Source organism: Orycteropus afer, unplaced genomic scaffold, assembly GCF_000298275.1.
Source record: "Orycteropus afer afer isolate SDZICR_OR568_19922 unplaced genomic scaffold, OryAfe1.0 scaffold00061, whole genome shotgun sequence".
NCBI classification, from domain to species: domain Eukaryota; kingdom Metazoa; phylum Chordata; class Mammalia; order Tubulidentata; family Orycteropodidae; genus Orycteropus; species Orycteropus afer.
In genome coordinates, this window is record NW_006921648.1 from 3163539 (window position 1) to 3229398 (window position 65860).

Genomic DNA, 65860 nt, shown 5'->3' on the forward strand with positions numbered 1-65860 from the left:
GGGACTGTAAAATGGTACAACCATTGTGGAAAGCAGTATGGCGATTCCTTCAAAAGTTGGAATTAGAAATACCATTTGACCCAGCCATTCCTTTAGTAGGTATATATCCTAAAGAAGTGAAAGCCATGACAAGAACAGACATATGTACACCCATGTTCATCACAGCACTATTTACAATAGCCAAAAGATGGAAACAACCTAAGTGTCCATCAACCAAGGAATGGATAATCAAACTATGGTACATACATACAATGGAATACTATGCAACCCTGAAGAATAATGTAGAACCTGCAAAACATTGCATAACGTGGAGGAACTTGGAGGACATTATGCTGAGTGAAATAAGTCAGTAACAGAAGGACGAATATTGTATTAGTCCGTTATTGTAAAAGTCAAGGAAAGGTTTTTATATGGAAGGAAATTTTCTTTGTTGGTTACCAAGGGTGGGAGGGGAGGGGAGGGGAGGGAATACTATTAATACACTCTTAATACTTATCTCTACCTTATCTTGGGTTCTTGTAGCTTTCTTTGACCTTTCAACCTGTCATTCTATGTTCTCCACACCTTCCCCACAGCCCTCAACACTCTTTCCCTGTCTTGTTAATTCTTCTCTTTCTATGATAATGTTTGCTTGGTGTCTTAATTATCTAGTGCTGCTATAATAGAAAATAAGGTAGAGATAAATACTGATTTGGGTGAAGAGAAGGACAATGTACCAAATGTGAGTGATCAACATGGTGACACTGAGGAAAAGGAAGATATAAAGAGGTACATGGGAGGTGCAAGCAACAAAGATGAACCCTTTTGCACATACAGTACTGCGTTGTCAGTGAAGGCAAACATGGGTATATGGGGTAGATAGATGAGTGGACACGCTGAACTATTAGGTATGTCTATGAGCAGGAAGTGTACCCAAGACCATGTACAGGATTGGCAGACAATGGTTCTACAAGTGTACTTGTATGTTCTGTTAGAATTCTCAGGTACATAGTAGAGCTGACAAGGGACAAGCTCGTAGTCACTTCTGGGTCACAGCCAGCTACCCAGAGGGAGTGAATAGTTGAACCTGTGGGCTCAGGACCATAGTTGCAGGGAACATCAAGCTCAATTGGCATAACATACACAAAACATTGTTCTACCTCCTACTTTGGTGAGTAGTGACTGGGATCTTAAAAGCCTGCAAGCAGCCATCTAGATGCAACGATGGGTCTCTCCTCATCCAGAGCAAAGAAGAATGAGAAAAAACAAAGATTCATGGAAACAATTAGTCCAAGCGACTGGTACACCATGCAATCCACAGCCTATACAACTATGAGACCAGAGGAACTAGATGGTGCCTGGCTACCACTGTCAACCATTTGGAGGGGGATCTATGTAGGAGATCCTGGGTAGAGAGGGAGAACAATGTGGAACAAAACTCAAAATCATTTGGGGAAAAAAAAAGGGGGGGGGGGGGGACCAGGTTTGCTGGTCTGATAGAGCCTGATGGAACCACTGAGACTATGGCCCCTAGCTGCCCTTCAGGTCTGGAACTGAACCCACACCTGTGGCTTCCAGCCAAACAAAAGACAGGCATAGGAGTTGAACATGTACCTGAGGTAGATAGACTCCTTGGAGAGACCAATCATGGGAGAAAGAAGGGCTGCTTATGCACAGGGAGACAGCTCAGGGGGCAGGAGGGCATGGAGGGATGGACACAGGGAAGAGTTAACTATCGGGAGGAAGTGGGAGGGGAGCTGTTGCTTTGGGGTAAATTGTAGTCCATGTCATGAGACAAGACAAAGTGTGTGTGAACTGCTGTATGGAAAGTGAATGTGCTTTGTAAACTTTCACCTAAAGCACATAGAAAAAAAAAAAAATTCTTTTCTCCACTGAATTGCCTTTGTACCTTTGTTGAAAATGACCTGACCACATACATGTGAATCTACTTCTGGATTCTACTCAGTTCTAATGATCTATATGTCTACTCTGTTGCTAATACTGCACTGTCTTGATTACCGGGGCTTCCTAGTAAGTCTTGAAATCAGGTAGTGTGAGTGTTCCAACTTTGTTCTTTTTCAAAATTGTTTTGACTATTCTAGTTCCTTTGCATTTCCATATGAATTTTAGAATCAACTTGTCAATTTAGGAAAAAAAAAAAAGTTTCTTGGAATTTAATTAGGATTATGTTGAATCTACAGATCAGTTTGGGTAGAATTGACAAGTTACCAATATTGAGGTTTTCTAATCTATGTACATGGCTGGAGGGAGGGTCTCACTGTGAGAGGGGGAGTCAGCACTTGGTCATAAGAGAGAAAAAGAACAAAAAGTAAACTAACCAGCTACTATGTGTCAGCTGCTTTACCTGCCACAAGAAGTGGGCATTATCATCACTGTTCCACCAAGAAGAAAATGAGGCTCACAGAGGTGAGATAATGTGCTCAACATCACACAACTAGGAATGGAGCTATCTGAATCTGAACTCAGACCAGTCTAACTCATAATCCATGACTTATCCCATAAACCCAAGTGTTATGGATTGAATTATGTCCCCAAAAAATACGTGTTGTGAATCCTAACCTCTATGCCTGTGGTTATAACCCCATTTGGGAATGAACTGTCTTTCTTATGCTAATGAGGCTGGATTAGTGTAGGCTGTAATTTGAATTAATTTTTTTTGAGATATAAAAGAGTTGAAACAAGCAAACAGAAGAAAGATGGGGGAAGAGAGACGCCAAGCTGCATGAAGATTGTCCAGGAGCAAAAGCTCAGAGACAATGACCTTCCCCAGAGCCAGCCCCTGAATTCTGACTTGTAGCCTCCTAAACTGTGGGAAATTCATGTGTGTGTTAAAGCCATCTATTCACAGTATTTCTATGATAGCAGCACTAGAAAAGTAAGACACTAAGCAAATATTATCACAAAGAGAAGGGAATTAACAAGTCAGGGAAAGAGGGTTGTGGGGGAGGTGTGGAGAACACAGGACACAGGATGAAAGGTCAAAGAAAGCCACAAAACCCAAACCCAGACAGGCAGGAAGAGGTGGACTCAGCACTACTGAAAAGGTTAACTGCATTTGATTTAAAGATTTGATTTCCTTGTTTGGAAAACAAGGGAGGTGAAAAAGGCACACTTGATTTTAGATAATTCTCAGGTCACAAATGCTTACACAGACCTCACTGAGCCCTGTGAAATCTACACACTGGCTTCGTCCCACATCACCCACCACCCATTCCCAGCCCAGGAGCCTCCCTGTCCCCAGCTCAGCCTTTAGACAGAAGCTGCCAGAGCCCTCAGCCTTGGGATCCTCACTTCCATTTTCAGAAGCTGTCAAGCTCCAGCAACACCTGCTCCTGACCGTCTCGGGCTGCATTCCTGGGGATGAACGCAGAGGAAACGTGTGCAAGGGGAACAAGAGGTGGCTACAGGAGAAGAACAGTGGACTCCTGCCACTCCAGTCACACTTGCAATGCCCTAGAGCACAGGTCATCAGACTTCTTTTAAAGGCCAGGTGGTAAATATTTTAGGTTCTACAGCCATACGGTCTGTGTCGCAAGTCTGCTCAACTCTGCTGTTGTAATGTGAAAACAGCTACAGCTAGCAGTCAACAAGGGATATGGCTGTGTTCCAATAAAACTGATCTATAAAAGCAGACACCAGAGAGGCAGTGAGTTAATGTTAATGAGGGAGGAAGAACTCAGAAAAGGAAGATGAGAATGGCTGCACAATTTAAAGAATGCCATCAATGTCACTAAATGGTATGTGTAGAAACTGTTGAACTGGTGTATGCTTTGCTGTGTATATTCTCAACAACAATAAAATAAATAAAATTTAAAGAAAAAAAGATCAAAAGGTTGAAACAATCCAAAAATCCATCAACGAACAACTAGATAAATAAAAATATATGTATACAAATATATAAGGAGTTCTGACGGTGTAGTAGGTAAGTGTTGGAGACCAAGAGAGAAATCATCAAAGGACATGAGTGCAAGGCACATGCCCAACAGCGACAAGAGAAGGCAAGTCCTCTCCAACAGCAAGAAGAGAAGGCAAGGCCTCTCTAGGTTAAATGCTTACTTGGTTTTCCCAGCCCAAGAGCCCCCCTGTCCCCAGCTCAGCCTTTAGACAGAAGCTGCCAGAGCGCTCAGCCTTGGGATCCTCACCTCCATTTTCAGAAGCAGTTAAATGCTTACTTGGCAAAACATCAAGTAACAAAAGTAGATGTTATTCCAGTAGTCCATGTTTTTATCTTATTGGGATGTTTCACACTTTGGGTCACTGTGCTCTAGTTTTACACTCCTTATTCCTGAGGAGGCTTTTGTGATTGTTTCAATGACCATTTCTTCTCCTTGGGCACAAAGAGAAGTAAAATTTTAACTTTGTAGAGAATAAGCTGATTATATGGATCCCAAGAATAATGATGTAATCGTGTATAAACATAAATAAAGTAGAACAAAGGCATTAGGGGTCGCTCTTGCAGAATATGCAGGGTGTCCGCCTGACCCCCGTTCCTTTTAAAAAAAACCATTAATCCTTTCGTGTTGCTTCGTTTCATGACCTGTGTGGTTCTGCCGGACACGGCAGGTAAGACATTTGGCTGCTATCAGAAGGTCAGCAGTTCAAACCCACCAGCTGCTCAGCAGAAGGAGGAGGAGGCAATCTATTTCTGCAAATATTTACAGCCTTGGAAACCCAATGGGGGTCACTATGAGTGAGAATCGACTCGATGTCAGTGTTTTTTTTTTTTACTATAAAAATATATATACACATACACGCACGCATATATACACATACACACACACATATATACACATACATACACATGTATATGCATACACACACATATATATGCACACACACATATATATACCCATACACACACATATATACACACATACACACACATGTATACACATACATATACACATATACACATGCACACATATATATACACACACACACATATATATAAGGTCCTTGTTAGGTGCTATCGAGTTGGCTTCGAGTCATAGCGACCCTATGAACAAAACAATGCCCTGTCCATGTATGTATATAACACGCACACACACACAGAGGAGCACTGGTGGCACAGCAGTCAAAGCACTTTGCTGCTAACTGCAAGGCTGGCAGCTCAAACCCACTAGCTCAGGAGAAAGATATGGCAGCTTGCTTCAGTGAAGATTTACAGCCTTGGAAACACTATAGGGCAGTTTTATTCTGTCCTATAGGGTCACTATGAGTCAGAATTGATACAATGGCAACAGGTTTCTATATATATGTAAAATGGAATATTGTTGTTGTTGTTGTTATATGCCGTCGAGTCAGACCTGACTCATAGCGACCCCTCCTTGGGTTTCCGAGGCAGTATCACCATGGAAGTAGATTGCCCAACCTTCCTTCCCAGGAGTGGCTGGTGGGTTTGAACCGCCAGCCTTCTGGTTAGCAGTCCAATGCCTTAGGCACTATGCTACCAGAGTTCTCACATGGAATATTATTCACCCATAAAGAGAAAAGCAGCATGAAACATGCCTCAACACAGATGATCCTATTATATATTCAGTGCGGTAACTCAGACACAAAAGGACAAACATTGCATGATCCCATTTTTATGAAATTTCCAGAACAGACAAATCCACAGAGATCCAAGTTTCTTAGTGGTTACCAGAGGCAGGCAGAATGTGGCTTGGTGGGGGTGGGGTGGGGGGGGGCTGGATTGCTAACAGGGTACAGAGTTGTTGCTAAGGGGACAAAAAATTTGGAAATAAATAATAGTGACTGTAAATATAATTAACATCACTGAATTACATGTGTGAAAAGGGTTGAGTTGACAAATGATCTGTTATGCAGTAAAAACCTACAAAAGCCAGAACCTGTGTAAGGTGGAAACCTGTCAGAAAAGGAAAACTCAAATATTTTCCACTAAAACAAGCAATAGAAAAGTGGTAAGACTGTACCTATCAAAGGAGGAAAACTTGTGAAACCTGGAAAAACAATGCAGTCCACTGAGTTCCAGCTCTTACAGGTTTCACTGTATATAAATTCACCACAACAAAAATTTCTAAAAAACAAAACTAGGCAGAAGGCTGGATTTGGGCTGTAGTCTGTGGATACCTGCTCAGATTCCAGGAATCATTTGGTGAATTACTCTGTAAAGCAGAAAGCCCCTCAGTAAAGTAAAGGACCCCCACCCAGGGCTGCACACATCTGGGTTTTCCTATATCCAGCTGCTTCAAGTGGGGATTAAGAGACTGGGGGGAGGGGCAGGAGGCGAGGCACTGCCTTGGAGGCAAATGGTTATCCTGGGATGGAATAGTGGTGGCAGGGGCTACAGTGGATCTAAGGGTCATACCCCAGGGAGGAAATGGGAATGAAGAAGCTTCTTAGAAGGGAGAAGATGTAATAGGAAAATTCTGTCCTCCAGAATGTGACTATGTCCCCAAAATTGAGGAGTGAACACCACGGTCACTAACGTGTATTTGGGGATCCGACACCTAAGTTTGAGCTGCGAAAGTACTACCCTGAGAAGGAAGTAGTGGGCTTGCTCTGTATGGTTCCTGAAGGCATCCCCAGTTTTCATGGTGAGGGCTACACACAGTTAGTTCAGTGGAAGGCGGAATGCTCCAGTTTCCTATGCCCAGTAGCGGAAAAGGCGGGTTGGTAAGCAGTGAGCTCCTATCCCTAGGTGTTCAGGGTGCGAGCATCACACAATGTGTTCACATGCAAATGGTTTCACCAACTTCTGGCCCTGAGAATCTGAGTCGTAGGAAGACTTTGGGGCAAGGGTCCTCTGGGAGAGGCCCCGGATTCAACCTCACATCATTTCTTCCAGACCTAAGCCCTCGACGGTTTCTGCAGGAAGCACCCCCTGGGCCTCTACAGTCAGCATTCAGCCCAGCCCATGTCCTTGTGTCAGAATCACGTGTGATGTCCAGTGTCCCTGTACACGTTGGTCCCAAAGAGCAATGAGGGGTTTATCCAGCAAGTGGTATCCTTGAGGAGAGGACATTTCTAACAGCGGGACAAGCCAAGGGAAGGTGGTAACTCTTGGCGAGCCAGAGGCTGCAAAGAAAAGGGTTTTGCCACATCCTGTCCCATCCGCTTCAGGGAGGGCTTTGGGCGGCTCTCCTCATGCCACCTTCTTCATTGCTTCCGCTTCCCTTTCAGACCACACCTCCTGCTGAACTTCTCCCATCAAGGTGCCTCCACCTCTGCTGTGATGGAGAAAGGACCAGGGCAGGACTCAGAGCCCCAAGTCCTGTGATCCTGGGCAAGTGAACCCCAAACTCCTCAGTAGTCAAACAGGGCTGCCACCTGCCAACTCAACGTCATGCTGAAAACCAGGGACATCTAGCACAAGGACCTCATGGAGAACGGAATCTGCCACTCCCCTCATCTCAAGCAAACAGCCTCCCACCAATTCTTAGTACCTGCCCAGCCTTACCGACATTTCCCTCCGTATGAAGGAACAAAAGGTTTCCCCAACTATCTTTGCAACCAGAATTCCCAGAATATCCATGTCATCTCCCATGGGGAAGGGACAATGTAGGCAACACAAGGCTCAGCAGACTGATCTCTAGTATTTGTGCAGCACCTTCAACCTCCTCAAGTCACTTTCCCGTTTCCTCTTTAATTTAATCCTGAAGCTGTTCACAAAGCAGGCCACTCTCGGGGATTCTTTGACTTAGGGCCCCTAACTCAAGAATCTTTGCAGCTGTCACTCAGCTTCTTTTTCAACACCAGGGCTGTGGGGTAGAGGAAGCCACTTTGGGGAGATCATTCCTTCCTACAGCTGCTGGATTTAGGCCCAGTCCTTCCCCACAGCCCCCAGTCCTACCCTCTCCTCTCAGACAACACGCGTTCCTGTCAATCAACCGAAGAAACCTGGAACTCAGCAAAGCAAAAGAAGAGAGGGGATCAAGACAGAGGAGGGAGACACATGGCACTAACCCCGCCCTCACCCCAGGACTCATAGGGAGAGAGCAGGCAGAAGAACTCCCAAGAAAGTAAAAAAAGCGACAAACGCCATAAGGCCACCAGCACGGTGGGAAGCACAGAGGATGGGCACTGGATGGGTTCAGGTCGGGGCAGAGTGCAGCCAGAGCCAACAAGACCCAACACTAAAGACAATGTGGCTGTCAGGCTCCAAGAGGCTGCTTGAGGATTTGCATCTGCTTTACATACTGGTCTGAGGCCAGTCAGTCAACCGCTAAGGAGGCCAAGGTCACAGAGAGGCCCCCTCTTCCACTAGACAGTCCTTCAAACACCTAACCAAGCTGGGGCAACTGCTTGGCTGCTCAGCCAAAGATTGGCCCCAAACCTTGACATAAGGAGCATTTATTTATTATAGTCCACTCTGTCCCAGAAAAGAATGAAGATGGCTCCCAAGGGTTCAAACACTATAGCGAGAAAGCACTCACTGAAGGGGGCAACCGAACAAAGGAAGGTACACAAGACGAAGCCATTAAGAAGGCTAACACGGAAACAAACGCCACGTATAACCCCTCCTGTGTGTCACTGGACCAGCTGCCCAATCCCCCGTGTCCTCAAAATAAGAACAAGCCAGTTGCTCCGGAGAAGTGAGATTATTTCTGCTACTGAGACTCGCAAAGAATTTCTTCTGAGATCCTCACACAGAGGACATGATTATACCAAGCATACTCAGAGCAGACATGTGCTTTCACAGGAGGTGAGGTGCACCCCTAATAGAGTTCCTTAAAATAGGGCAGGGGGTGCAGGGGCACCAAGAACTAAGAATGCTCAGCCCCACTCCCAAAGAACCAACTAATGATAACGGCTGATAACATGCTTAAGATGCATCATCCTGAAATCGACACTTTGGTAATCTCACAATGATGTGCAAGAGGGTAAATTCATACTATCTATTTAAAACCAAACCCAATGTCACTGAGTATGAATTGGCTCACAGCGCCCCAGAGAACAGAGTAGAACTGTCCCATAGGGTTTCCAGGAGGGAGCTCTGGTAGCATGGCGCCTAAGGCATTTGAATGCTAACCAGAAGGCTGGCGGTTCAAACCCACCAGCCACTCCTCGGAAGGAAGATGGGGCAATCTACTTCCGTAATGATACTGCCTTGGAAAGCCAAGGTGAGGTCACTATGAGTCAGGTCCGACTCAACGGCACCTAACAACAACAATCTTTATGGAAGTACACGACCACATCTTTCTCCCAAGGAGCTGCAAGTGGGTTTGAACCACTGATCCTTCAGTTAGCAGCCCAGCACTTAACCACTGTGCCACCAGGACTCATTACCAACTGCTCAGAGGGTAGTAAATAGGAACCCTAGTGGCCCAAAAGTTAAGCACTCAGCTGCTAACCCAAAGGCTGGTGGTTTGAATCCACCCAGTGGCTCTTCGAGAGAAGATGTGGTGACCTGCTTCCGTGAAGATTGTTGTTGTCGTTAGGTGCCGTCAAGTTGATTTAACTCATAGCAACCCCACGTGACAGAAAAGAAATGCCCCACGGGGTGCTCTGGGCTGTAATCTTTATGGGAGAATGCCACGTCTTTCTCTTGCAGAGCTGCTGGGTGGCTTTGAGTGGGCAACCTTTCAGTTAGCAGCTGAGCACATAAGCACTGCACCACCAGGACTCCTCTCCATAAAGATGCCAGCTTAGAAAACTCTGTGGAGCTCAGTTCTACTAAGATAGGTCCCTGGGTAACACAATCTGCAGTCAGCCACTAACCTGAAGGTTGGTGACTCAAACCCACACAGCAGCACCACAGAAGAAAAGACCTGGTGATCTGCTTCCAGATTGATTACAACCAAGAAAACTCCATGCAGCTCAGCTCTACTCTGTAACACACAGGACTGCCATGAGTCAGAACTGACTCGATGGTTACAGCTTTTGTTCCATCTATTAAAATATACACCCAATAGTCTTAAGTTGGAAACAACCTAAATGCCCATTGCTAGATGAACAAACAAATGTGGTATATTCATAAAATGAAATACTACTCAACAATAAAAAAATGAACAAACTGCTGATATATATGGAAACATTAATGAATCTCAAAGATATGATGCTGAACAAAAGAAACCAAACAAAAAGACATACTGTATTACTGCACTTACAAAAAATTCAAGCATAGCTAAAACCAATTTATGGTGCTTATGAGAATAACTTAAAATAATGATGATGATAATCTGACAACACTAAGTGTTGGCGAGGATACAGAGCAACTGGAACTCTCCTGTGTTGCTGGTAGGAATACAAAAATGGTACAGAATACACATAAATGAGCATAAATGAGTGTGTATGTGATTAGCATGATCTGAATAAGCCCCAGGCACTGCACCAATATTGATTAGCTGGCTATAGTTATGCAAGATGTTAACCCAGGGAAGGTGGGTGAAGAAGGTATACAGAACCACCCTGTATATTCCTTTGCAACTGTTTGTGACTCTATTCTATAATTATTCAAAATTAAGACTTAAAAAAGAAATACAATTACTCAAAAGATAGTGACAAGACAGGAGGCAGCACGAGGAAGCTACTGAGGCTTCATGCGGAGCTAGTTATGTGTTCAGTTTGTGAAAATTCAAGATGTAAACACTAAGATACGTGCCTTTTTCTGAGTGTACGTTATACCTGAGGAAAAAACTCTTTTTAATAGGTTATGTCCAATGTTATATTGATGACATCACTCCTACCCCACCTCCTCTTCACAAAAAAATAAGATCCAGACTTCTTAGCCCGATACTGAAGCTATGTGTGCCCACATCTTTTCCTCATCTCTCCTTCCTGTCAGTGTTCCCACAGAACACCTAGGTTCTTTCTGACCACCAAACTTGGCTCCCATGCTCCCCAATGGCCTATAACTGCACTGTCCCAAGTGGGAGCCCCAAGCCTCGCACGGCTGCTGAGCCCTGGAAACGATGGGTCTGAACACTGTGCTCAAAGTGCAAAACACCACCCCAGGTTTGGAAGATTTCATAGGAAAAACTGAGTATGAAATGGTTCGTTAGTAACTTTTCAAAAAAGTAGCCCTGGTGGTGCGACAGTTAAGCACTCGGTTGCGGCCAAAAGGTTGGCAGTTCAAAGCCGCCCAGGCTCCGCACACGAAGACCTGGCAATCAGCTCCTGCAACGCTGACAGCCTAAACTCACAGTAGACAGGAAAGGGGAGGGGGAGCAGTGAGTTCAAGTTTACAAAGGACGCACATTTCCGGCAAAGGAGAGTGAGACTAGTTGAACAACTTGAAGAACATGAAGAATATGATCGTTGTTGTTATTGTTATGTGCCGTCGAGTCAGACCCGACTCACAGCAACCCCTCCTTGCATTTCTGAGGCAGTATCACTACAGAAGTAGATTGCCCCATCTTCCTTCCGAGGAGTGGCTGGTGGGTTTGAACCGCCAACCTTCTTGTTAGCAGTCAAGTGATCAGTGTCACTTACTTATACATGTAGCAACTGCTGAACAGGTGTATGTTCTGCTGTGCATATTCTCAACAACAGAAAATAAAATACAGTAAAACGAAAAAAATATTACAGCCTGTGGGGCGGTTCTACTGCCGCATGGGTTCGCTATGAGTAGCAATCAACTCCACGGCACTTAGCAAGAAGTCAAAAGCAACTTTTTCCCAGGTCGAAATGATAATGGTTTAGACACTCTGGGTTAAAACTAAAGCTATCAGAATTCACCCACTACTTTTTACTGCTTTTCATATGGTTGCTAGAACATTCTAAGTTAAACATGTGGTTCACACAGTTACTTCAATAAGACAGCCAGGCTGGCTCCGCCATCTCGGCCGAGTCCGCAATTACCTGACTTCCGGGCACGGGCCAGTGGCCGCTGGGCCTCGGCCGCCGCGACGGACACAGGCTCTGATCCAGGGATGGTGCCGTGAGAAGCAGCTGAAGAGCGCCTCAGCGTGGGAGAGGCGGTGAGCAGCACGTTCGCAGCACGTTTACGGCGTCTGCGTGAGGGGCGTGCTTGTGAAAGCGGGGGCGCGCGATGCGGGGGCGGGGCCGGAAACGTGTGCTAGCGGGAGCGCGCGAGAGAGGCCCTGAGGCACCAAAGAGCATGCGCGCTGAGGGGGCGGAGCAGAGAGAATCCGGGAAAGGGAGGGGCCCCAGCCGCACCCCTGACTTCCGCCGCCTGCTGGTGAGAACGTTTACCACGCGCGACATACCAGGGAGGGGGAGGGGCTTTCCTTGGCTCCGCCCTCAACCCTCGTCTCTGGCCTATGGAAACTGAGCTGTGCCGCGGGGACCAGATGGAGGCGGAGACTTTTTGCCTGTTAGGCCGGGAGCGCTGCGTTCATAGCTGTCTGTTGATTCTTTGAGGCGATGCATGGCGCATGATAGCGCCTCGCACTTTGCGGAAAATGGGGTCGCTTCTACTGGCCTTAGGAGCCCTGATGGCAGTGGTTAAGCCTTGACTGCTAACCGATTTAAACCCACCAAGCCGCTCAGCGAGGGAAAGATTACAGCCGTGGAAACCCTGTGGAGCCCTTCTACTTTGTCCTAGAGGGTCGCTGAGTCGGAATCAACATCCATGGGTTTGGTTTTCGGGTTCTGCTAGCCTTGGGAAGTGGCGTGCTCGTCCAGATTCAGGTTAAGCCCTTCCTCTCAGAGGCACATTTAACTTACTGTAAATTTAGCTAAGTACACTCAAAAAAGGAGGATTTTACTGTATAGAAATTACACCTTTTTCTTAAAAAAAGGGAGATACAGGCACTTGCCTGCATTTCTATTCAGTGGGCTTATGTCGAGTCATCATGGGATGGGATGTGAACTTGGGCAAGTCCCCACCCAAGTAAGTATCTGCCACGATGTGGCCGTGAAATTCAACATGTCACTTGCTCTAACAGACATGCATTTTCCACCAAAAATAAAAAGCCATCGCCGTGGAGTCAATTCCAATTCATGGTGACCCCCTTAATCGGAACTGTTTTCTTGGCTTTAGCTTTATGGAAGTAGATCACCAGGCCTTACTTCTGTGGTGCGGTTTGGTGGGTTAGAACCTCTAACCTTAGATTAGTAGCAGGGCGCAAACCCTTTGCAGAGCTTAACTAAATAAAGCTGTGGGCTTCAGTGCTAATGGGAAAAAAGGCTGTGAAGTGATCTCTGGCCATGGAGGCTCAAGATTTTTAAAAGACCACCCTAACCACACTAAAACTCAGTACCTGTGTCGTTATGACCCCCAAGTTTCAGATAAGGAAACAAGCTCAGACACCAAGTTTCTTGCCGGAAGTCAAACTGACCATTGGTGGGGCAGACTGCGTCTAGGAACTAAACTCTTAAACCCCACACCATGAAGACATGCTCCTTTCCCTTCTACAGAAGAAGAGACTAAGTTCAAGGAGGTTACACAGAACAAAGAGGTAGTCTAAGGATCAACCAGGACCCCTGAACACCCTGTGTTCCTTCTCCATGTGTTAAGTCTATGGCTTGGTCGTACTTTCTTTTCTTGCCTATCACCAAAGAGCTGTTAGGAGTCACCCCACCACGCCAACACTCAGAATACCCAGTGATCCCACGGACTCAGACAAACCTGCTTTCTCATCCCAACACTGCATATAAGCTGGGGGGGTGATCCCACTCACTCACATCCAGACCCGGCCCAATTAGCACCTCCTACTCTAAGGAGCTCTGGTGGCAAAGTACTTAGAGCATGTGACTGCTAACCAGAAGGTTGGTGGTTCAAATCTACCAGCCACTCCCTGGAAGGAAGACTGGGCAATCTATTTCCATGAAGATTTACTGCCTTGGAAACCCAATGGGGGTTGCTATGAGTTGAAATCGACTCCACGGCAGTGAGTGACTCTACTCCAGAAGGAGTCTGGATGGCACAGCAGTTAACCGAAAGGTTGGTGGTTGAACCTCCCAGGCTCTCTACCTGAGAAAGATGTGGCTATTGGCTTCCATAAAGATTTCAGCCTTGGAACTCCTACGGGACAGTCCTACTGTCCTACTGGGTCACTAGGAGTCAGAATCCACTTGACGGCTATGTTTTTTTTTTCTTAACTCTAGCCCAGGAGTCCCAGGGTGGGCCGAACAGCTAAGCACCCAGCTACTAGCTGGAAGGCTGCAGTGTGAACGTGCTCAAAGGCACGTCAGAAGAAAAGCTTGACCATCAGCCTCTGAAAGATGACAGAAATCAAAAACCCTGCTAAGTTTAGCTCTGCTCTGACAATGGGGTCTCCAGGACTCCAAATGACTCCACAGCAACTCGTTGGGGATTTTTTCTTTTTAAGTCTAACCCACAAAACCCTCCCCAGCTCCTCAGGAGAGCAGGAGACACAGATCTAAAAAACAAAGTACAAACTTTATTTTGTTTCTTTACAAAGGCACAGTGGCCTCTTCGTCCCCCCCCCCACTTTCTTAACAAAATATAATAGCTTCTCCTTGAACACAAAGACCTCAAAATTGTAAAAAACAAAGAGAAAAAACAACAACAACAACAACAAACAAAACGAGAGAGACAGAGACATTTTTGGGGTCGGAGATGGGGAAACCTGTACGGAGAGGAGAGGGCTGGGTGGTAGTGGAGAGTGGCTAACCCTAGTGCTGAGAGGGGGCGGGGACGGGGGAGGAGGGCAGCAGCAAACCCCAAAACCGAGAAGCAACATCGACCCCCGGACCCCCAGAAAGCCCGGACCCAGCCAGACCCCCAACCCATGTTAAGTGCTTAAAGGAAAAAGAAGAAAACCAGAGGGGTGGGCGGGGGATTAAAGACGGTCACCGGGCTGGCTCTGGGGAGGGAAGAGAGCTTGGGGTTTTATTTCATTTTCCCTGTTCTTAAAAAACATGTTCAAAGGAAAAAATGTTTTTTGGCAGAGAGAGGCCAGGCACCTCAGTGTCCGCGTCCCCAGGCTCTGGGGCCGAGGCCCAGCCCCAGTGTCCCGATCTCCCCACGTGTTCCAGGCCACCCCAGCCCGTGACCTGGGGTTGGGTGGCTCCGGTCAAAGGTTGATTTACAGTATTGAGAAAGAGGTCATAAAAGAGACCCAAATGACATTGTAATTTTGTAAAAATTTCTCACTTGCTCGCTCACGTTTCTCCCTGCTGCTGCCCCGGGCCCCTCCAGCCCCCCAGAAGGGAGAGGAGGGCTGGGGGTGGTCAGGGAAGCTCCCCGTCCCCCAACGGCTCCTCCCGACTCTGGTCCATGGTGTCGCTGTCGGAGGTCTCCGAGTCGGAGGCGGTGTCCGAGGCGTGGGCCTCGGGGCCAGTACGGACAGGCTTCACAATGACCGCCTGCCGCTCCTCTTCCTGTCTCTCTTGGGTGCCCTCGATGTGCTGGATTGCCTGGGTGGGGACAGACGGTCCATGAGGCCTGGCCAGGGACGGCCCCCACCGCCACTGAACCAGACCTCCCGAGACACGTCCGCCAGTAGGCCTGGCGAGGAGGCAGGGGAGGCCAGCCAGGGTCCAGGAAACAGATTTTAGAAAACCCTTCTGTTGCGCTAAAAACTCCTTTGGGGAAGATGACAGCCTCAGCATAGCTTTGAATTGATGAGCAGTTTTAACATATTTCTGTCTGTCAACTTATTAAGAGTCATTGTTATTAATTTCATGATTCAATTTGTTGGGTTTATGTGCAACTAAAGTTCCAGGGGTTGAATGGTTTCTTTTGTCCATTTGGCCCTTGGTCTATTCATTAATGACTTTCTTTGATCTTTATTTGGTCTCCAAGGGGTCTAGCCCAAGGCCAAGCTCAGCATTACCTTTAGATGTGACCAAGAACATACTTCATCCTGCTTCTCCCTCCCCCTAGGAGGCCTAACTGACACCCTCCAGGGCCTAGGAAGACGGAGGTGAAAGAAACTCAAACTCTGTAATTCAGGCTCTGAGACCAAAGGGTCTTCTCAGCCAGAGACGTGGGGGCAGGATGAGCCCCTGAAAGTACTGCCCTGAGACCCTCTTTTAACCTGAAACCAGAATTACCCCTGAGGTCTTCTTAAAACCAAACAGTAGTCCAGCTTCACTAGTCAAGAATGTCTGCCCTGAGTACTTCGCTCTTCTAAGAACCGTCTGAAAGGAATCAAACTGACAAGGAGCACTGGTGCAGTGGTTAAGGCACTCAGCTGCCAACCCTTAGAGAGGTCTACAGTTCTAACCCAGCAGCCGCTCCAGGGAAGAAAGGTGAAGCACTCTGTTTCTGCAATGATTAACAGCCCCAGAAACTGTGAGAGCTGGACAATGAATAAGGAAGACCAAAGAAGAGTTGATGCTTTTGAGTTGTGGTGCTGGCGAAGAATGCTGAAAGTACCATGGATTGCTAAAAGAACTAACAGATCTGTCCTGGAGGAAGTGCAGCCAGAATGCTCCTTGGAAGCAAGAATGGCCAGACTTCGTCTCACCTATTTTGGTCATGTTGTAAGAAGGGACCATTCCCTGGAGAAGGATGTCATGCTTGGTAGGGTGGAGGGTCGACGAAAGAGGGAGAGGCCTTCAACGAGATGGATTGACACGGTGGCTGCGATGATGGGCTCAAGTATAGCAGGGATTGTGGGGCTGGCGCGGGATAGGGCAGTGTTTCGTTCTGCTGTGCACGGGGTCGGGTCGCTATGAGTCGGAAACGACTCGACGGTACTTAACAACAAGAAGAAACCCTACAGGGCGATTCTACGCTGTCCTCTAGGGGCGCTGTGAGTCAGAATCGACTCCATGGCAGTGGGTTTGGTTTGAGCTTTGCTTGGTAAAGATTGACAGCCTTGGAAATCCTCTGGGCAGTTCCACTCTGTCCTCTAGGGGCGCTGTGAGTCCGACTAGACTGGCAGGTAGTGGGTTTGGTTTGGGCTTTGCTTGGTTAAGACTGACAGCGTTGGAAACCCTATGGAGAGGTTGTACTCCGTCCTCTAGGAGCATGTGAGTTGGAATCGACTCCACAGCAGTGGGTTTGGTTTTGGTTTGTTGTGTATATTCTCAACCATAACATTTTTTAAAAAAGATGATAAATCTGGCACTATTAAGAAGAAAGGGTCCTCTCAGCAAACCCCATGTGGGGTGCAGGAACAGGGTCTTTAGGCCACACCATCCCATTGGCTTGGTGGCCTCCACCCCAGCTCTCTCAATGGAGTGGCCCCCCTGACAGGTGCAAGGACAGGGACTCAGTAATGAGCGCCACCCAGGCTCCTTGGGTTCTCATCACACTGAAGCCCCGCCTGGCCCCTGGGCCCAGGTACCTGCACGATGGTGTCCAGATTTTGCCGGGACGTGGAAACAGAGTTGATGACCGAGGAGGGGCCCATGGTGACGACGTTGATGTGGTGGGAAGGAGGGAGCGCTGGTGCCGGCACGATGACTGTGGGGTGGTGGGTGGGGGCCGGAGGGGGCAGGAGCTGCAACACAGAGGCTCTCAGGCTCTCCCCGAGGGGTCCCCTCGGAGCTCCTACCCCTGCCTATCTGTCAGTCATAGAAGGTGCCGGAAGAGCCCTGGGAAACCATCTACCCTGCCTACTGCCTCCCTGGGGCCTCCATCCCCAACTCACGGAGGGCTGGCCAATTTACACCCCCAGCCCCTCTGAATTTAAGAAATGAAGAAAAGGAGGGGCTTCTGGCCATCCCAGGTCATGTCACCCCTTTGCTTGGGAGTGTCTAGGGGGTGGGTCACCATTCAGCACAGTGCTGGCTGAGGGTAACTCTAGACATCGACAGCCAGGGCTCAGATGCCTGTTCCCAACCACTTACTAGCTAAGGGCCCTTGGGGTTGTTACTGAATGGGCCTGGATTTCCTCGTCTGTGAAACACAAGGCGCAATACCTCGGGCCTCGAGATAATGTACATGAAACAGGTGGGGACTGGAAACTGCTCAAGAAAAGCCTGCAGCGTGACCCCTTCAGCCTTGTGTTAGCTGGATGTTCAGAGGCACATGGGGAGTGTGAGCACCGTGAGGACAGGGGGCCTGCACTGCACCCAGCCCCCCCCCAGGTGCTGTCCACTCACCTGAGTTCTCAGGTGCTGCTGCTCCCGCTCCAGCTTCTCCTGGTGCAGCAGCCGGACCTGCTCCTGCTGCTGCTGTAGCTGCACCTGCTGTGCGATCACCTTGAGCTTCTCTGGGTACATGTGGGCCTCCAGTGAGCGCACCTGGGGCAGAGCAGCTGGCTCAGAGTCCGGTGGTGGCCACACCCGGTGCCGAGGCCCAGCCGCAGAGCCCTGCCCCAAACTCCCTCAGCCACAAAGCGGCCGTGCGCCTGCCAGAGACCCCGGCAGGGGCCAGAAACCAGAGGGGCAGCCCACGAGGCCTGCCTGCGGCGAGGCCCTCTCCTTTTCTGCCACTGTCCCAGCATGCCATGCTCCCTCCCCTCCACCTCGAGGCTTCCTGGCTGCTGTTCCCTAGACCTGGAGCCTCACCCTCCTCTCCTCCCAATCTCTGCTGAAGTCACGTGCACGGGGAGCCTTGCTGCGCCCCCTCCAGGGCCGAGTCAGAGGCTCCTAAGGAGACGCATGAAGGAACGAGCTTTAATCACAGCTGCATTTTTACGCTCCCAGAGACTATGAACTCCTAGAGGTTGGAGACCCGTCTCACGTTCTGCCTGTTGGCTATCCCACCTCTAGGCCTGACACAAAGTTGCTGCGAGCCATCAAGTTGATTCTGACTCATAACGACTCTGAGTGACAGAGCAGAACTGCCCCATAGGGTTTTCTAAGCTGTAATCTTTACAGGGGAGAAGCCCAGGTGGCGCAGTAGTGAAGTGCTTGATTGCAAACCAAAAGATCAGTGGTTCAAACCCACAGGGAGAAAGATGTGGCAGTCTGCTTCTGTAAAGACTGACAGCCTTGGAAACCCTGCATTGGCTTTCTACTCTGTCCTATAGGGTTGCTTTAAGTCAGAACCAACTTGATGGCAACAGGTTTGGTCTTCTGGGTAATCTTTGTGGGAGCAGATCGCCAGATCTGTTCTCCTGTAGAGCCGCTGAGTGAGTCTGAACAGCTAACCTTTTAGTTAGTAGCCAAGCGCTTAACCCAGTGTGCCAGAGCTCCATTAAGCGGGCACTCCTGTAACTAACTGTCCAAAAGGGCGGCAGAGGAGCAGGCTGGAGTCCTCCAGGCCAGCAGGGGGCGCCGCCTCACCTGCTCCTCCAGCATCATGCGCACCGAGCGCTCCTTGTCCAGCTGCTGCCGCAGCTCGATCATCTCCCGCCGCAGGTCCTCAGCCTTCTCGTCCTCCCAGATGTCCGGCGAGCCGATGCCCTCATCCTTGTCCTCTGCCCGCCGCCGCTTGGGGGATGAGCCACTCAGCTCCTGTAGACCCCGAGGGGCCGGTCAGTGGGACTTGACACACCGCTCCCACCACTGGGGAGGTCTAGGGGCGCTATCAGTGCCCTCAAGCTGTGAGAACATAGGTGGGCAGCAGGATGAAGGAGCCCCACTCTGCAAACCCAACACGCTGGCCAAGAGCCAGCCAGAACAGAGACCTGTGGACCTGCTTTCCACAGCGTCACCCCTGCAACTGGGTTGAATTAACCAGAGCCTGTGGAGTCAGTTCCAACTCCTGGCGGCCCCTCGTGCGCCAGAACCATGCTCCATGGGGCTCGAAGTGGCCTGATTCTCCAGAAGGAGATCACCAGGCCTTGCTTCCAAGGCACCTCTGGGTGAACTTGAACTCCCAACCTTCCGGTTAGCGGCCAAGTGCATTAGCCATGGGGACCACCCAGGGTTCCCACTTGGTGAAACAGCATCTCTCACAAATCCATCTCTACCCAAAACCTCTAAATGTGACCTGACTGGGAAATAGGGGTCTTTGCAGATAGATGTAATTAGTGACGATGAGGTCATACTAGAATAAGGTGGGCCCTAACCCACTGACTGGTAGCCTGATAAGAGAAGATGCAGAAACAGAAGAATGGATAACCACACTATGGTGCATACACACGGTGGAATACTATGCAACACTAAAGAGTAATGTAGAATCTATGAAACACACTGCATAATGTGGATGAACTTGGAGGACATTATACTGAGTGAAGTAAGTCAGTCACAGAAGGCCAAATGTTGTATAATCCACTATTGTAAAAAATCAAGGAGAGGTTTATATATGGAAGGAAATTTTCTTTGTCGGTTACCAGAGATGGGAGGGGAGAGGAGGGAAAATTACTAGACAGGCAGTGACAAGTATCGATTTGGGTGAAGAGTAAGGCAGTTTATCAAATCGAGTGACCAACACAATAACACTAAGGAAAAGGAAGACACAGAGGGGCACACGAGATACAGACCACAAAGATAAACCCTTTTACATCTACAACACTGCGTTATCAGTGATAGCAAACGTTAATCTACGGGTAAATAGATGGTTAGACAAGATGAATGATCAATTATGTGTAGGCAAAAGGGAATATAACCATGACCATATGTAAGGCCGGGAGACCATTATTTCTACATGTTATTTGTATGTGCTGTAACAATGTCCAGTAATATATCAAACAGTGTATCGGACATTAACAACCTGCAATATGCAGAGACACAACCTTGCTTGCTGAAAGTGAAGATGACTTGAAGCAATTACTGATGAAGATTAAAGACTATAGTCTGCAGCATGGATTACACCTCAACTTTAAAAAAAAAAACGAAAATCCTCACAACTGCACCAGTGAGCAGCATCACAACAAATGGAGAAAAGACTGAAGTTGTCAAGGATTTCATATTGCTTGGTTCCAATGGAAGCAGCAGTCAAGAAATCAGACAAGGTGTTGCACTGGGCAAATCTGGTGCCAAAGACCTTTTCAGAGTGCTGAAAGCAAAGATGTCTCTTTGAAGACTTAAGTGCACTAACCAAACTTACTGCCCTCGAGTTGGTCCCGATTCATAGCAACCCCTCCTTGGGTTTCCAAGGCAGTATCTCTACGGAAGTAGATTGCCCAACCATTTCAGAGCTCCCTAAGTGCACTAGGCATGTTATTTTAAATCGCCTCATATGCATGTGATAGCAGGACAGTGAATAAAGAAGAGGGAAAAAAATTGAGGCTTTTTGAGTTGTGGTGTTGGTGAAGAATACTGAAGTACCATAGACCATCAGAAGAAGGAACAAATCTGTCCTGGAGAAAGTGTAGCAGGAATGCTCCTTGGAAGCAAGAATGGCCAGACTTCGTCTCACTGACTTTGGTCATGTTGTTAGAAGAGAACATTCCCTGGAGAAGGATGTCATGCCTGGTAAAGTGGAGGGTCAGCAGAAAAGGGGAAGGCCCTCAATGAGATGGATTGACACAGTGGCTGCAACAATGGGCTCGGGTATAGCAGGGATTGTGAGGCTGGCACAGGACCGGGCAGTGTTTCGTTCTGTTGCACATGGAATCGCTATGAGTCGCAGCCGACTCAACAGCACCTCACAACAACAACATAACAATGTCCGTACAACTAGAACTAAGGGGGCAAAGTTATAATAACTTCAGTCAACCACCCTGATGGAGCAAGTTGTTGGACCTATGGGCTCAGACCCATGGTTGCAGGGGACATCAAGCTCAATTGGCATAATATACTACACAAAACATTGTTCCACCTCCTACTTTGGCGAGTAGCGACTGGGATCTTAAAAGCTTGCAAGCAGCCATCTAGATGCAATGATGGGTCTCTCCTCGTCCAAAGTAAAGAAGAATGAAAAAAACCAAAGATTCATGGAAAGAACTAGTCCTAGCGACTGGTACACCATGAGATCTGCAGCCTATATGACTATGAGACCAGAAAAACTAGATGGTGCCCAGCTACCACTGTCAACCACTCAGAGGGGGATCTATGTAGGAGATCCTGGATAGAGAAGGAGAACAATGTGGAACAAAACGCAAAATCATTTGGTGGGGGGAAGAAAGGGGGACCAGGTTTGCTGGTCTGATAGAGCCAGGTGGAACCACTGAGACTATGGCCCCTAGCTGCCCTTCAGGTCTGGAATTGAACCCATACCTGTGGCTTCCAGCCAAACAAAAGAGAGGCATAGGAGTTGAACATTTACCTGAGGTAGATACACTCCTTGGAGAGAACAATCATGGGAGAAAGAAGGGCTGCTTATGCACAGGGAGACTGCTCAGGGGGCAGGGGTGCATGGAGGGATGGACACAGGGAAGAGGTGACTGTCAAGAGGAAGTGGGGGAGGCTGTTGCATTGTGGTGAATTGCGGTCAATGTCATGAGACAAAGTGTATGTGAACTGCTCTATGGAAAGTAAATTTGCTCTGTAAATTTCCACCCAAATCACAATTTTAGAAATAAATAAATAAATAAGCTTGCAAGTGGCCATTTAGAGGCAACAATGGGTCTCTCCTTGTTCGGAGCAAAGAAGAATGAAGAAAACCAATGATGCACGGAAACAATTAGTCCAAGAGACTTATGGACCATGTGATCCTGAGCCTGTATGACCATGAGACCAAAACTAGATGGTGCCCAGCTACCACTGTCAACCAATCAGAAAGGGATCAGTACAGGAGATCCTGGATAAAGTGGGAGAACAGTGAGGAACAAACTCAAAATCATAAAAATGACCAGGCTTACTGGTCTGATAGAGCCTCGTGAGACCCCTGAGACTATGGCCCCTAGTTACCCTCCAGGTCAGGAAATGAACTCACTCCCAGGGCTTTCAGCCAAACAATAGACAGGCATATAGGATGATCATTTACATCAAGTAGATACACTCCTTAGAAAGGTCAATCATGGGAGAACAGAAGGGCAGCGTTTGCACAGGGAGGTAGCTCGGGGAGCAGGAATGCACAGGAAAAGAAGAACAAAGGGAAGAGGTAACTACAGGGAGAATGTTGAAAGAGAGTTGTTACACTGTGGGGAAGTGAAGTCAACCTCATGAAACAAGACGCATATGAACAGCTCAATGGAAAATGATTTTGCTCTGTAAACTTTCATCCAAGTCACAATACAAATTAAGAAAAAACAAAGAGAGAGAGAAGACATAGAGAAACATAGGCAGGGAATGAGACCAGGTCAAGAGGGAGGCTGAGGCTGGAGTGATGTGTCCACAAGCCAAGGAAGGCTGGGACCACAGGAAACTAGAAAAGACAAGGACGGACCCACCCCTAGAGGCTGGATTTCAGACTTCCAGCCTCCAAAACCGAGAGAATATGCTTGTGCTGGTTTCAGCCCCCAGCACGCTTTGCTGTGGTAGCCATAGGAGACACAGACCCCAAGTCCTTCCACAGCCCACTCCACCACACTTGATAGATGGGTAAACTAAGGCCCAAGTAGGAAGGCAAGTGCCAGAAGCAGGTGGGTTAGTGGTGAAAGGTGGCACCTGCAGGAATATCTGAGTCCCAGGCCAGTGTTTGGGGCCTGGGCACACCAGTGCTGGGGACAGGAAAGGGCTGGGCAGGTGGCAGGGCCCCCCCCCCGCTTGGGGCGGTACCTGGATGAAGCGCTTAAGCTGTGTGTTCTGCTGCAGAAGCCTGGTCTTCTCCTGCTCCAACGAGAAGATGTACTCAGCCGTCTGCTGAAGAATGGCCGCCTGGGGGCAGGAGGGGCCTTGAGTCAGGGACTGGGCTGGTGGCTTGTGAGCCGCCTCCTCCAGGAAGCCCTCCCGACCTTCCCTGGCTTGCCCACCTTGCTGAGCTTCTCGCCGTCTGTGTGGGGAATGAGGGTCTTGAGGGACTGAAAGCCGGCGTTGATGCTCTGCATTCGCCGCCGCTCGTTGCTGTTGGCGATCTCCCGCCGGATCCGCCGCTCCTGGTCCCGCTGGGTCTCAGGGGTCAGTGGAATGTTGGCCAGGCTGCAGGAGGGCAGGGCTACACTGAGGCCAGGTGAACTCTGGGCCCTGCCCCTAAAAGGCCCTTGTCTTTTTAATTCACCCCCAGAGGCACCAAGTGTCACCTGCATCCCTTCCACTGCAGAAGACACCAGGTCAGCCTGCCTCCACCCCCTGGGGACCAGCAGGGTAGCAGAGATGCAGCTGTGAAAGGCTGATCCCTGCTGGCTTCCCGGGGAGAGGGCCATCCTCCACAATAGGTGTCAAAGCCCCCAGGAGCTTCTCAACCAAAGAGCCTGGGTCCCGGTCCTCGAATCCGGCCAGCACCTGGAAACCTTCATCGTTAATGAGCAGCTCTGATTCTGAAGCAGGTGGGTCCCAGATGACAACCGAGATGCCTGGGCCCCAGCTACCATTACTGAACATTCTGATCAAAGAACTTACAGAAGAATCTTGATCCAAACCAGGGGGAAATGAAGAACAGGATTTTAAATTCTCATGGAATCCAGACTTTCTGGAGCCATGGAGGGTGGATGAACCCATGAAACTACTGACCTGAGATGATCTTTAAACCCTGAACCAAAAATATGCCCTGAAGTCGTCTTAAAACCAAACAATAGTTTAATTAGTGTTTAATTAGTCTGCCTTGAGCACTGTGGTATTTTTAAGAAGGATATGGGCTCAAAATGACAACAGCAACTCAGTAAATAGGAAGCTGAGGGGGCAGGGAGAACATCACTGAACTATATGCACGGCATTGTTGGATTGCTGTATGTTGTGCTATGTATATTCTCAACAAAAAAAAATTTTAAAGACACCTGGACCACCTCCCTTCCCAACCCTGTGTCCAAGTCTCTAGTCACAAGCCCCCACCCACACTGGCCCCAGCCATCCTGTGCAAAGACTCCAAAGAAAACAAGAAGCACTCACGCCACCAAGGGACACCAGGTCCATAGCCCCTGGGGACATTCTTCCCACCCCCGAGCCCACCCAGCCCAAGAGGGAGACCCACCCTGTGCCTGAGAAGCAGGGCTCCCAGCTCGCTGTGGCCGATTAAAGACCACAGGAGCCGCGGCCAGTGGGGTGAGAGAGAAGGCAGCCAGGGGCAGGGGTGAGGCTGCCGGGCAGCCGATTAGAGTCTGCGGGCCCAACACCACTGCTCCCAAAGGGTGGGCCTGTGTGTGGCCTGGAAAAGGCATGCCCCCCTTCCCGGTCCTCCTGCACCCCGCCCCCTCCTGGGCCTGATGGTTTCCAGATGCTGGGCTCCCAGCAGAGACGGCCAGCCCCACCCAAAGCCACAGCCCCGGCGTCTTCCTGAGGGGCCCTCCCAGGGTGACCGGCTTCAGGACTCGGCCAAGGGAGCCCAGGGCCCTAGGGGAACAGGAAGAAAGGGTCTGGGAAGCCCTGATTCCCCTGAGGGAGTCCGAGCCAAGGAGGTGCCTGGTCTCCCTCCCTGGCCATACCCAGGCCTCTGTGCCCGTCCTCCAGCAGAAAGGCATCAGCACTGAACCCAGGAGGGGTACCCATCTGCAACAGCTGGACACAGCCAGGGCTTTCCTGCCCCGTCTGTCCCACCTCCCTGGGGGATCCTGGACTCATCCCTGTCTCTCCCTGGCCCATGGCCTCTGCCAACAAGCAAAAGTGTGGCTGGCAGGGTAGGTGCCACATCAGACAAAGCCCCACACCAATATTGAGGTACAGAAACAAGTCAACTTCCTCTCTGCATCCAGAACCCAAAACCTGGGGCCCCAACCCACCCCAGGGCCTCTGTGCCTAGGGCACTGGGCCAGCACAAGGTTGTGGGATGTCAGAGCCAGAAAAGAGCCCCACTGGCCTCCTTTTAGAGTAGTGGGAAGAGACATGGTTTTAGGGTCAGGCAGCTGGCATGTGACTCCCCACCTTCTGGGCCAGAAAGGAGTGGGTGGGTCAAAGCTGGGGGGTCTTTGGTGTCAAAAGGAGGTGAGAGCGATGTCCACAAGAAGCCAAGGCCCCAGTGGAGGGGCACTGAGACCTGTATCTGGGAACATCCCCTGCCCCTGAGCTTACCCAGCCCCTGGGCTCCTTCTGGTATCCAGATGCCACAGCTGAACCCCCCCCCCAAAAAAAAAAAAACTCACTGCCGTCGAGTGGGTTCTGACTCATAGCAACCCCTCCTTGCGTTTCTGAGTTGGTATCTCTACAGAAGTAGATTGCCCAGTCTTACTTCCCAGGAGTGGCTGGTGGGTTTGAACTGCCAGTCTTCTGGTTAGCAGTCAAGTGCCTGAGGCACTACACCATCACAGCTGAACAGAGGGGGGTCAAAAGGGAGCTTCACCACATCCACCCTTGGGCTGCCAAGTGCTGAACTTCCCAGAGGGCCCACCTAGAGGACTCAGTAACAGGATAATAGTGGGGGGAAAAAAAATCCTTGTATCTTACACACGCCAGGGACGTACTTTGCTAAAATTTTCTCAGCAATTTGTCAGTCTTCTTAAGTCACACTCCCTTATGATTCCTAAGTAAGGATGCAAATACAGAGGCTAGGGAAGGGAACACTTCTACCAAGGGTGGAGCTGGAACTTGAACACTGGCCCCAGAGCCTTGCTCTGACCCAGATGGGTCTCAGGCCACAGGAACAGAGTGGGTTCTGTACCGTGCCACAAAGTTGGACACCCCAACAGACAAGTAACCTATTTTTCCCCAGGTGGGGAAGTGTCAGGGTAAGGAGGTGCCTGGTCCAACTTCTTGACTGTCCCCAGACAAAAATGTGTTTGCACTGAACCCAGAAGACAGCCATATGTGCAACAGCTGGACATAAGTAACACCTTCTCAGACAAGGCTGGGCATGGGCCAGGTGCTGGATTCAAATTAGCTCTCACCGTTATCAACCAAATGCTTTTGTCTTTTTTTCTCTTGTTTACAACCCCTTACAGATATGAGTCCGTCAGACTGGAGGGCACATAACAACAACAACAGATAAGGAACCCAGGGTCCCAGGGGAGAAATGACATGCCCAAGGCTAGAGAGCTAGCTGCTCCTCCCCTACCCCACCAGCTAACAGCACCTTCCCTTGTGAGCCTACTCCCACAGTGTTAGCTGCTGTCAAGTCAGTCCCTGACTGATGATGACCCCATACACAAAGGAACGCTGCCCACTACCTATGACTGGTTGTGGGTGGGACCCCTGTCACCCGTGGGGCTTCCACTGAATGATAATAGAAGCAAAACCACCAGCCCTTTGTTCCAAGTCCCTCTTGGTCTGAAAGTTCCGCTGAAACCTGTTCAGCATGACAGCAAAACCTAAGCCTCTGCCCACCGACAGATGTTGTCTGCACATGAAGGTCACTGGCTGGGAATCAATCTCGGATCTTCTGCATCAAAGGTAAGAATTCTCCCACTGAACCACCATGACCCCCTGTTGTCGTTGTTATATGCCGTGAAGTCGGACCCAACTCATAGTGACCCCTCCTAGGGTTTCTGAGGTGGCATCACTATGGAAGTAGATTGCCCAACCTTCCTTCCGAGGAGTGGCTGGTGGGTTTGAACCGCCAGCCTTCTGGTTAGCAGTCAAGTACCTTAAGTACTACGCCACCAGAGCTCCTCACGACCCGCTAGTCAACTCTTAAAACCCAAACCATACCCGCTGTCGTGGAGTTGATTCTGACTCATAGCAACCCTATGGATCAGAACAGAACTGGCCCATAGGGTTTCTAGGACTGTCATCTTTACAGAGGAAAACTGCCACATCTTTCTCGCATGGAATGGGCTGGTGAGTTCCAATCGCTGACCTTTTGGTTAGCAACCGAGTGCTTAACCACTGAGCCACCAGAGCTCCTTAGTCAACTCTTACCTGAGAACAAAGGTGGACAGTGAGGCCCGGAGACGTGAAGGGAATTTGCCCTGGGTTCAGCTGCAATGCCCAGCCACAACAGCCTTCCAGCCTGAGCCCCACCCACACCTGACCCAAATCAGAGCTCAGGGTGACCACCCTGCCCAAGCCGGCTGCCCCGCCATGAAACTTCAGCCCTGGAGCTGACCCTCAGACGCCCTTCTCCCCGCCCAGGAGGCCCGCTGACGGGAGACCAAAGGGACGCTGGACCCCAGCTCTGGGAGCCTCAGCTCCAAAGTTCCTGGAAGGAAAGGTCCTGGGTCCGGACAGGAAGCAGGGCTTCTGCTGGCTCCTCCTCCACGTTGGAGCCCCAACTTCACTTCCCCAATGTTCCATCCTTTCCCCTCCCCTCCAAACCCATCAGCCCAGCCTCCTGGCTCCTCCAAAGAACGGGCTGCTGTTAACCTTGTATCGATCCAAGAAAACAAGCTGCATCCCAAAATTACAGTTTCTCATGGGAACTTGGGGTCACCATCAAGACGCTTAATTATAATTCTCCTAAATACCCCTGGAAGCCCCAGCTGAGTTAAATAGACTGCTCTGATTGGTGAAATGCAGACTAAACAGGGCTCTCTCTGGTTGATGAAGTGCTCACTAACCAGAGGCTCCGATTGGTGGAGTACAGGCTAAACATGGATTCTGATTGGTAGAATGCTGTCTAATCGAGAATTCTTATTGGTGGAATGCTGACCAACCAAGTGTCCTATTGATGAATGTTGGCTAATTGGAACTTCAAGGTGATACTGCTCTTATAAAGTTTATTTCCCAGCAAACAGCCTGGAAGTAGCTATTGTGGTTTTGCACTTAGCCACCGCAATGTAAGAGCCCAAGGGCCCCTCCACAGTTCAGCTACATCAGATTCTCCCAGGTGAGCAGTGAAGGTGGCTGGTGCCCCCTTCCTCACTGCTAACAGTCAAGACTCCTGGAGGCTGCTCGGGGGCTACCCCTGATATAAGACAGGGCACTGGGCAGCCAGAACCAAAGGAACAAAGTCTGGATGCTTGACTCCCATGTCAAGACCAGAGCTGCCACCCCATCACCAGAATTACCACCCACCGCTGGACAGCCCTCTGGGGACAGCTGGTATTCCAAGCAGAGGCAATGCGCCCCCTGACTGGTAGCCCTCCCTCCTGCCCAGCCGTAAGCCAAGTGTGGCAGTTAAGTTTGTGTGTCAACTTGGCTAGGCCTGTTGCATGGCTGGGCAGCTGGATGGAGTATTCCCCATGATGAGACTGGTGGTACTCAACTCCATGGTGGCATCTGCTGCCTTAGGGATGTGGTCTGCTTCCTGTATATACGCAGAACCCTTGGGGAATGGTCTCTAACCTATGGCACGCTTGGACCCTGCATGTAGCCGTATTGTTGTTCAGCAGCCTGCCATGCTCTGCCGACCCTGGGACTTACCATGGACTTGAATTAATGCCCTGCAGTGTGGTGTGGTAACATGGGGACTGTGCCATTTTATTTGTCAACCTTGAGCTTGTTAGCCTCAGCAGCCAGTAGCTGCCTGAGTGAAGAGATGCCTCTAGCTTCAGTGGGCCGGGAGCAAGAGGCAGAGGTGAAGCCCAAGGTCAAGGGGCTTTCACACAGCTAACAGTCACTTTGAACTTGGACTTAAAGCCTCCAAACTGTGAGAGAATAAACTCCTATTTGTTCAAGCCGTCCAATTTGTGGTACATTCCTGTCAGAGCAGCGGCAGGTAACCAGAACACCAAGTATCCCCCATCCCTCACACATAGCCCCTGCCCGGCTCCCACCTTCCTCATTTCACACTGCTGGAGGCCAGCACTTCCCCCAGGGACTTTCACATCCACAGTTACGGTGGGACAGTGGGTGCACTCAGAATATCTCCCATACCCAACAAAGAGGACCCTACCACCAAGGGTACCAATGCTCTCTTCTCTCTCTGCGACACAGCAACTGCCAAGACCCTCCAGACATTCCACTCCAGCCGTGGGCAACCTGCTGCCTCTCCCCTTGCCCCTGCCCCCAACACACCTCACCCAAGCTGTTCTGTCAGAAACACCCTCTCCCCTCCCTGCAACTTCTCCAGCCCATCAGAGGGGACCCTGCACGAGGTTCACGTTCAAACTCCAGCCCTGCCATTTACCACCTGCGGAACTCCAAGTCTAAACACTTAGTCTCCCAAAGCCTCAGTTTCCCCACCTGTACATGGTAAACATGGCCTCACTTCACGAGGTCGTGGGGAAGTTTAAAAACAAAGCAGGTAAGAGGATGGCCTGTTCTTCCAGGGTTTGTACTCAGGTCTCCAGGAGACCCCAAGGTTTCCCTCAGGGGGCTGACACCACTTCTTAGCACCTTGAGACTGCGAGGTACTGAGGGCAAGGGGCAAGGTCTGGTGTGCAACTGTATTCACAAAAAAAAAAAAAAAGGTGACAACACACTCCAAAGTCCTTAACTGCTCTCTAAGGCAAGTCCATGGAGGCACGAATGGTTAGCACGCTCGACTGCTATAACCGGGGGCTGGGGGGTAGGGGCCACCCAGAGGCAACTCTGGAAAAAGACCTGGCAGTCTGCTTCTGAAGACTCAGCCACTGAGATCCTGTGCGGCACAGACCTCCTCCAACACACGTCAGATCACCACGGGTTGGAATCGGCTCAAAACAAGAGACAAAGCCGTAGGGGTACTTGGTCTCCTTTCCCCTCAGAGGGCAGCAGTTACAAGGATAGAGGTCACTGCGCTCTGCTTGTAGGAAGCTTGTAGGCATTATAAGGGCTACCTGCGCTCTCCATACCTGAACGATAGCTGTGGGCCAGGCACCGTGCAAACCATTCTGCAGACATCCCGGCATTTAAGCCCCACACAACTGCACTATGCCCGCTAACCTATATGATCCCGCATCTTGCACAGCGAGAGCTCACTTGTTCCAAGTTCAGCAGGATCCAAGCAGGCACCTGAGGGCTGCACCATGACTCGCAGAGCCCTGGCTCCATGCACAGGAATACCACCACCATCCCACGCTAGTAGCTCAACTTCACAGGGACTCAGTTTTATAGAGGCCAAGAACAGTTCGGTGATTGGTCCAGACCACATAGCTTCTGGTCCAGCCTCCTCTGGTCGGTGAGCCACGAGGAGGGGAAGTCGAGAGAATTATGCTGGTCAACTGCTCCGCTTCCCAGCCTCTGTGTCCCATCCTTACATAGGAATCATTAAGGCAACTTAACTCATAGCAAGACTGTGGCAAACCACTGAGGAAATTCCAGCAAAGCAACAATAACAACAACAAGCCCCTAGGACATATAAGAGCTCAAGGATTTTTTTTTTTTTTTTTCAATTATTATCCTGTTGCTATGCCTTCCAAGTAGGTTTTCTGGAAGGTTCAGCACTCACCGGCCGCCTGACCGCTAAACTGGCCCATCGACCCAGAGGCACTGACTCTGAACTAGAAGGTAGGAGCCATGGTGGTTGGAGGTGGATACGTGTGCAAGCAACCCCACCTGGTTCCTGCAGCCCCAGGGGTCTACCCAGCAGGGCTACGGAGTGCAGGACTCCTCCCCCCTCAATCCCCGCCCCTCCTGCCCCGGGCGGTGTAGCACGTGGCCCCAGCCCTAGGGAGCCATTTCGTTCCTGGAGCAGCGCGGCAGGAAAGGGACCACAAGTCCCAACTTCTGCACGCTGGAGACTCCCCTCCACACTCGGGTCGCGCTAAAAATCTCAGTGCTCGAGCTCTTCTCGAGATTCGAGTTCCGAGTATCTGCATTTTAAAAAAAGTCCCGGGTGACTCGACTGTGCGTGGCCCAAGAGTCCACCACGGTTTAGGAGCCAGCCAGGGTCGCTGCGGGCTCTGTCCACCCACCAGGCTTGGAGACCCGATGCCATCGGCTTATGTCTGGGGCAAGGGGCGTGCGATGGGAAAGTTTGCAGCGGAGACCCACGTGCGGCGGGAGGCGCACGATGCGGCCTGAGTAGCTGGGGGACGCCTTCAGCCGTCCACCTCTGCAAAAAGCCTCCCCTCCCGAGCTGAGCTTTGTGCACGGAAAGCGTGGCCCGGGCGCGCCTACAACTCCCACAATCCCGCACCCGCTGGGTCCAGAGAACTACAGCTCCCGCGAGGACCCGCGCGCGGAGGCCCGCCTACTCCAAGAGGGCTGCAGAGTCACGTCCAGGCCTCGCTAGTAAACAGCGCCAGGACGCGGGCAGGCGAGCGAGCGGCCGCCAACGCGCCCAGGGCCACGGCGCCCGCAGGCCGGCCTGCTGTGACCCCTGGGTCACGCCCACCCCCGCACTCCCCACGCGAGCACGCCCCCGACCCCGCTGCAGCCCGGCTCTTTGCAACCACGCACCCTTCTCGGCTCCCCGCCCCCCACCCGCGTCCTAGAGCCGTGGCATGGCTGCATTGTAGCCGTCCGTGCCGCCGCTCTACACGCGCCCCGGCTCCCCTAGAACCTCCTTGGGGGGGTGCCCAGAGAGCGCGAGGAAGGAGCGAGAGGAAGGAAGCCGCCGCGGGAGGGGGGAGGAGGAAGAGCGGGGGGGAAAGCCACCAGCACCCAGCATGGCCGGGACTGCTGCAGAACCACGTGGGTCTGTTTGCAATTTACAAACGCCGCGACTCGCCCGCCTGCAGCGGACAAAAGTAGCCGGGGCCGCTTGGGGCCCCCACGATCCGAGAGAGCAAGGTCCCCGGGCAGCGCGAGCCCGGCGATCGGGGCTGCAGCAGCCCCCGCGGCTAAGAAAGGCGAGCGGGGCCGGCGGCGCGGGCCATGCGTGCGCACACGCGCGCCGGCCCGGGCGGGCTGGCCAGGGGCTGCAATCGTAGAAAGGGGGTGGGGGGAGCAGTACACACCTACAGAGCCCTCCTATCACTTCTTTCTCTGTTTTCCTGAAATGTTGCAAAGAGGGCACCTTCTGAGTGGGCACCATGAAATACTCCATAGCGATCTGCCCCCCTCCTCTGCAGAAGCCAGGTCCCGCGGTTCGCCGGAGAATGCAAGATGGAAATCCGAATCAAAGGGCAGCGCCGGACGGAGGTGCAGGCTCGGCCGGTCCCAGATGCTGGCGGCGGCGGCGGCGGCGGCGGCGGCGGCGCGGGGAGGGAGGCGGACGGGAGGGGCGGGAGGGAGGGCTCTCCGGCCTGCCTCCCCGGGCGTGTGTGTATGTGCGTGTGTTTGCAGCTGATCAGATGTCTGTTTCAAGGCGGGAAACAGCTGGTGAACACTCAGCACTCCCCCGGCCTCCTTCCGCGGAGTAAGGAATTGCATGTAAACAAAGGACTATTTGCAGCGCCCCCCGGGCGGCGCGGGGCTGGGGCGAGAGGGGAGCGGGCCCCTGGGGGCCGGCTGCGGCCGGGGTCTGTCCGCTTCCCCCGGGCGCTGGGGGCTGGGGGCCGCAGGCGGGCTGGGGGGGCTCGGCGTGAATGGAGCGAGCTGCGGCCGGGCTACATGCGCCACTATGGGTGATGAGGTCCATCAGCTGACAGGTTGGCAAGCGTTGCGAAAAAAAAAAAAAAAAAAAAGGCCAGCCACCGCGAGGGAGCCCAGCCCGCTGCGGCCTGGGGTCCGCCGGGGACCTGCCTGGTGCAGGCTCCGCGCGCACGGCGGCCCCGGGGGGCCGCGGTCCGGGCGCGCAGCGGGTCCGCTGTGCAGGGGCGGCGGGGAAGGCGGTGTTGGGTGCGTGCATGGAGCGTTTTTTAATTCCACGATTGCAAATGCACGGAGCACAGCCGCTCTGGCTCGCTCCCTCAGAGCCCAGGGCCCCCTGGAATCTTGCGTCACAGCAACCGCTTCCCACATGTACCTCGGGGCTGCTGCCCCACCGGCCTTCTCCCCCCACGCCTGCCCAGCTGCCCGCCCAGCGCGGACCCTGGGAATCCCGGAACTGGAAATTGGAGGGAAAGGGGGGCGCGCCGGGCGCCTCGGATACTGGGGCTGCTCTAGGACACGGGGCCCGGGCGGGGAGGGGAGGGTGGAGGCGGGCCAGAACGGCAGCGGCCCGGGGGCAGGCTGCCAGCGCGGCCGGGAGGTCTGGTGGCTGCTGCCGGGTCTCCTCCTACCGCCGCGAGGCCGCACGGCAGGAGGCCCGCCCCTGCTGGCCCGGGCAGACGGAAGGCAGCAGCCTCCCATTCACTGCAAAGCCGTCGGCGGACATGCTCCTCCGCCAGGGTGCGCTCCCTAAGAGAGGTGGCGAGCTTCCGTCCCCCCCTCCCCACCTTCCGGCCCCAGGCACTCGCCAGGCTCCTGCAGGCACAGGAAGCCCACGCCCGCCTTGGAATGTCCTCGCCCCTGCCCCCCGCCTTTCCCAAGGCCATCTGCCTTCAAGGATCCGCCCAGATCGCACCTCCTAATTGAACACTCGTACTAATGACAATGATCACTGTTACTAGTATTTACTGCTGTTGTGAGATGTTTGGAGCACCTTGTAGGTGCCTGCCAGCTCTGCGTCCGTGTTCTCCAAGCCTCAAAACTACCTCTCCTGTGAAGTCCCTCTAACAGCAGTGCCAGACCGCTTAGCATCAATGTCCCTGGCAGGTTTATTTAAAAACGCAGCATCCTTGGGTGGTGCCTGAGACCTACGGAGTCGCAATCTCATGGCCACTGACTCCAGAATCTTGAAAGAACAGGTGGCAACGATGCTCTCCTACGCTGGAACCATCCCATTTTGCAGGTCAGGAGACAGGTCAGTGAGTTTGTTCAGGGTCCCCAGGAAGTAAGTGGCAGATCTGGGATTCACACAGCTTTTGTCACCAGCGGCTCCCTTCCCCTCACCTGACCCATCTGTGATTAAGGCCTTGTTTAGTACATAACTCATGCTTACGCTCCATCGGTCACACATGGTTACGTGTGGCCTTAAAATTTTTCTCACTGGCCCGGTTTTGTCTTCCAGAAAACCAAACCCAAACTCACTGCCATCTAGTCGATTCCAACTCATGCCAACCCTATAGCACAGGCAACCCTGCTGACCCATAGGGTTTCCAAAGATGAAATTTTTATGGAAGCCAGATTACTGCCTCATCTTTCTCCTGCAGAGCAACTAGTGAGTTCCAACTGCCCACCTTTTGGTTACCAGCCGAATGCCTTAACCACTGCACCACCAGGGCTCCTTTCGTCTCCCAGAAAATAGTGAATTCCCTAGATAGGGGCTGTCTGTGGTCACCCCTTCTCTCTTCATGGGTCAGCACAGGGCTGGACACACAATGAAGGGAGCTGTCTGAACTAACCTGACATCCCAAGGCCTTGGGCCTCTCCCTGCCCAGGCAACAGTGTTCGTGGAGACAGCCTCTGGAGGGAGAGAGGGAGACAAAGACTCACACAGGGCATTGCCTGGTTCCCGGCACCAGACCAAGCAAGACCTGAGACCCCTGGGGCCACTTGCCCTTCTGCTGAAGCCCCCCCTGAAGAAGTGGGGTTTGGATCCTGGCTAGGGGATGGAGGAGAGTGGCACCTCTGCTTTTCTTGGAAGTCATTCCGAGGCCCAGGGCTGGGACCAGGCTGAGACAAATGGTGTGAAGTCACAAACTTTCAGGGAGTGCAAAAAAAAAAAAAAAAAAACCTCACCAATCAAGATTAGTACTTTTTTTTTTTTTTAGTTGAAGTGACATGCACACACCATAAAATGAGCCATTCACTGGCATTTACTGCACTCAACAGCCTCGTGCACCCATCTCCTCTGCCTAGTGCATCACCCTGAAAGGGAGCCCTGGCCTACTCAGCAGTCCCTCCCCGGGTGCCCCCAGCCTCCAGCCCCTGGCAACCACTCATCTATCTTCTGTTTCTGATTGGACCATTCTGGGCACCGTGCAGTATCTGCCCTTTCGCGTCCACTTCTTTCACGAAGCATGTTTTCAAGGTTTGTAGCGTTGTAGCCTGTGTCGCTGCTCCGTTCCTTTTTATTAATGAACATACTGCGTTGTACAGCTATCCCACACCTTGCTGATCTACTCACCTGCTAAGGAGCCCTGGTGGCACAAAGGTTCAGAGCACTTGGCTGCTAACTGGAAGGTAGATAGTTGGAACTCACCAGCTTCTCCACGGAAGAAGATGTGACAGTCTACTTCTGTAAAGGTTACAGCCCTAGAAGCCTTATGGGGCAGTTCTACTCTGTCCTATAGTGTCGCTATAGGATGACCACGGGAATCATCCGTTGATAAGACATTTAGGCTAGTTCTACCTTTTGGCTATTGTATAGAAATATCTTAATGTGTTACTTTTCCCAAATCAAAATGAATGCAAAAAGGCCACGACAAACAAAATACGCACATTTTAAATAAAGACAAGATTGCGAGTACTGACTTCTCCCAGTCTGTGATTTGGGTCCTGTCTACTTGACTGCTAACCAGAAGGCTGGCGGTTCAAACCCGCCAGCCACTCCTCGGAAGGAAGGTTGGGCAATCCTACTTCTGTAGTGATACTGCCTTGGAAACCCAAGGAGGGGTCACTATGAGTCGGGGCCGACTCAACGGCAAATAACAACAACTAAAGACACTCTCACTCAGACCGGTTTCACTGTTTCTGCCAAAGGGAACTTCTCATATTGCTGCTCCCAGCCCAGCGCCCTGGGACAGCTCAGATGTACAAGTCAAAACACCCCTGGGCTCCCTCAGCCTGCCCGCTGCTGGCCCCAGGCCTGAAATACCATCACTGCCCCCACCCCAACACCACCTTTCACATCACATGATCCTTCTGTGCAGCAGTCAACACACCGAGTCCCCAAACTGCAGGGCTTCCTGCATTCCCATGAGGCTCTGTACATCCCTGAGCCTGGCCTCTTCCCCGACGTCTTCCCAACTCCTGAAATCCTCCTACCATGCACTAGCTCGGAGCCCTCCGTGGGCTCAGCAAGGTCTCTCAGACCCTTAATCTCGATATGTCCTTCACCTCCTTGCTCTAAATCAGTCGGCCACTTTTTCTGTAAAAGCTCAGAAAGTAAATACTTGAGGCTTTATAGGCCAAGTGGTCTCTGTCAGCTGCTCAATTCTGCAGCTCAACGAAAAGAAAATGAATGGGCATTTCTGTGTTCCAATAAAACTTTATAAACACACTGGATTTCATGTAATGTCCATGTGTCACTACGGTGTAGTAAATTACCTGGTATGACTTTTCTAGCCGTAAGTCTTTGTAAACTCTGTAGTGGAATTTGCCCTGAGCAACTGAGTAGCTCCTGATCATTAAAGTTATCCACCTGGGGTATTTCTGTTGAGAGTGGTACAAAGCAATGTTCTGGGAAGTTCACTCTCTCTCAGGTGTTTAGAATTCTGCTGCTATGATTGGCCAGTTTGGCCACTCTGCCAGGCTTAAAAGGAGTCCTCCTAGAGGCAGAAGGAGTCTCTCTGACTGGTGGCTGAGAAAGATTGCTCCTGAGTTCTCTCCTGAGAGACGCGTGCTGCTGAGAAAGAGACACAAAAGACACGCACTGCTGAGAGAGACACCGAGAGACACGCACTGCTGGGAGAGAGGCTGTGAGAGACTGTTGGCTAGAGACAGCAGGCTGAGACACTGCGCATTGTTCCTGAACTTGAGTTGTAGCCTGCTGCTTCCCTAACAAACCCCATAATCTGTGAGTTCTGTATGGCCACTGCAGCGAATTATCCAACCCAGCAGAGAGGTGGTGGGTGCTGCGAGAAGAACGGTTGGTGTCAAGGTTGGTGAAAGGGCTGGAGGGAGGTAGCATGTCTGGCCTCACAGCCTTGGGCTACTGATGGTGATTCTGTCTTCCTCTTGTGGGGTTAGAGGAGGTCAGAAGATGCAGCCTCCCTGCCCCTTTGGCAGTAACAAAATAGCATTCTTATCTTTCCAACCATTTTTAAAAGTGTGACAATTACCACATGCTTAGTGGCTTATAACAAAGCACATTTATTGTCTTCCACGTCTGGAGGTCATATATCTCTTACTAGGCTAAAACAGCAGCTGGGGGTGGTGGAGACACCCTTAGCTTGCAACTGTAACCCCAACTTGTGGCAACTACAGGTACGTCAGAGAAGAGCTATCCTCCACGAGGTTTTCAGCGGCTGATTTTTGGGAAGTAGATCACTAGGTGCCTCTCAATGGACTAGATCCGCCAACCTTTCAGTTGGCAGGGAGTGCGTTAACCATCTGCTCCACCCAGGGGCTCCCTTGCAACTCTAATGCAGTTAAATCCAACTCAGCCTGCCCTGGGAAAACAAAAGCCTGCAGCCTCGCGATGGACCTTATTTCTCAATGCCAGCCAAGAGCCTCGGCTGAGCCCTGTGGCAGCTGGAGATGCCACCACACTGCCCTGGTCCATTCTGTGCCCCACTCTGAAGATGGTTTTATCCTTTCTCCTCAAACCTCCAACAACTCCTCTTCCTCACTCTCAGTCGATGATGATCTCACTTCCTGTTTCTCTGGGGTAACAGAAGCATCAGAAGGGATCCACCTCCTACTCACTCACATCCCCATCTCCATCAGCGCCTGCCATTGCCCTGGGTCCATGCACGGAAGACTACAGTGCCAGCCCCCGGTCTATTCAGAGGTGTCGCTCTAGCAACTGTCCCTCCATTGCATTTCCATCACCACAAAACAAGCTGTCATAATTTCTATTTTAAGACAAACAACAGAACATCTCGGCCCTCCATCCCCTTCCAGCCACTGCTCCTCCCTCTGCTTCCCTTTACAGCCACCCTCCTTGCAATGGGTGCCTTGCTCTTTCCTGTACTAGCTCCCACTGCCCTGGATACCCGAGGACTGTGGCCCAACAGACGTCTGTCCTCTGCACAGCAAAACCAGAGGGTCCTCAGCTCCCTGCTCCTCTCACTGCTCCCCCCTGCCAACGCCAAGCCCAAGCAGGAGGAACGAGTGAGTATCATCGGCAGGGTTCGGAGGGGAAGCAGCAAGTGGCCTAGCCACGCGGTCATGAGGAGTGAAGCTCTGCTACCTGCTATGGCGCGGACGAACCCTGACACATGGTGGGACTCCTTTCTTGTGAAATGTCCACCAGTCAAATCCACAGAGACAGAGATAGGTAGGTGGCTGTCGTGGGTGGGGAGAAATGCTGAGTGACTGCCAATGGGTCCAGGGCTCCTCTCGGGTGAGAAAAATGTGCAAAAAATGATTATAGCACTGGCTGCCCGGCTCTGTGAATACACTAAACACCATTCAACCGTCTACTTTAAAAGGGTGAATTGTGTAGTATGAGAATCATAACTCAATAAAGCTGTTCTTTAAAAAATAAAATAAAAGACTTTATTGACCCTGAAGGTGGTCAGAAGTCCAAGGGCCCCAGAAAACACAGGATCCCCAGAGCAGGGGGTTCCAGGGCCCATCTTCACCCTCAGTGCCCTGGGAGTCCTGGCTGGCTCTGATGGTGCCCTTGGCATAGCCCTTCTCAGGACAAACACTGCCCTTGTCCCAGGCTGGCCTCCAACCAGAAGATGGGAGCTGCTCATTGCACAAATATGAATAATAAGGACACAAATTTCAACTGCTGCCAAAAACCATCAGCAAGGTGGCTGCTGGTGTTGACTCTGCAGGTGGCAGCACCAGGGGTGGGGCTGGGGCTGGGGGGCCGGACTGTTTTTCCAACTTGCAGCTTCCATGTCCAGAATACTGTCCTTCAATTGGACAGGGTCTCACTGCTGCATAACACACTGCCACAGCATTAGCGGCTTCAGACAGACCGTTTATCTCATGGTTCAGCAGGTCGGAAGCCCAGATGGGCCTGGCACGGCTGGGCTCTCTGCTCAGGGTCTTACAGAGGTCTCGGCAGGGGCGATGACCTCCTCTGGGGCTTGGGGTCCTCTCCTAGGTCCCTGTTGTCTTGTTGGTTGTCGGCAGAGGGCACCCTCAGGTCCCAGGGGCTACTTTCAGCTCCTCCCATCTCTGCTTCCTCAAGTGGCTCCCTCTCGTGCTTCCAATCTGATGTCTTCTGCAACCAGCCAGAAAGCAACTCTTCCTTTAAGGACTTGTGTGACTGGCTTAGGCCCACCTAGATACTCTCCCTATATAAGGTCAACTGTGCTATGTAACAAAGCCTAATCAGGGCAATGGTATCCTATTCACAGGTAAAGGTTGGTGGTTCGAACCCACCCAGTGCTGTGGAAGGCAGGCTTTGGCAATGTGCTTCTGTAGAGATTACAACCAACAAAGCCCCATGCAGCAGTTCTACGCTGTCACACACGGGGTCGCCAAGAGTTGGAATCCACTTGATGGCCCATACTCAACAGGAGGGGATCAAGGTGAGGTTTCCACTACTACCGAGTCGATGCCAATTCATAGCGACTCCCACTGGGTTTTCAAGGCTTTAAATCTTTACATAAGTAGACTACCTCATCTTCCTTCCGCAGAGAAGCTGGTGGGTTTGAACCTCTGACCTTCTGGTTAACAGCCAAATGCCTTCCCAACTACACCCCCAGAACTCATTTAAGGTTAGGGTCACTGGGGGTCATATGAGAACCCTGTTACCCCAGTGGGGAACGTGGAGGGGTGTCGAGATGGTTAAGGGGCTTTCCTAAAGACATTCAGAGAACTGGAGATGGAACCTACCTAAGTGGGGATCTATGTCCCCAACGTTAATTCAAGGCTTTGATTCTCTACACAAAAATACCAGGTGCAGGGGATGGACCCATGACCTTTGGAGGCCAAGTACGCTCTGGTGCATATGGGACCACAGCCTGCTTGGGGACGGGGGGCGGGGAGAGTAGATACCAGCTACAGGAGCAGGGAGGAGCCCCCACAGAAACAGAAAGTCACTGCCTGGGAAGGACCCTGACTGTTCCCAGGAAATCATAATGAGAGTCAGATGCCCTATCACGGTTTGGAGCAGAGCCCAATATCCTCCACTGCTCTGGCCCTATTTCCTGTTCTAGTTACAGGGAGACTTCTGGGCCAACAAGGCTGGGGTTCCCCCAACCACTAGGGGGCATGCAGCACACATGATGCTTTGTGGGCCAGCAGGCTGCAAACACGTGTGGAACACATAGAAGGGTGCTGACTAGCGGCCACCCTGGGCCCCAAGGCCCCACAGACCCAGAAAGCAGCACTTGTCTGGGGACCCAAAGACCCTCACACCTGGCTGCCTGACCCCTTCAATCAGCTGGGCTCTGATTCACTTTGGTCAGAAGCCTGCCCTTGGTCATGAGCATGTTCTTCTCCCTCTTGGAAATGGGCTCCCCCACCCCTGTCTTCTTGCTCTGGTCCCAGCCCCCAGGCCCAACGCTGCAGCCACTGGTGCGTGGGGTGGAGGGCTCACCTCTTCGTCCATCCATGCCACCTGTCCAGTGGCTCTTTGTAGCATTCAGTTCCGCTATCCCCACACTCCATGGGAACATTCTCAGTGCTGTCTATTAGGGACTTCTCCCCAGGGACTCCATCTTTCCTTTCAATGTGTCAACAGAGAAGCAGGGACATCAGCAGCTTCAATTAGATGCACGAGATTCCTTTTGTAGAAACGTAGTTTGTGGCCAACCTGGCTGGACAATGTCTGCATCAGGCAGATATGTCCATCCAACCACTTCCTCAATGGATTCCAGGCGGCGGGCAGGCAGTTCTAACCATTCCACTGGACTGACGAGGGCCCTGAGGATTGCCAGCTTTGAAGATATGTATGAAGACCCTTAAAGGTGGAGCAAGAACAATCAGACCAGAACCCAGACACTTTATACCCAGCCTGGGCCCTTTCCCAGGGAGGGATACAGGGAGAAGGCGCTCAGCTACTAACCAAAAGGTTGGCGGTTCCAGCCTAGTCAGCAGCACTGCAGCAGGCAGACCTGGTAATCGGCTTCTGTAAGATGCGAGAGCCCTACTCTGTAACACAGGGGGGTGCCATGAGTTGGAATGGACTCACTGGTGAAGCGTCACTGTGTGCCCACTGCCGGGTTGGCAGCTTTACCTGCATTTTCTTAGTTAATTTTCTCTCAAGGGTACCGTGAGTCCTATTGTCATACCTAGCTGACATGCCCAAGGTCATCACAACTCCTGTCAAAACCCACTGCCACTGAGATGGTTCCGACTCACAGCAACCCTGTGAGAACGAGAAGAGCTAGCCCACAGGGATTCCAAGGCTGAAATCTTTACGGAAACGGACTGTCTCATCTTTCTCCCCTAGAGCAGCTGGTGGGTTTGAACCACCAACCTTTCAGTCAGAAGCTGTGGCTTTAACCTCTGTGCCACCAGGCGTCCCTTCATCACAGCCAGTAGGTCCCAAAGCCTGGACTCCAACCTGATTTCAGGCTAGTGCCTGGGCCATTGCACTAGGGAACAGCTTCCAAATGGCCTTAGAAGTCACAAACTCACCTGTGTGTTGTCAGCTCAACCCATGGGGCCCCAGGAGGTACTAGTGGCCTGGCCACAGCCAGGTCAGGTTGAGTGCATGAGCAGGGCCCTGCTGGGAGTGCAAGGGATCTGGAGGGGAAAGCATGGCCATGTGTGCAATACAAGGTCAAACAAGGTGATCTATAAGCCACGTCTGTGGTCTGGCTGTCAGCACCCAGATAGTCCACGGGGGTCAGGGAAGGTTTTCCTTGATGGCAAACAGGGAGGAAGCAAGCAAGATATGCATTGCGGAGCAGGAAGCCAGCCGGATGGAGCAGCAATGCTCACCTCAAGATCCCTTTCTCTTCCCTTAAGACCCCACACCCTCGGCGGCCTTCACCAGCACAGCAGGGGTTAATGTCTGTCTGGTGCAGCAGCCTCAGCAGCAAGTGGTGGTGCCAGTAACTCCGAAGCTGAAATGTGAGCCGAAGGACCAGAGCGGCAGGCTGGGAGGCAGAGAGAGCAGGGAGCCAGTCTCCCTGATGGAACAGGCATCCTGAGGCCACAGGCTGCCTGGCTCCCACATGTGGCCACCTGCCTCCCGCTGGCAGCCCCTCCTGGTCAGGTCATGGGTATGGCACCCACCCAGGGTGGTCCACGGTCATGGTCAAGCCCTCTGGCCACCAGGCACCCATCGCACTGTAGATGTGGGGAGGGGGCAACCCCCAGAGAATGCACCAGGTGCTGCCAAGCTCTACCCAAAGACTGGGTGGCGTGACCAGGCAGAGGGCACCAACAAACCCTGGAGAACCAGCAGGGGGACAGGGAGGTGCCTAGGGGTCCCAACCTCAGAGGCTTGGCCTTGACTTCCCAACTGGGGCCTCCCACTGCTCCAGGAGTATGGAAGACAGAAGCAAAGCTCCCCATCCTTCCCTGGGCCTGTGCGCTAACCTGCCTTTGCACAAAGACCTAGGGGACATGATGAGGATCAGTCAAAGGCAGAGGTGATGGGCACCAGAGGAGCTCTTCCTATCCATTCTTCATCAAGCCCACTACCAGATCAGAGGTCAGTGCCGTTACTGAGAACCTCAGCTCACAGAGGAGGAAACAGAGATTCCGAGAGGTTCAGTAACCTGCCCGCAGGCTGCACAGCCACAAAGTGGCAACACTGACTTGACCCAAGGCTTGTCTGGCATCAGGACTCATGTGCTAACATACCATGCCCCGTGGAAGGTGAGAGAAGCAAAGGCCCAGAGGGGACACGGGTTCAGTCTACCAAGTGGACACAGGCCAGGGCGCCAAATCCCAAATGGCAAGACACGAAAGGCCCCGTGCACCCGACTGACACAGGTCTGGATGAACAGAAGGGGTAAGTGACATTTGAGACTTGCCACCCTGTGAGGGGGTCCAGGCTAAAACAGCATCCAGAAGAAGCTGGAGAAGGCCTAGGCCTAGACCCGTCTCCCACTGATCCAGTGAGGTGTGTGGCAAGGGGCCACAGACAGAACCACCACTGGGCAGGTGACCAGCGCTCGATGTAATGGATCACAGGGTGCTCCTGGGGTTTGAGTTGGCACGGCCATTCTGAAGAGCCAAGAACATTTGCTGTAGGGAGAGCATGCAGCAAGGTATTGCTAAAATGAACACAATGCCTTAAGAGGCACCATGGGAAGCCTTGGCAAAGAGCCAGAGAACGGCCATGCCACCACTGAGCCCTCTGAGCCCGTTGCCTCATCTGCAGAAGGGAGATCATGCCAGTTCCTACATCGCAGGTTGCTCTGAGGATCCCCTGCAGTCTGGCAGAGCACTCAGACTGAAAACCTACGTCCCCAAACAGAAGCCTGTGCACCAATGATCACTCTGGCATTTTTCACATTTGCCAAAATTTGGACACCACTGAAATGTCCACGGATAGAAGAACGGATAACCAAGGTGTACCAGGCCACAAAGAGCAATGAAGTCCTGGTGCACACAGCACATGGGAATCTGGGAAACATCGTGCTGAGTGAAGTCAGTCAGTCGCAGAAGGACAAGTGCAGTGCAATCTCACTTACATGAAATAAGCAAATATAGAGAGGTCAGCGGTTAGTAGGAATTACCAGGAATGGGAAAGGAGGAGTTTCTACTTAGGATTTATGGTAACGGTGGTAGGATGACTTGGAAAAGGATAACAAGAATGTCTGTACAACTTGAAGAATGTAATCAGTGGCAATTAATTACATATGTAGAAACTGTTGAATTGGCAAAAAAAAGAAATAAAGCTTGTGTCTACCCTAAAGCTTGTACACAAATTCCATAGCAGTATTACCCATAATAGCCACAAAATGGACACAATCAAAATACCCACCAACTGTCGAATCGATAGACCAAGTGTGATACACTCATACAAATAAATCCATCACCATCGAGTCGATTCCAACTCATAGCGACCCTATAGTGCAGAACCGCCCCATAGTAGTTCCAAGGGTATAAATCTGTGCAGTAGCAGACTGTCGCATCTTCCTCCCACAAAGAGCCTAGTGGTTTTGAACTACCAACCTTTTGGTTAGCAGCCAAGCACTTTAACTACTGTGCCACCAGGGCTCCTTTTCATATCCACACAATGAAATATTATTCAGCCATATAAAGGACTGAAGTAGAATGTGGATTAATCTTGTGCAGTGCAGTGAATTACTTGGTGTAGCTTTTCTAGCCATAGTCTTTGTAACTCCCACAAGATTACTCGGTGGGACTATGTAAATAAGAAGTGTAGAATTCTGATGTTGGAATGGTTAGTTTTGTCACTCTGTCAGTCTTAAAAATGAGCCCTCCTCGAGGCAGAGATGGGATCTCACTGCCACCAAGAGAGAAGAGCTAGAGGTGAAAGAGTATGTCCTTGGACCCAAGTTCCCTGCACTGGACCTCCTTGGCAGAGACGCCTGACAGAGACAGATACATGGCAGAAACAGACTTCACGGCAGAGAGAGATACCCTGGCAGAGAGATGGTCACAGTGGAACTGAGAGGCATGAGAGAGCTGCAGGCTTATCTGGCCCACGGAGCAAGAAAGCTGAGTGCCTTTGGGCAGAAGGCTTGCTGATGTAGTGGGTTGCACCTAAGTGTACCTATCAGCAGAGCTAAAAGAGCTCTGTAACACTTGTTCGAGCAGGGCACAGGCCAGGTTGAGAGGCCAAAGGCCAGAGAGGTGAGTCTACAGGCATACAGGAGGAGAGTGTGTTCTATTGAAGAATTGTGTCCTGAGTGTGTTCCTGAATCTGAATTGTAGCGTTACTTCCCTAATAAACCCCAAAATTATGAGTATTGTCTGTGAGTTGTGTGTGACCTCTGCAACAAATTACCAAACCAGCAGAGAAGTAGTAAGTGCCATAGGAGGGACAGTTGGTGTCAGAATTAGTAAAAGGCTGGAGGGCGGTGGCATGTCTGGCCTCACAGGAATCAGCTTGGGCTGCTGATGGTGATTCTGTCTTCCTCTTGTGAAGTTACAGGTCAGAAAATGCCACCTCCATGTCCTTTTTGCACCTTGAACACACTACACTAACTGAAAACAGACAGAAAAGGACAAACATTGTCTAATTTCGCGTCTGTGAAATGTCCAGCGTAGGGAATCCAAAGACAGAAAGTAGATTAGTGGTTGGCTAGGGGGTGAGGGGATTTCCGGGTGGTGCAAACGGTTAAGGGAGGGGTGGGGTTCAACCCACCCAGAGGGACCACAGCCTTAAACACCCTTTGGAATGCAGGTCCACTCTGCAACACGCAGGGTCACCATGAGTCGGAACAGCCTCCATGGCAACTGGCTAGAGGATGAGGAGAACAGCGGGGGGGGGGGACTGCTGATAAAGGCTCTCCTTTTAGGGCAATGAAAATGTTCTGGAAGGGACTGTGGGGACCGTCACACATTGTGAACAAACTACCAACCACTGAACCGTTCTCTTCCACAGGGTGGTTTCCGTGGTATGTGATTCCATCTGGGAAAAGGCACTTAGTTGAGCTCAGAAAAGGGAGCCGTCGTTATGGTGACCTTCACCTTGTGGAGTCTGCTGTTTAATGGTGGAGACTAAACCCACTCATGAAAAGATGATAACGGACACCCAAGAGAGACAAGCAGGGTGATGGTGAGGTGGCCCAAGACCTGCTACTGAGAGGGTTCCAGTGGGACAGGAGCTGGCTGGTGTGCTGAGATGGTTTGGCCAGAACCACCATGATCAACAGTCCCACATGAGCTCTGGGTCTAAGTGTGGGACCCTGTGGCCTCCTGAGTGAGAACCACCACAGGTGGGAGGGCTGGTCTGCAGAGGTTTCTCCAGAAGGTGAGGCCAGAGCCGAGGTCTGCACAACTTGGGAGGTTGGGTGGAGGGATGGGCAGGCATCCCAGGAACATGTGGCAGCTCAGAGGTGTGAACTCCGAGGTCCCTTGCTTGTCCTAATGTTCCACTCGCCCAAAGAAATCTAGGATGTGCTTCACTTTGGCTCACCAAGAACTGCAAAAAGCTTGAACCACAGCCCCCTCCCTCCAGGACTCTGCCAAGAATTCCAGGAGGCAGTGTCTGGTTCAGGTTTCCTCTTCCAGGAAGCCCCAGGCCCTGGGGCACCCCTCCCCTTCTCCCCCAGGGACCCCAGGTTCCAGGGATCCAGGTCAAGTGTATGTGATTAGCTAGCCTGACTCAGGGAGCCTCCCGCCCCATGTGACATGATCAGACACGCTCAGGAGAGGGACAGAGTGCCCAAGTGGGGCTCAGGGTGCAGGGAGGTGCCTCCCAGGAGCAGGCCCGAGCCTGCACAAGTTCCGTTTGCCCTTCACTCCATTCCTGGACTCCCTGACCCTCGCAGAGAAGTCAAACAATACAGAACTCCTTGGAGAAGAGAGGCTGCTGCTGGCCTGACCTGCCCTCCCCCATTCTTTCAGCCCACAGGGCAGCTCCCAGAGCCCAGACACAGGGAAGAGAACTAGGAGTTACCGCCCGCCTCTATCTACATCCTCTCATCCAATCCTTCACAGGACCCCAGAATGCTTCCCAGAAGGCAGCCAGCTTCGGAGACTTCAGAACTTAACCAGCAGCGCGGCTGGCAGGTAGGGCCCGAGAGCGCGCAGCACCTGACACAGACATGGTGCCCTGACCTGGGGCAGCGTAGGAGGGAGGTGGGGTCTGCTGCTTCTGTTCCACCCTAGCATCTGCTCCCTGGGGGAGCACTCCATGCCCACTTTGTCCCTGTGACTCTATCAGTGTCATTCCTCAGCTGGGATAGGCTCCTCACCCAGTCCCATCCAATCAGACCCTTCAGAGATGAGCTGGGACCCAACCCAAGCCAAAGGGGGCCAGCCTGGGACTCAGGCTGAGACCAGTGGAAAGGCACATGGGAGGACAAGGCCTCATGTCGTCAGGGCATCCCCATGGGAGGCCTGGCCAGAGTGAAGCGGGCACAGAGGACACTCCTTGTCCAAGAGACGCCTGTGTCCCTGTGGCTTTTCAAGGACACGAGCTGTGAAACAACTGAACCCCAGTCTGACTGCGGGGCTCTGTCCCATGCTGTTCCCACAGAGCAAGACTCTGGGGCTGCGGACAAGCTGGGAAGGGGCCTGGCCTCTCCCCCAGATGCCACCAGAGCCAGGGAAGGTGAGGGGTGCAGGGTGGGGACTGGGCCCCCTCATCTCCTCCTCAAGCCACGCCATCGCTCATCCGACCTTCAGACTTGGCATCTGCTAGCAGGAATCTCTCCCCTCCTGGAACCCAGCCTTCCAGATGTCAGATCCCAGGCGGCAGCAGTACCACATGGCTCCTCCGGGTGAATCAGCTGCATTCCAAAGGTGCAAACGCAGACGCCACTCCCTCGCAGCCGGGCTGCAGACTTCCTCCCCGGACAGCCCACACCCCTCCATCTCCTTCTTCCCAGCCAGACCAGGCTTTGGGCTTCCGTTCAAGAGACATTCTCCTGGAACTGGAACAGAGAGAGAGAAAGGCACAGGGGCCAGGAGACACCCCATCCCTGCTCTCTCCCTGTCTGCACCACGCACTGAGCCCAGCCTGGACCTATGTCACTCTGCTCTAGCCGTTATCAATGTGCAAGGCTCCCAGACTGCTCTAATCGGGATCACAACAGAAAGTCCTGGGACAGAGTAGGAAAAAAAATGTAGAACAAAATCCAAAATTATCAGAAAGACGAGACTTACTGGTCTGATACAGAGACTGGTGGAACCCCTGAGACTGTGTCCCTTAGACACCATTCAAACCAAACAACAGACAGGCCCATACAGTTAATGACACTCACAGGGAATGTGATCCTCGGAACACTCAACCGCACGAGACCAAAAAGGCAGCATTTGCCCAAAAACAAAAGCTGAGGAAGGGGCAGGAAAGGATGAATAGAAATGGTAAACACAGGGCAGACTTGGGAAGAGAGCTGTTCCATTGAGGGGTTTGCAACCAATGTCACAAAACAAAATGTGTATGAAATGTTGAATGGGAAACTAATGTGCTCTATATAAACTTTCACCTAAACCACAATAAAATGTACATACATATGTACGTACGTATATGGGTCTATGCGCTACGTGCTCAATGAGACAAGCCCTTGTCCTCATGGAATGCTCAGTCTTGCAAGAGACAGATAAAATCAAGTTCACAGACACAGTATGATTCCGAGTTGTGCTAAGAGCTATGAAGGAGAGAAACAAGGGGCTGAGTTAGACGACAAAGTGGCCGGGATGGGGGAGGCCTCAAGGACGAACTGAAACCCCGTCTACTAGACACTCTCGGCAATCATCTCAAAAAAACTGCAGTGGTGTCTGTAACCACAAGTCCCTCGGGAAGTTCTTAAGTCTTGAGTCCTCCTCCTTGTGCCCTCTGTCAGCAGTGCAGCAGGGAAGGCCAGCTAAGGGTTCTGTTTGTTTGTTACAGCTTTATTGAGATACAATTCACAAATCATACGGTTCACCATTTTAGAATGTACAGTTCGGTGGTTTGCAGGAACTTCAGTGTTGTGTAACCACCACCACCACAGCCCTTTCTGAACATCGCCATCATCCCTGAGCCCCTTTTAGCAGTCCCTGCACATGCTCCTTCCCCAGGGAACCACTCTCTCTTTTCTGTCTCGGAGTTTACCCATCCTGGATATTTTGTATAAAGAATCCTACACTATGTGGTCCCTCAGGATTGGCTCTTTGAGTCAACATGTTTTCAAGGTCCATCCACCCTGGGACAGATACCAGTGTTTCATCCCTTTTTGTTAGTAATACCGTATTCGTGGATGTCCACATTCTGTGTATGCATCAGCTGCTAGATATTTGGGATTATTCCCACTTTGGGGCCATTATGGAAGACGAGTACGTCTGTGAATGCTCATGTACAACTTTTTGTGCAGACATTGGTTTTCATTTCTCTTGGTTACATACCTAGGAGTAGAATTGCTGGGCTGCATGGTAACTCCGTGCTTAACCACTGGAGGAACTGCCAGATGGTTTTCCAGAGTGGCAACACCAGTTCATGTCCCCATCAGCAACGCATGCATGCTCGATTTCTCCACACCCTCGCCAGTACTTGTTATTGTGCAACTTTTTTTTTTTTTTTTTAATTATAGCTATCCTTATGGGTGCGAAGTGGTATCAAGCTAAGGCTGACTTCTAGTTCCCCACTAAGGCCACTGCTGTTTCTGCAGTGTTTGCCTCAGTAACACAAAAACTGAGGCCAGGTGCATGTGGAAAGAAATTCAGACCTTTGGGCCTCCCCAGCCATCATCCGGGTCCTCTTCTGAGGTCCTTTCTGTTCTCAGCCCAGATGGCACGGGCAGAGCAGAACTGCCCCACAGGGTCTCCACGGCTGTAATCTTTACAGAAGGCAACTGCCACATCTTCCTCCCACGGAGCATGGATGGTGGGTTCTAACCCCTGACCTTCTGGCTAGCCTTTGGGCACTTAACCACTATGCCCCTTGGGTGATGTAAAGAGCAGCAAAAACACTGGGAAGCAGGTGGATCCAGAGGGCAGAAAGACACTCACCAAAGCTGACTGGAGACACATGCCATCTACAAGCCAGGAACTGTGAGGATCACCAGCCCTTAGAAGCTAAGAGACAAGAAAGGCGTTCTCCTACAGCCAGGGCTCTGAATTCAGACTGCTTGCCTCATGAAGTGTGTGAAAATAAACTTCAGTTCTTGAAGATCACCCGCCTGGGTACTTTCTGTTATAACAGCACTAAGAAACTAAGACAAATGAATAGGAATGAAGTCAGAAGCTGAGAGAGGGAGGCAGGGCTGGGGCAGGGGATACAGTCTGGGAAGAACTCCAGCACAGTGGTTAGAAACTATGTTGGGACACGACTTCCGCCGCCACTGCTTCATAGCTGTGTGCTCTTGGGCAATCACATGACTTCTCAGAGCCTCACGCTCCTTCTCTACAAAATGCACAGGATGGTAACTATCTCGGCATTTTGACTGCTAACCAAAAGGCTGGCGGTTCAAATCCACCAGCCACTCCTCGGAAGGAAGGCTGGGCAATCTACTTCTACAGAGACACCACCTCGGAAACCCAAGGAGGAGTCACTATGAGTCAGATCTGACTAGATGGTAATGAGAGAGACGGGAGTTTTGGGGACTGCACAAGACGATACAGGTCAAACAACAGTTAGGGACCAAGAATATTCAGAGACAAAGCCATGTAACGCCAAGTCTCACAAGAGCCTTGCGACAACAGGACTGTTACTGCAGTTCTCAATACAATGGAGAAGGAAACCCAAGGTCCAAGAACCCCAGGAATCTGCAGGGTCTTAAGGTGGTAAGGGCAAAACCAGGATTTGAACTCAAGTCACCTGGATCCAGGCAGGACTTGACCTAATGTCGTGTGACTTCTAACACAGCCAGGGAAAAGTCCAGCAGATCTCCGAATGGGTGACAGGCTGGTCTAGAGAGGACCTGCCGCTTCTGCTGATGTCCCTGGGCACAGGGTCTGACCCATCTCGCCATGGCAGCTCCCAGCCAAGTGGACAGGAACTGTCGTGAGAGATTCTGCAAAATTCTGGGGAGGAGGGTGAGAGGAAGGCAGTCAGAGAGGACCCCAAGGCTGTAAGCCTGAGCACTAGGGCAGACACCAAGTAGGAAGGGGGCAGGCAGATGAGATGAGACTAACGGTTTCATCACGGGAAGAACAGTAAATCAGACATTTCTGATACAGAAACACAGCTGTTTAGAAAACCAACCAACAAGCTGCTGTTGGGTCGTCTCTGACTCAGCGACCCACGTGTGTCAGAGTAGAACTGTGCTCTGTAGGGTTTCCAATGGCTCATCTTTTCAAAGATCTCCAGGCCTTTCTTCCAGAGAGCCTCTGGGTGGACTCGAACTGCCAACCTTTCAGTTAGCAGCTGAGTGTGCTGTTTGTACCAGCCAGGGACTCTGGCTACTCAGACCAGCCCCCTTAAAAATGGCCCTCATTCCTCTATCAGGACATGAGCTTCCAGAAGGACCTGCACAGAACACAACCAGGCAGAATGGCTGTCACCCTAGGGTGACAGGTGCAGCCAGATTCCCCTCCAATCAGTCTGTTCGGAAGAGCTCTAGCAAGTCATCCAAGGGGAGCTATCAGCAAGCAACTAAATGAGTCCTGGTGTGCAGAGGCAGCTGGGCCAGTGTAACCGGTGAGGACTCTTCTAAATAGAGGAAGGGGGGGGGGGTCCCTTAACTTTTGCTTCCTCAACAGAGAAAAGCATGAAGCAAAGGAAGTCCAAGGAGAGGACCTCATGGGAGGCCCAGTTTTGGGGGGCCACAGGCAGATAAGGGACCACTAGAGGCATTAGAGGGAACTCAGAAAATAGCAGAGCCACCAGGGAAAGACTAACTCGGCTGTCAGGAGCAAGGGAGAAGGTGACCCTGCAAATGCTGCTGGAGGGAACGGCACCGAGCAAGGGAAGAATCCGGCCTGGGGCTCAAGTCAGTGGCTGACCTAGGGCAGTGTCTGCTCCTGGGAAACTTGGCAGTAGTGGGCTGGAGACCGGGCCATCACTTGAGACTCCATTTATTTTAAACAGGGGAGAAACTCAGCTAATGACAGTGTTCCAACAGAGATCGGAATGTATTTCAATTCAGTGACGGAAAACAATTATACACACCAGGATCCTATCCCCAGAGGCTGCTGGAAGGCTCCAGGGGGGGTTCCTTGTGGCTGCCTGGCTGGGAGGTCCAGGGCAGTGGTTTTCAGGGTTTAGTCAAGGGACCACCTGCATCAGGTCACATGGGAAGCTTGTCAGAAATGCAGATCTCCGGGCGCTACCCTGGGCACATAAAGTCTGAGAACCCTCTGGGGTTGCAGAACCCCAGATAGGCCAGGATTGTGGCTGGAATGTGGGGCCAGCTCAGTAAACAACGATGCACAGATGAGGTGACTGGCTGCCACAAGCCCAGGCCCACAGCAGTGACTTAGAGGGAACCAGTTCATCTCTTTTTGGCATTCCATCTGCATCAGAGTCTCATGACTTACATGTGACCCCAGAACTCTCTGTGGCCACCACTGGGCCCCAGATACCCACCCCCCGAGCACACCCACATTCACACCCAACCTGGTCACTGGCTGAAGCTCCAGGTGCCCCCTTGAAGTGCAAACCAGGGTGTGTGAAGGGATCCCAGGGTGCAGCCATTCACCCTGGGGCCCCAAGACCAAGGGCACATGGACCCCAGTCTGCACATGGAAGGAGCCACTGACTGGGATAACACTGTCAGCCACCTCCCACCCATACAATGCCTGTGAGTGCACCTATACCAGTCCCACCCTGATTCATCCCAGATGGAAAGGCAGAGGGACAATGCCCAGGGGCTGGGTGGCCGAGAAGAAAAAGCAGCCGAAAGTGTCTCCCGTCCCCTCTGTTCATCACCCCCTCCACCATCCCTACGCTCCAGAGTGTGTGTGTGTGGGGGGGGCGGATATCTTAATAAGGAACACAGTTCATCTCTGTGTTCTGTTGTCTGAGGTACAGGGCTGAGCACTGAACAAATGGAAGCTCCATCTTGGTCCTGGACCACCAGTACCTCAGACTGGCTGTGGTCCACTGTGAACCCTCTTGGGACCACGTTTCCCATGACATCCTAAAGGCCAAGCCTGGAAGCTAGGCCACGCTGGAGAAGAAGGGCCTTTCCAGAAGACACCCCACCACCACTCCTGCCACCATTAGAAAGCCACAAGGCCTTTGGTTCCTTGGGACCAGTGGCAGATCTTCATAGACAGATCTTCACAGGATCGTAGAAACATCCCCACCTCTCCCGGCTGAAAAGCAATTGGCACAGCAACCCCAGGCCCTTTCTGCCTCTTCTGGACAGCACTCGGACACCCAGCACAGGTGGGGTGGGCTGTGTGTGCGCCTTCACCTCGCCGGGCTCTGAGGGACGTTTGGGGGGATTCCACTTGTGCACGCTTGTGCTGCAGTGGCTGGTGGGCAGACACGGCCTGGCTGGCTGACATGCCTTTGTTACCGCTCCTCCAGAGCACTCAGCCATACCGGGCCCCCACCTTCTCCCTCACCGCCACCAGTAGGAGCCTCTTCCCAGCTCCTACCCTCCCTTAAGCCACTTGTACCCGCTCCAAATCCTGAAGAGGTGACAAGTAGTTCGCAGACCACAAAAGCTTCTCCTGGGGAAACAGATATTGTGAAGGCTCCAGCTCCAGCCGAGTCCTGTGCACTGACTTTAGGCTCGGCTTCATGGCCCTAATTGCTGGGTGTGCACTATGGCTGCCTGGTTTTTCCGCCAACAGTCAACAAACAGATCACTGCAGGCCCATTCTTCACTTCAGATGCAACGGACATAGGTCATTGACTGCCCTGCACCCCTTGTAACCTGTAAGGGCCCATCTTGACCAAGGTCATCAACAGTCTGAAGGAGCTGAGCTGGCTTCTGGCAAAGAGGTCAGTTTCAGTGGGTCCCAATGCTGGTTTGGCCACTTCCCTGCTGTGTGACCTTGGGGAAGTTATTTGAACTTCCTGGGCCAAATTTCCTCCTGGATAACGGGTGTGCCCACCTGCCCCACTGCCCGGCTGTCCTGAGGTTCAAAGGAGATGGCATGCATAAAGCCCATGGCTGGTTGCCTGGCACCTGATCAGAACCGTGAGCCTTCGCTATCATACTGTCCTTGTTAGATGTAATGGCTTGATCTGGACTCCTGGCCACCCCGTGTGACAGAGCAGAACTGCCCCCTAGGGTTTCTAAGCTGTAATCTTTACTGAAGCCGATCCTCAGGTCTTTCTCCCGCGGAGCCGCTGGGTGGGTTCAAAGCGCCAACCTTTCAGAGAGCTTAGCCCCTGCACCATCAGGACGCCTGGTTCTTTTCATTCCCCGCACTCCAGCCCCACCAGCATCAATACCCTGCTGCTCCCTCAGCTGAGATTACTCTTTCTGGAATGTTCTCTCCTTAGTTCCACACATGACTGGTTCCCTCACGCGTTGACTCAAAAGTCACCTTCACAGGGAGAGCCCCCGCCCTCCAGCCACCCTATTCTAGCACCTTCCTAGCTTTGCGTTCTCGCTGTGGTACTCGACCCCACCTGACGTACTAGGCACCTGACGCCTCGCTGCTCGCCTCTCCCGCCCTGGAACGTAAGCATGTGAGAGCACAGCTCTGCCTCTATTTTCCACTTGCGTGCCCGGTTCCTGAGTGAATGAATGATTCAGCCGACGTCTCGGCGGGCGCTGGCCGCGCCAGAAAGCCTGACTGACGGGACTGCATCGCGTTCTCGCGGCAGCCAGGCTTCAGTAAGGAACTGCACGCCCGAAGAGCAGCGCTCGAGGAGGCCACGGGCCTGGGACTGGCAACGGACCCCAGAGATCAAGGGACTTCGGAGACAACGCCCGGGACACAAAGGGTAGCCCTACCTGAGCCGGGGCCGCGGGCGCCTCCCTCAGGGCGGCTCCGCGCGCGCGGCCGCCGAGGTCACGTCCGGGGCGCGCCGGCCGGAAGGAGGCCTCTCACAGCGCCGGGGGGCGGAGCGTTCGCGGTCAGACCACGCCCCCCGGCGGCAATCCAGCAGCGGGGAGGAGCCAGAGGAGCTGGGGCCGTCTTGCACTTCCGCCCAGGAAGCCCGCCCCAGACGGCTCATTCATATTCATGAGGCGGGTGAGAGGCGGGGCCCTTGTCTCGGGGGCGCCCCGCCCCGGGCCTCGGATCCCGCCCCGGCGGAGCCTTAGGCCCCAGAGGGGCGCCCCCGGCTTCCGCCTCGGGGAGGGAGTTTCCACTTGGTCACGACTCAAAAATGTATCGCTCCCGCTCCTCCGCCCCCTCGTCCCTACCCTAGTGGGGGTCAAGAGAGGGACGGCTCCTCCTTTCCTAGGAAGATGGATAGGAATGGGGTCCGGGCCCATAGGATGGGGGCCAGACCCCTCCCCTTGCTCTAAATTTTGTAATCATCATTATTTTAAAAACATAATAACTTTCATTTATTGAGACTTTATTTTGTGCCAGGCCTTGTCCTTTATATGGACTACCTCTTTTAACCCATGCAACAGTCTACCTGAGATTAGAATAATATCATACTCCTTAGAGTAGAACTGCCCCACAGGGTTTCCAAGATTGTAATCTTTTTAGAAGCAGACTTCCACATCTTTTGTCCCTGGAGCAGCTGGTGGATTCGAACCTTCAGCCTTTCAGCACCCCAGCATTTAACCACTGTACCACACTGGGTTGTTACGAATCAGAACTGACTCCATGTCAATGAGATCATCCTCTCTAGAAGCCTAGAAATGCCCATGATCACACAGGGCATAGTGGCAGGACCAACATGTGAACCCAGGCCTGAAATTTCCTCTGGCCTCAGGCTTTTCCAAGAAGCTTGGCATCCAGGGCCTGGCCTCCAGACCTCTAAAAGCTGAGCATTTCAGGCCCTCCAGGGCAGGTTTTCTGGAGGTCAGGTGAGTCCCACAGCCAGGGCCTTGGGACCACGCCTACTCCTGGGCACTCTCAGCCCTGGGCCTATACTGGCAGGTGGAGCTGGGTGGCCACACCAGACTGAGTACAGGCCCCAGTTCTGCCTCCCAGCTCTCCTTTCTCCCTGGAGCAGGACGTGAGGAGCAGCCAGGGCTGCTTCCCAGAATAAACGCCCCACCCAGAGACAGCCCCAGTCCAGCAGGCACAGCAGGCCAGCGCCAACAGAGAGACACTCACCAGGCTGCCAGTTGAAGGTTAATAAGTCACCCTGACCTCACTGCCTTCATCACTCCTTCCTTGTGCCTGGGCCCGGCTCACAGTGAGCTGCGGGCTTTATTATTAACAACCATCACTACCATTTGTTGCACTCTTTCTCCCCACCAGGCCCTGGCGGATGTTCTTGTGTGCGGTATTGATTGGGCTTCATGCAGCCTGGGATAAGCATGGTGAGATTTGCCATTTCACAGATGGGGAAACTGAAGCTCAGAGAGGTTGATGGCCTGGCTAAGGTCAAGGGCTGGAGTTCAGGCCCAGCCACCATTCATCCATCCCAGTTCCTATCATCTATCTTACTTCTGCAATGTAGGTTTTAAAATTCACTTCTGTATGTCGCTTTGTGTCATTCCCTCTGAGCTCCAAGAGTAGATTAAAGGTTCTGGGAGGAGAGGAATCGTGCCTATTACCAAGTTTCCCACTAGACTTAGCATCACGCTTTAATTTTAATTTAAGAGCCATTTGTTAAGCAGAGTCTCTGGGTGGTGCAAATGGTTAACGTATGTGGCTGGTAACTAAAAGGTTGGTGGGTCAAGTCCACCCAGGGATGCTTTGGAAGTAAGTCCTGGTGATCTCTTTCTGAAAAGTCAGCCATTCCCAGCAATTTCCCTTCTAGGTTTGTACTCAAATTCACTGCTGTCAAGTCAATGCCGACTCATAGCAACCCCTCCATGGGTTTCTCTACGGAAGCAGATTGTCCAGTCTTCCTTCCAAGGAATGGCTCCTGTCAAAAGGTGGATAAGGCATTTGACTGCTAACCAGAAGGCTGACAGTTCAAACCCACCAGCCTCTCCTCGGAAGGAAGATTGGGCAATGAATGGTTTGCTAAGCACCCATGTTGTGTGTGTACGGTGTATGTGAGTGGGTGAGTTCTATCCCCCTACATAGAACAAGGGATCTTCTTGAAGACAGAGATGGCTGGCATTCAATGCCTAGCCTGGTGCACACAATAGGCCCTCAATAAATATTGTTGAATGAATGTATAAGAGCTTAACGACTATCTGTTGACTGAACAGGAACCTAGGAGATGCTCATCAAGTGTTTACTGATAAAGGATGAGGGGACCAGACTGAGCTGCCTGCAACCAAACAGCTGTATTGACGAAGCATGGACTATTTCTTACTGGTAGGCCCTGTGCAGGACACTGTGTGGGGAGTGACAAAGCAGAAAATTGTCTTCTACTCCTCGGGGAATGGACAGCCTAATAGGGGAGATGGTCCCTAATACTCAGGAAGTATTAGGCAATAAAGGACTGGTGTGCTCACAGAAGGATTCTTGGGTTGGAGGGAGGAAGCCCGGTGTGACGGCCTGGGAGGAGGGCATTCGTCCTCCTTGCATTCACTGAGAAGGAAGCCAGGAAAAGCATAATCTCAAGAACCCATTCAGAGCCCGCCTCTCAGATGTACTACACCCCGGCCCTGACTGTTACCTGATGCTACAGGGAGGTAGCTGCTTAGAGCATGCTTTGCATTCACATAGACCAAGATTGCAATATGGGTCATGCTTCCTATGAGTTTAGAACTTGGCCAAGTCACTTCACCTTTCTGTGCCTCAGTTTCCTCCTTTGTAAAATGGGGATCATAATAGGATCTACTGTCAGGCTGTTAAAATGCAATGGAAGAGCCTGGCGCAGAGGAAGAACTGGTCTGATTGAGAATTGGGGGTTTCTGGTTGGGTCTGACCCCCCACAATTAAAGAGTTCTTTACGCTTGTTGAACTTGCAGCCATCTCTGCAGCTCTCTGATAGAGACCAAACTTAGACCTTCACTGGCTGCTATGGGGGCACCATCTTGGTCCTGGAATTGACAGTCATAGCTAAGGCTTAAGGAGCTCTGGTGGCACAGTGGCTAAGTGCTCAACTTCTAACTGAAAGGTCAGTGGTTTGAACCCACCAGCTGCTCCATAGAGAAAGATCTGGTGGTCTGCTTCCGTAAAGATGTATAATTTTGGAAGCCCTATGGGGCCATTCTACTCTGTCCTATACGTTGTGTCGGAATTGCGTTGACAGCAAGATTTTGGTGTTTTAGGTAAAACTTGGCCCGTAACGGTGGTTGCTAACATGCATTTAATCTTCACAGCTCCTAGAAAGGTGATGCTATTATTCACCATCCCAGAGTGGGCATCCTGAGGTGGGGATATCTGAGGTCAGCATATGCCTCCTGCTGTCCCTTGGTTTTGGAGGTCTCCCTGGGAGTAATGGGCCTATCCATGAAAAGAGTGTGTAGAAAACAAGCTAGGGGAAAGTCTCTCGAGGGGAGTGTCTTATGGCCAAATCTACTTCATGGCATGGAGGTTGTTTTATTTCACTGGTCACTTGATTCAGATCCATATCCCCAGCTAGACCGTAAGACCCATGAGGGCAAAGAGGGCTAGGATTGTTCAATATGCATCCCCACTCTTGCACGGGACCTGGTGTCTTGCTGCCACTTGACAATTTTTTGCTACCAGATATTAAGAGGTGCTCCAGTAGCACCACCACCCATCCGTTAGCCTGTTGTCCTGTGCTGGCTTGCATGTTGCCGTGATACTAGAAACGATGCCACCGGTATTTCAAATACCAGCTGGTGGACAGGTTTCAGCAGAGCTTCCAGACTAAGACAGACGAGAAAGAGGGACCTGGAGATCAACTTGTAAAAAAATTGTCCAGTGGAAACCTTGCAGATGTCAGAACAGAACACTGACATTGTGCTGGAAGATGAGTCCCTCGGGTTGGAAGGCTCTCCACACGTGACTGGGGAAGAGCTGCCTCCCCAAAGGAGAGTTGACCTTAATGACATGCATGGAGTAAAGTTTTCAGGACCTTCATTTGCTCATGAGGCATGACTCAAAATTAAAAACAATATTAGTAATCAGAATGTGGAATGTACGAAGTATGAATCTGGCCATATTGGAAGTTGTCAAAAAATGAAACGGAATGCTTAACGATTGATATCCTAGGTACTAATGAGCTGAAATGGACTGGTATTGGCTATTTTGAATCAGACAATCATATGGTCTACTAGGCCAGGAATGACAAATTGAAGGGGAATGGCATTGCATTCATCATCAAAAGAGCATTTCAAGATCTATCCTGAAGAATAGTGCTGTCAGTGATAAGATACTATCCATACACCTACAAGGAAGACCAATTAATATGACTGTTATTCAAATTTAAGCACCAATTATTAATACCAAAGATGAAGAATTTGAAGATTTTTACCAACTTCTGCAGTATGCTACCTTCAACACCATGGTATTTAAGGAAGAATTCCAAGTTGCATTGAAGGAACTGACGAAAGACAAGGCTCCGTCACTTTGTTGTACTGTGGTGGCTGGCGTGTTGCTGTGAGGTTAGAGGCTATGTCACCAGTATGTCAAATGCCAGCAGGGTCATCTATGCTGGACAGGTTTCAGTGGAGCTTCCAGACTAAGAGATTGGGAAGAAGGACAGGGCCATCCACTTCTGAAAAAATTAGTGACTGAAAACCTTATGGATACCAGTGACAGGCATAGCAGGGATTGTGAGGATGCGGCAGGAGCAGACAGTATTTCATTCTGTTGTACAGGAGTCGCTGTGAGTTGGCGCTGACTTGATGGCACCTAACAACAGAAACTCTGGTAGCACAGTGCCTAAGGCACTTGACTGCTAACTAGAAGGCTGGCGGTTCAAACCCACCAGCCACTCCTCTTAAGGAAGGTTGGGCAATCCTACTTCTGTAGTGATACTGCCTCGGAAACCCAAGGAGGGGTCGCTATGAGTCGGGGCTGACTCAACGGCAAACAACAACAACAATAACAACAACAGAAACTGATGGTGCAGTGCAGTGGATTTGCGGTGGATTACTGAATACGGCTCTTCTGGTCATGGCCTTTGTGACTCCCGACTGGGTGGGACTGTGCAAATGTGAGGTGCTTGTGGCTCACGAAGGGGACTGGACAGCTTGTTAATCATGTAAATAAGGGGCATGGCAACCTCGTGTAGGTGGGGACCAGGCAAATAAGCTGGATGGAACCCTAAGGTGAGGATCAGGCAGTTTTGCCATTTTGCTAGGCTTAATACGAGCCATGCTAGAGGTGAAAAGCAGGACTCTCACTACCATCAAGAAAGAAGAACCAGGAGTGCAGCCTGTCCTTGGACCCAAGATCCCTGTACTGAGACAGCAAGAAGCTGCAGCAGAGAAATGGTGGCAGCAGTACCAAGAGACTGGCACAAGACACGGGGTGGGCTTCCCGGCCTATGGAGCCCGAAAGCTCAGTGCTTTCAGCAGGAGGCTCACTGGTAGGGTGGAATGCCTCTCTGGACACCTATTAGCAGAGCCAAAATAGCTCTGTAACACTTGTCTGAGCAGGGCAGAGGCCTAGCCAAGAGGCCACCGGCCAAAGAGATGTGTGCCTGTGGACATGGCCGAGGGGAGGCTGTCCTTATTGAAGAGCTGTATCCTGAGCGATCTGGAGCTTGAATTGTAACCTGCTACTTTCAAACCTCATCATTGTATTTATTGTCTGAGTTCTGTGTGGTCACTGCAACAAATTAACGAACCCAGCATAGAAGCAGAGAGTGCTGTTGGGGGGGTGGGGGGGGTGTCAGATTGGTCAAAAGGTGGGAGGCTGGCAGCATGACTGACCTCTGCCTCACAGGAATCACCCTTGGGCTGTTGATGCTGATGGTAATCTTCCTCCCCACTTGTGAAGAGAGAGGCCGGACATCACCCCCTTGCCCTTTACCCAAACGGACTACCAATTGAGATGTTTCAACAAACAGATGTCACGCTGGAAGCAATCACTTGCCTACGCCAAAAAATTCAGAAGACAGATACCTGGCCAACTGACTGGAAGAGACCCATATCTGTGCCCATTCCAAAGACAGGTGATCCAACAGAATGTGGAAATTATCAGACAATAGCATTAATATGACATACAAGTAAAATTTTGCTGAATTCAAAAACAGCAGCACATCAACAGTAAACTGCCAGAAATTCAAGCTGGTTTCAGAAGAGGACATGAAATAAGGGATATCTGCTGATGTCAGATGCATCTTGGTTGAAAGCAAAGAATACCAGAAAGATGGTATATTGTTCTTTATTGACTATGCAAAAGGGATTTGACTGTGTGGAGCATAACAAAATATAAATAATATTGAGAAGAAAGAGAACACCTAATTGTGCTCATGAGGAACCTGCATATAGGCCAAGAAGCAGTCTTTGGAAAAGAACAGGGGATACTTAAAATGAGGAAATGTATGCATCAAGGTTGTATCTGTTCACCATACATATTCATTCTGTATGCTGAGCAAATAAACTGGGAAACTGGACTATATGAAGAAGAATGCAGCATCAGGATTGGAGGAAGACTCATTAACAACCTGAGATATGCAGATGACACAAGCTTGCTTGCTGAAAGTGAAGAGGACTAGGAGCACTTACTGATGCCTTCAGTATGGATTACACCTCAACATAAAAAAGCCCAAAATCCTGATCACTGGACCAATAAGCAACATCATGATAAATGGAGAAAAGATGGAAGCTGTCAAGGATTCAGATCCACAATCAATGCCCATGGAAGCAGCAGTCAAGAAATCAAAGGACGCATTGCACTGGGCAAATCTTTAAAGTGTTAAGAAGCAAAGATGTCACTTTGAAGACTAAGGTGCACCTGCCCCTAGCCGTGGTATTTTCAGTCACCTCATGTACATGCGAAAGTTTGACAATGGAAAAAGGAGACTGAAGAAGAATTGGTACAGTGGAATGGTAGTGCTGCCAAAGAATACTGAATATACAGTGGATTGCCAGAAGAACAAACTTGTCTTCACAAAAATCCAGCCGGAAGGGTCCTTAGAAGTGAGATGGCCAGACTTCTCTAGTACTCTGGTCATGTTATCAGGGGTGACCAGTCTCTGGAAAAGGTTATCATGCTCGGTAAAGTAGAGGGTCAACAAACAAGAGAAAGACCCTCAATGAGATGGACAGACACAGCGGCTGCAATGATGGGCTCAAACATAGCAACAATTGTGAGAGTGGCCCAGGACGGGGCAGTGAGTATTCCGTTCTATTGTATATAGTGTCGCTATGAGTCAGAACGGACTCAATGACACCTAACAGCAATCTGCAGTGTGAAACTGATTAAGCATGCAATCAAGATACACTGATACTTACAGGTGATTGGAATGCAAAGATTAGAAACAAACAAGAACTAGTAGTTGGAAAATAAGGTGTTGGTGATAGAAACAATACCAGAGATTGCATGATAGAATTTTGTGAGACCAATGACTTATTAATTGGAAATAACTATTTTCAACAACATAAATGGCAACTATACACATGGACCCTGCCAGGCCAGATGGAATACACAGGAATCAAACAGACACATCTATGGAAACAGACAATGGAGAAGCTCAATGTCGTCAGTCAGAACAAGGCCAGTGGCCAGTTGACTATCAATTGCTCATAAGCAAATTGAAGCGTGAATCAAATTAGCAGAAGTCCAGGAAAGCCCAAATACAACTTTGATTTTATCCCACCTGAATTTAGAGACCATCTTAAAAATCAATTCAATGCACTGAACACTAATGACCAAAAAGTAGATGAGTTGTGTGAGAACATGAAGGACATGATACGTGAAGAAAATGAAAGGTCATAAAAAGACAGGAAACAGAGAAAAGACCAAAAGGGAGGTCAGAAGAGACTGAACCTTGCTCTTAAACACTGAGTAGCTAAAGTGAACGGAAGAAATGATGTAGTAAAGAGCTGAACAGAAGATTTCAAAGGGCAGGTTGAGAAGAAATAGTAAAGTATTGTAATAAAATGTGCAAAGACCTGGAGTTAGGCAACCAAAAGGGAAAAATGTGCTCAGCATTTCTGAAGCTGAAGGAACTGAGGAAAAAATTCCAGCCTCGAGTTGGCAATATTGAAGGATTTTATGGGCAAGATATTGACCAATGCAGGAAACATCAGAAGAAGCTGGAAGGAATGTACAGAGATACTGTACCAAAAAGCATTGGTCAACATTCAGCCATCTCAGTAGATAGCATATGGTCAAGAACTGATGATACTGAATGAAGAAGTCAAAGGTGCACTGAAGGAACTGGTGGAGAGCAAGGCTCCTTGGATGGAACACCCACTGAGACGTTTCAGCAAATGGATGCAACGCTGAATGTACTCAGTCAGCTATGGTAAGAAATTTGGAAGACAGCTACCTGGCCAACCAACTGGAAGAGAGCCATTTTTGTACCCATTCTAAAGAAAGGTGATCCAACAGAATGCAGAAATTCTCAAACAATATCATTAATATCATATGCAAGTATAATTTTGTTGAAGAGAATGAAAAAAATGGCTGCAGGAGAACATAGAAAGAGAACTGCCAGAAATTTAAGCCAGATTCTGAAGAGGACATAGAATGAGAGATAGCATTGCTGATGGCCTATGGATCTTGGCTGAAAGCCAAGAATACCAGACAGAAGTTTATCTGTGTTTTATTGACTGTACCAAGGAATCTGTGTGGATCATAACGAATCATGGATAACTTTGTGAAGAATGGGAATTCCAGAACACTTAATTGTGCTCATGCAGAACCTGTACATAGGCCAAGAAGCAGTGCTTGGAACAGAACAAAGGATACTGCATGGTTTCAAATCAGGAAAGGTGTGTGTCAGGGTTGTATCCTTTCACCATACTTATTTCAGTCTATACGCTGAGCAAATAACCCGAGAAGCTAGGCTATATGAAGAAATCAAAATTGGCAGAAGACTCAGGGAGGGGGTGAGCGTTGGGAGGAAGTGGGAAGAATGCTGTCACAGTGGGGGGATTGCAGTAAATGCCACAAAACAGAATGTGTATGGATTGTTGAATGGAAAACCAATTTGCTCTGTAAATGTTCACCCAAATCACAGTTAAAAACAAAACAAACAAACACAAGATTGGAGGAAGACTCATAAACAAACAACTTTCAATATGCAGATGACGTAACTGCTTGCTCAAAGTGAAGAGGACTTGAAGCACTTACTGATGAAGATCAAAGCCTATACAGCCTTCAGTATGGCTTACACCTCAACAAAAAAGAAAACCAAAATCCTCACAACTGACGAATAAGCAACACCATGATAAATGGAGAAAAGATTAAAGTTGTCAAGGATTTCCTTTTACTTGGATCCACACTCAATGCCCTTGGAAGCACTGAGGACTAAGGTGCACTCCACCCAAGCCGTGGACCTCATATGCATGCAAAAGCTGGACAATGAATAAAGACCCAAGAAGAATTGATGAATTTGGATTACGGTGTTGGTGAAAAATACTGAAATATCATGGACTGCCAGAAGAATAAACAAATCTTTTTTTGAAGAATGACAGCCAACACGCTCCTTGGAATTTAGGATGGTGAGACTTGTCTCACACACTTTGGACATGTTATCAGAAGGGGCCAGTACGTAGAAAAGAGCATCACTCTTGGTAAAGCAGACGACCAGTGAAAAACAGGAAGACCCTCAACGAGATGGATCTAGACACAGTGGCTGCAGTAACTGAGCTCACAAAAAAACCATTGTGAAGATGGCGCAGAACGGGGCAGGGTTTCGTTCTGTTGCACACAGGGTCGCTAAGGGTCGGAACCGGCTCCCTGGCACCTAACAACAACGTGTGCTGTTTCGGATACACCTCTATTCCCGAGCTGAAGCTGTGACGCCGCCCGCTGGAGGGCCGCGCTCCCGAAGCGGTTCCCGACGCCGGGAGGGGGCGCTCTGCAGCCCTCCCGCCCTCGCCTTTCCCAATTGCCCGCTCTCCAGTCGGCGGAGTCGCGACCTTAATAGCCCCCTCGTGGAAGGCGCTAGGTCCCATCTTCCGGCTAATGTTTAACCTGGCCATTGTCCACATTATGCACACTCAGGAAGCCGGGATGGCGTGGGGCGGGAGGGGGCGCAAATCACCTCCATATTACCGCCTTCCCTGCCTGGCTTGGGGCAAACCCGCTTCCTAAAAATCCCTCTCAGGTATCATCCAGCAGGTCACCTCTGTGTGATAGCACCTACTATGTGTGTGTCTGTCATCTCACTCTATCACGAGCACCTACAATGTGCCCATTCGCCCAACATGTCCCGAGCACCTACTCTGTGCCCTTACACACAACGGTCATGAGCATCTGGTACGTGCCAAGCGCCGTGCCAGGCGCTGGCGATGCCTCACGATCTGCAGCGACGCGCTTCCGGCTCTGGCGGGGGAACTCGGCATCCAATCCACGAAGGCGGAATCGCAGCCGGAGTCTGACGCCTCCTCTATAGGGGATGCTGATTCTAAAACGCCTTTGCGTCTCCCGGGCTGCTCAAGGCCAACTGCGAGGCCGCGAGGTTGGCCGTCTGCAGCAGGGTTGTTTTTGAACCACGATATGCCACAAGACCGCAGAGCAGCAAGATTAACAGGGCGGGGGCTCCGGATTGGCCCAAACAAAACACACTCCAGAAAGCGGGTCTGTGCTTCCACATTGGAAGGCAGAACACAGTCTGGCCGGGCTGGAGGCTCTCTCGCTCGCCTGTGTCCGCTCATTCCACGCTCACTAACCGCCTACACCGCGCTGGCGCCGAGGGTGCGAGCAGGTTCGAGAGCCCTGCTGCGCTCAGCCTCGGGGACGCAGGTTGTTCCAACTCCTGGGACCGAAATAGGGACGGAGCGGACGCCCGGTTGGTTAGAGCCAGGCTTTGTCCTTACCCCATCCTTAAGGAAACTGAGGCCGAGGGCAAGCAAGGCCCAGCCCCGCGCCAGACGGTGACCGAGAGGCTGAGGCGGGCCTCGAACCTGTTCTGTGCGGCCCGGAATCGGTGGCCCGGGCCTCTGCCCGCGCGTTCCCGGAACTGGGCTGGGCGGAGGAATCAGGGCCTGCAGAGAGGCATTCCTGCCGCCTTCCCCCGCCGCCTGGGGCCGCGGGGGGCCCGGCCAAGGTGACCCCGCGGGAGGGAGGAGGGGGGGCCCCCGCCCCTGCGGCCGCGGCGACCTCCTCCATCTTCCCCCCTCGGCGGGGCTTTTCCCCTGGGCGCGCGCGCGCGCGCGCCGTCTCCCCGTCCCGGGCTTCCCCGAGGGCGGGACATCCCCCCCGT

General features: G+C 51.2%; 2 protein-coding genes across 2 annotated transcripts in view; both read right to left on the minus strand.

The window, feature by feature from the left end:
* Window positions 1–12294, minus strand: part of SRL (sarcalumenin) — a 71213-nt gene extending 58919 nt beyond the window's left edge. The window contains exons 1-2 of the mRNA XM_042780796.1: window positions 12230–12294; window positions 11764–11915 (exon numbers count right to left, since the gene is read on the minus strand). Coding sequence (XP_042636730.1) covers window positions 11764–11915; window positions 12230–12294 — 217 coding nt within the window. The remainder of the gene's footprint in view (window positions 1–11763; window positions 11916–12229) is intronic.
* A 2769-nt stretch (window positions 12295–15063) lies between these two features.
* TFAP4 (transcription factor AP-4) lies at window positions 15064–32377 on the minus strand. The gene is made up of 7 exons (XM_007939580.1): window positions 32289–32377; window positions 23475–23640; window positions 23281–23379; window positions 19018–19188; window positions 17890–18030; window positions 17130–17285; window positions 15064–15249 (listed from the first exon to the last, which is right to left on the minus strand). The coding sequence occupies exons 1-7, from the start codon at window positions 32375–32377 to the stop codon at window positions 15064–15066; spliced, it is 1008 nt and encodes a 335-aa protein (XP_007937771.1).
* Between the last annotated feature and the right edge of the window lie 33483 nt (window positions 32378–65860).

What these genes read in the sequence shown, in the direction of transcription:
- TFAP4 (XM_007939580.1), bottom strand. Translation starts at nt 32,377, where the DNA reads ATGGAGTATTTCATGGTGCCCACTCAGAAGGTGCCCTCTTTGCAACAT. An exon ending in GTGATAGGAGGGCTCTGTAG is followed by an intron (nt 23,641 to 32,288) that starts GTGTGTACTGCT and finishes GCCCTCCTGCAG; the next exon opens with CCTGGCCAACATTCCACTGA. An exon ending in AGCAGCACCTGAGAACTCAG is followed by an intron (nt 17,286 to 17,889) that starts GTGAGTGGACAG and finishes TCTGTGTTGCAG; the next exon opens with CTCCTGCCCCCTCCGGCCCC.